Here is a 72,089-nt window from a genome sequence, read left to right as displayed (position 1 = left end):
TTCTGTCTTGGCTTCCCGTGTGGTTCCTCTGAGCAGAACACTGGTACTTCCTCCAAACTTTTGCTTTCTTGATTGAACTCTTTCTCCACCAAACGCTCATCACCACCACATCTACGGCCCTCCAAATGACCAACATGGCTGCTGCCACCCCATCCCCACCAGCACCATTGTCATGGTCCCCATCTCCACCACCACCCCCATCCCCACCGCCAGCACCCCCTTCCCACAGCCTTGCCTTGCCACCACCAGCATAAGCGTCACCCCTCTTCCACCTCCTGTAACTTTCACAGCCAAACAATCATTTAGGTATGATGATTTTACTTGACAAATGAGGAACTGAGGCCCAGAGAGATTAAGTCAGTTGTCAGCAACCAGGGAGAGGCTTAAATGCAGGTCGAGCTCCCAATCCCTTCTTCCTTCTCAGGCACTCTGCAGCCTCAGAAACCACAGGTGACAGAACAAAAGAGGATGGTGGTCAGTGAAGAAAACAGAGGAGGCAAAACTGTGCTGAACAAGAGGGGAGTGGCAGAGGAAGGCGTGGATTCCGACAAGACCCTCAGAGCAGAGCTGAGGTGGGTGGGGAACCAACCACCTGGGGTGGCAGCTCTGACCCAAAGCCAGCCTGGGGTTCAGAGACCAAGTGGCTCTGCTTCTGCAGACCTCAAGGCCAGAGCCCCAGAGGAAAGCTTGCTCATGGCATGAAGGTCAGCGATCCAGAGGACAGAAATCCTACCAGGCTTTCAAAGGAAGGGCCAGTAAGCTCAAAGGGGTGAGGGTCCGAACTGACCATGGGAAGCACCAGCAAAGCCCTCTCTATGCTCTAGCTAGAATGGTTCTCAGCCCTCACCGCACACTGGAAGCATCTGGAAAGTTTTACACTTACTAATCCCCAAGCTCCACACTCAAAACCTCTATTATCTTTTTAATGTTTCCCCAGTTCACCTTCAAGTGCAAGAAGAAGCCATGCATTAAACCAGTATAACACTAGACTCCTGATTTTCTTCCATTTCAGACCCGGAATTCCATCACACTCCAGTGGGACTTAGGTGGGCTCTTGAATTAAGTGACTCTAGGGGCTAGATGGTGATAAAGCAGAAGAGAGAAAAGGATCCTTCCCAGAAAGGAGGGAAAAAAAAAAAAGAGGCTAATTTTAATTTTTTTTAAGATTTTATTTATTTATTTATTTGACAGACAGAGATCACAAGTAGGCAGAGAGGCAGATAGAGAGAGAGGAGGAAGCAGGCTCCCCACTGAGCAGAGAGCCCGATGTGGGGCTCGATCCCAGGACCCTGGGATCATGACCCAAGCCAAAGGCAGAGGCTTTAACCCACTGAGCCACCCAGGCGCCCCAAAAGAGGCTAATTTCAGAGAGAAAACTTCACCTTCTTCTTATCTGGGGTTGAAACAAATAGAGAATCATCTACACATTGAAGCAGTAAGAAAAGGAACATAAGCTGAAGGAGACCCCTGCAGCTAGAGTAAGGCTCTGCCCTTGTCCTCCGCCTCAAGGTGAAGCTGACTTATTTTCTACAATATCCAAAGGCTTAATGGAACACGAGAAATCAACAAAAGCAATCGTTAACATCTAACCAACTCTTATTATATGCCCTGCACTGTGCCAAGTTCTTTACATGTAGTAACTCTTAATTCTCAAGGCAACCCTATGTGGTGGATGTTAACATCTCCCCCATCATACAGATGAAGAAACTGAGGCACAGAGAGGCAGAAGAACTTGCCCAAGTTCACCCAAGTATCAGACTGGGATGGAATCTTCGGAACATGCCTCCACACTCTCAACACCACACTGCACAGCATCTCAATCCCCACGGGCCCTGGGGTAGGTACTATCATCCCCACTTTACAGGTGGGGAGACTGACGTTAAGCAACTTTCTCAAGCTACCATATTCCGCCCCCCCCCCCAGCTCAGCCTGGACTTGGAACTTCTGCAAGTAAAATACACCAGAGCAGCATAGGGATAGTTTGACCCAGAGGCAAAGAGATAGTTCTAAATGCCCACCTCTTCACCAACACCACTCCATCCTTCACACTCAGAAGCTACACACACAGTATCTTTTAAAATAACTGTATTTTTGGGGCGCCTGGGTGGCTCAGTGGGTAAAGCCTTTGCCTTCGGCTCAGGTCATGATCTCAGGGTTCTGGGATCGAGCCCCACATTGGGCTCTCTGCTCAGCGGGGAGCCTGCTTCCTTCTCTCTCTCTGCCTGCCTCTCTGCTTGCTTGTGATCTCTCTCTCTCTGTCAAATAAATAAGTAAAATAAAATAAAAAGCTTAAAAAAATTAAAAAAAAATAAAATAAAATAAAATAACTGTATTTTTAAAAAATCTACCCAAGACCCAAACCAACATTGGCATGTACGCTGTGTCTGAAAATGGCACATAAACAGAAGTAAAGGGTGAATCCAGCCGCGCTCTAGGTTGGGCAAAACATCTCAGATTATTTGTTTCAAACATTTTGCAATTGGCAAGACCCAAACCACATTTTTCCAAGCATTCCCTTCTCCGCCCCAGCCCCACCCCCACTGCCCCGCTTTACATCGTAAGCCCATGTGTATTTCCCCCCAAAATGTAATCCATATGTCTCTGACCCATTTACACTTAACTCATCAAATTGTAGTTTGCTAGGAGTTGTTTGCTGCCCATGAAGCCTTCTGAGACTGTCTGTGAGGCCTTCAAAAGGCTCTTTCAGACTCTTTCTTTAGAAATAGGAAGCTACATTGAGCTAATGGCAAATGGAATTGGAAATGTTGGCAATAGGAGGGAAGACCCTCCGTGACCAGAAAGTTTCTTATTTTCCACTCGGCAGAAGAGCAAGGAGAATCCCCCTGAGGTGGTATGTCAAGGTCCTAGGAACTCATTCTGGTTGGATCGCCAAGGCCAAGGTTGGGTCCTATTTTGTTTTCAGCCACAGTCACAGTCCCTCTGTTGCCATGGCCCCTAGAGTGTCTCTGTAATGTAATGGAGAGCCAGCAGCCCGTCCCTGACCCGGGTCACCAGTGATCCTGATGGTATCAACGACTTTGGTGGAACTAAATCCTGTATACTGGGTTTCTACCTTGGCAGTCAAAGATCTTGCAAGGTCTGTTTTTCTATCTGCCTTAAAAACACACACACACACACACACACATAGACAACAGACTGAACACTTCTCATAATAAACCATTACATCTGATATGGTTTAACTCATCCATGTTTTTTGGCTTTAGCAAAAGGTTCTAGTTTGGGGTTTGTTTTTTTTTTAATTGCTTAAGTTCAGCTCACTTATGTCCTTTGGGAAAACTGATCTATGTAAATGTGATTTAACTAAAGGGGTTTGAGCCACTCACATGTGTTTTACATTTTCTAATCATCCTGAGCTCTGTACATAGTGAGCAGACTGAAAAATGATGGTGGTCTCATTTCAACATCAATTTTTAGCCATTCTATCTCCCAAGAATGCCGAACGATGCCTGGAGAGACTCTCACTTCCTATTTCCAGACAATCAGAAGTTGGTATGTATGAAAACCCTGGACGTATGTAAAGTTGATTGGATGGGCAGAAGACCCATAAGAAGACAGCAATTCTTTAAGACGTCTCCATTCTTAAAATCAGCCAAAACTTTAGCAGAGATTCACTTTAAATGTTCTATTCCCTGATTAAATCCAACAAACGTTTAAGAAATGCCTACTGTATTAGTTTTCTATTGTTGCATAACAAATTACCACAACTTCAGTGGCTTAAAACAACATACATTTACTATCTCATAGTTTCCATGGGTCAGGAGTCTGTACATGGCTCAACTGTGTCTCCACTCAGGCTCTCATAAGGTTGCAATTAAGGTGTCAGCTGGGCTACATTCCCATTCGGAGGCTTGACTGAGGAAAAATCTACTTCCAAGTCCCTTTGACTTGTTGGCAGAATTTACTTCCTTGTGGCTCTATGGCTGAGCTCCCCATATTTTTGATAGCTGTTGGCCATGAACTGCTCTCAACTCCTAGAGGCCACCCTCAGGTCCTTGCCTTGTGGACCCATGTTCTTAAAATGTGGATGCTTGCTTCTCCAAAGCCAGTGGAAGAATCTTTTCCTTTGGGAAGGTCTAGGCTGGTTGAAAGACCTATTCACCGAGTTAAGGCAGGCCCACCAGTATACTCTCTATTAGGGTTAACCCAAAATCGACTGATACGGAAACTTCATTATATCTGCAAAATCCTTTTTCTTAGCCATATAATGTAACCTAATCAGGGGCTTCATATTCATAGGTCCCATTCACATTCAAGGAGGGGGAATTACATAAGGTGTGTATACCCGGGAGGTGGGAAGCTTAGGGGCTTAAGGAATCTTAGAGTTCTGCACATCTGTACAAGAGTATGATGCTACATAAGTTATGAACCCTGCCTTCATGAAACTCAAGACAAGTGCCATGGATATGCAACAAGAAATGAACTACTTCATAGGATGTGTTCTGTAATAGAGGTGTGTTCGGTGTTTAGAAACAGCACAAAAGTGGCCACACAGAACCTGGGATTAGTGAGATAAATAGGCAGCAAGTGTGGGGAAGGGGCAATTAAGTGGGATTGGCTTGAAAGAATATGGTGTGATTAACATTGCCAGAAATCTGATTTTGGTAACAGTTAAGTAAATGTGCTGAGACTTTTTATTTGCTTTATTTTGACTTATCTTCTTGAAACAAAAAGAAAATGAATTGCTTTATTTATTTTCTTAAATATTCTATTTATTTATGTATTTATTTGAGAGAGAGAGAATGAGAGAGTGAGAGAAGCCCAAGCAGGGAAAGGGGTAGAGGGAGAGAGAAGCAGACACCCTGCTGAGCAGAGAACCTGATATGGGGCTAGATCCCAGGACCCTGAGATCATGATCTGGGCCCAAGGCAGACGCTAAACTGACTGAGCCACACAGGCACCCGAAAATGAATTGCTTTAAAGCCTGGCTGATGGACCACATGTATGTGTGTGTGTGTGAGATACACTGCACATGACTCACCTGTTTACAACAACCATGAAAATATCACCAAGGGGGAAAGTGTATCATAAATTAACACTCTAGCTATTATGGACTGAATGTTTGCATACCCTCAAAATTCATATATTGAAACCCTATTCGTCAGCATGACAGTATTTGGAGGGGGGTCTTTGAGAGGTAATTAAGTCACAAGGGTGGAGCCCTCTTGGTGGGATTAGTGCCCTTATGAAAGGAAACGTGAGAGTAATGATCTCTCTGCCATGCAAGGATACAGTAAGAAGACTGCAGTCTGTAAACCAGGAAGAGGGCCCTTGCTAGAACCCAACTGAGCCGCCACTCCAACCTGATTTGCAACCTGCAGACCTGTGAAAAACAAAGGTTTATTGTTTAAGCCACCAGCTCATCTTGTTATGGCAGCCTGCACCCACTAAAGTAGCAGCCCTATAAGAAAATAACTCCTGGGTCTCCTTGGGAATGGATAGACCCTTTACAATCAGAAGCACCCCTTGAATTGGTGTTTCATCCCAGGAAGGTGGGATAAGTCCACCCCTACAAACTTACAAACAGGAAGAGCCAAGGTAATTCCTGCATCCCAGAGCACAAAGAACAGTAACCGAGGCTGGACGCAAAGTCAGGCCAGTGCCAGTGCCTGAGCGGACACGTGCTGACCTGCTCCCCCACGTCCTGGCACTTTCATAACCTGCAACAGGATTCACTTTTGAAGCTGGGAGCCTCTGATTCTTCCACCACAATGTAGAAACACAGGCCAGAAAGGAAATGCCTCTAAAAAACACATGTCTCCATGTCAACCTCAAAATACCCCTTGAGCCACTAGGAAGATGACAATACTGTAAACGAAATGTAACCAGAGTGCAGATGGTTGGGTCCATGGGTTTCATTTCCATTGTCAAGTCCACCCCTGGGGTATTTCCTGGTGACTCAGACCTGCTCAGGTTGGTCTGCCTCTCTGTGGGCCTCTGAGAAGCCCCACGGCAGAGGGAGCACTTGAGATAGAACATGAAGAGGCCTGTGCTCCTGTTCCCATTTGATTTGCTCTTTCATTTACCTGGGATTGTTGGAGGACAAGTTGTCCAGGTATTTGGATAGATGGGTTTTCCAGACAACTGAAAAACTTGCTAGCTACAAGATGTTTGCACTTTATTATTTAAATACTGGAAATTATCCTAAGATATGGGCACATATTAAGAACATGGGCCCTGGGGCCAAGTTGCCTGGGTTTTAATCCCAGCTCCACCACACGCTCACTGTGTGACACTGGGTAAGGGAACTGATTTCTGTGTCTCTGGGGACTGTTCCTACTTCACAAAATAGTGGTGAGGGTTAAATAAGTCAACTAGATAAAACACTCATGTACCTGGCACATAATAATCATCTCAATAAGTATTACTGTTGTTACTATTAAAGCAAATGTAAAATAGAAAAGATAAGGGAGGCTGTTTTTCTCAGGGTCATTTCCATAAACTCCAAACAAAATACTGTGTATATATATATATATACATAGGATATACTCTATATTACTTTACGCCCATCCCACTAAATCTATATAAATACACACATATATACACACACAGATATACATGTATACAATACATATATTATATACACACACATATAAATATATATAAACACACGTGCATATATATAAATACATATAAATACATACATATAAATATACACATATACACATATATACATACATATAAATAGACACGTGCATATGCAAAAATATAAAAACATGCTTCTGTGATCCTCTGAAATATATTAGGAAGATGACATTTACCCCAAATGACCTCAGAAAGTGGTTTTTAATGCCCTGTGTTTGTCTTTTTAAAACATCCTTGCCTTCTATCATTGGTCTCATTGTTGGCCACAGTCATGTCTGGTTAACTGTCTCTGCCTCTGAGGTCTTCTTCTGCACTTCTATAAGGGAAAACAGATTACAAAGCTTGTTATAACTGTGGGTAGAAAAAGAGCACAGAGATCCGAATACCATTGAGCTTGCTTCCTGGATCTTGAACATATTCTAAATCTGTGGTTTTCAGCCACCTTCACAGGTCCCTTCTCTGTGAGCACATCTCAGGGACCCTCATGGTGGAGGAATGGGACTGGCAAGAGGGATGTTTACCCAGTAGGCCTCAAAGTCCTCCACTCCCACTTAAACCAGAGAAGCTCTGATAGAGGTTTTATGTAATGGAGTTCTGCATACAGAACCATTTGAAGAAAAGCTTCCACTGCTAAGTCAATAAATACAGTGACAGCTACTGTTCTTCAGTGATGTTTGCCAGATAGATGACATCTGGACATAAACTCTTTTCTGTATGTTTAAATATCTCAAATATTTAAAAAGAAAAAAAGAGTCACAAGCCAAACCATCACTGGGAATTAAACACAACAAGAGTTCATACTTGATAAATGAGACTAGACATCTACAGAAAGCATTCTCCAATAAGCCATCATACGTATGATTTGTAAAAAAAAAAAAAAAAAATTAATGAGATTAGGCTAACCTCATGTCTCTCTGGAGACCCACCAAGTGAAAAGTAAATAAATGTAGACTGAGTTATAATTTTGAAAAGTCGTAAACTGTTAACGATGGATACATATTGATGGGAGTGAGTTGCGTGGTGGGGAAAAGGAGGATGGTTCACAAGGGTTTGTCAGTGTTTTTCCAGAACTCACCAAGAGAGAGTCAAGTAGCCGATGCCATGTTTCTACCCAGAAAAATCCTTAGAGTGAAGATGGGCACATTTGCGTGGCTTAAATGACCTTTTCACAACATCAAACTCCCTCTTGTTCAAACTCTATCTCTACTAACTGTAGCAGGTAGGACTGTTTTGGCTGTAAACAATGTAAAACACAAAAGAGACTTTTAAAAGTTTAAACAAGATCAAAATATCTCTCTCTCACAGTCTGAAGGTAGTTAGCCCAGGGCGGACACAGCACTCTACAATTTCAGGGATCCAAGCTTCTTCTACATATTGCTCTGCCTTGAGTGGCTTCCATTTTCAAGACTCCTTCTGATCCAAAATGGCTGCTAGAGCTCTAGACACTATGACTGTGTTTCAGACAATGGGAAGGAGGAAGAAGAGGAGAAGGCCTCCAGAAAGGGTATATGAAACTTGAAAAAGTCTTCTGAAAGGCCTTCTGTTTACATCATATTGGTCATAACTTAGTAATATGGCCACACTTAGTTGCACAGAAGGCTGGGAAATGTAGTCTTTATTCCAGACAATTCTGTGCCCAGCCAAATCTGTCATTCCACCACTATGAAAGGAGCGAAAACAGATACTAGATGATAATAAAAGTTTCCACCATGCCAACTCACCTCCTGATTTCTATTCTGACTTCCTAAGCAGACTTAGTCAACAGAAGTAGTGCTATCCCTATTATCCACTCTTCCCCCAATTATATTTTTAAAAATTAATTTTCAAGTCAATGTAATGCTACAAACATTTGCTAAGTACCAATTATGATTCATACAATGGAATACTATTCAGCAATAAAAAGGAACAAATTATTAATATATGGAACAACTTCAATGAATCTCAAAATGATTATGCTGATTGAAAACAGCCAGACCACAAAAGATAAAGTACATGTTACATGATTCCATGTATATAAAATTCTAGAAAATGCAAACTAATCTAGAGTAATGGAAAGCACAAACTTGATTGTCTGGGAACAGTGGGAGGAAGGGAAGAAGAATTATAAAGGAAACATCGGGAGCAATGGACATGTTCATTATCTTGAGTGTGGTGATGGTTTCATAAGTGTATATATATATATACCCAAACTATCAAATGGAAAATTTTAAAAATATGCAGTTGATTCTGTATCACTTACACTTCAATAAATCTATTAGATAATTTTTTAAAAAGAACTTATTACATGTCTGGCACCATGTTAGTCACTGAGGCTACAAAATAAGCTATGAGTTCTGTCACCAAGCAGCTCATAGTCCAGTAAATTGTTCTGGTGAATAAAATAGGTTTACGGGTGTAGATGATTTAGTTCTCAACAAATGGACTAAAGCAAGGCATTCAGTCTCTAACTGAGGACCAGATCCTAGCCCATGGGTCCAGTCAACCCCCAAAACCCAACTTGAAGCCCATTAGTTTTAACCACTTGATATTGAGAAGCCACGTACATGTACATACCATTCTTTAAATCTATTTCTACATATGGCCATGAATACATGTGGGGAATAGCATTAATACTTTAAAAATCCCAGAATTAATTGTATATTCTCCACTTTTCGAAATGAAATTCAAAGGCATGCTCTCTTTACTTTTCACATCTGTGTTGCAGAGCCAAGAAGGATCAGCAAAGACAAGAAGTTGGCACAAGTGAATCTTTAGAAGGAATAGTCTGGCAAGACAGCTGTTTGGTACTGCTATTTCCAATGACCAGGGCTGTTCCTGTTTTGACATCTCTTGGTTATAGTCTTGTAACATGGGTAACATTGCAAAAGTGCAGTATTAAGCCCTGGAAGTGTCAGATGTTGGCTCAAGGGCAAATACTATAGATCAAACTCTTTATTCTATTTTCTCCTCAATTTTGCACCCCGTAGTTCCTAGGGCTTATGAAGGTTTATAGAATATTTCCTTGGAAGTGGAAGCTATTGCTACTACCTTTTTCACTCTGTATTAATACCATAATGATGATTATATGTCATTATACATTTGTTCAAATCTATAGATTACACACTACCAAGAATGAGCTGTAAACTGTAGATCCTGTATGTACGTACAGCAATTATAACAAATGTACCACTCTAACAGTAGATGTTGGTAATGGGGGAACTATGCACATTTTGGGGTGAGGGTACATGCAAAACCTCTGTACCTTCCTGTCATTTTTTTTTGTGAACCTAAAAGTGGTCTAAAAATATAAAGTCCTAATAAAAAAATCAACATGCCAAATAGTAGTCAATCTCATTAGAATTATATTAATTCCAATAAAGAATGAGATATTACTGCTCAACATACTGACTTTTTCTTTACAATAATCAAGGTGTTCCTATACAGTAGATAGGAGTGTATATGGGCATGTTCCTCTGGACAGTAATTTGGCGAGATATATAATGAGCCTTTTGAAAAGTTCCTGACAATTTACACATAAAATATTTCCAAAAGACTATACAGTGAAGTGTTAACTGCTTAAAATAAATCATTAGGGGCATCTGGGTGGCTCAGTCAGTTAAGTGTCTGCCTTCGGCTCAGGTCATGATCCCAGGGTCCTGGGATCAAGCCTCACGTCAGGGTCCCTGCTCTGTGGGGAGCCTGCTCCTCCCTCTGTGTGAGCTCTATCTCTCTCTCTCTCTAATAAATAAATAAAATCTTTAAAAAAAATCATTCATTGCTGAATAGATGGCTTCTTAAGAAGTAACAAGATTAGATCAATTCATAATCCATGCCAAAGAAAGAAAAATATTTCCCATCGCCCACGAAGCCTTTCTCAGTAGAGCTGTGTGGCCTAAACAGCCCTGAGCAGGGAGTGTTGTTCAGAGTTGTATCAAATGCTGCCCACAACCCAAAACACCCCCACCTCTTACCCTTACCCACCACTACCACTCCTGTATCATCAACCCCTTTGATTCAGATGCTGAGGCTGAACTGTCCTCTGGGAAAAGAAAGCAAAAATCCCAATGGCTCACATTGCCCAAAGAGACTTGGAGGACCAGAGGCATCCTGGGATCATGTCCTGAGCCAAAGGCAGAGACTTTAACCCACTGAGCCACCCAGGCACCCTGAAATGTCGATGTGTTTTTAGAGATCCATGATTCAAAGCACTCCTTTCACTTTTATTCAATCTCCTAATAAAAGCAGACTTGCTGTCCTCATTAAGCTCAATTTATTGGCACTTGGAGCATACTGACTTACTAGTCTATGATTGCCCTAATTTCACTATAAGTTCCAAAGCCAAGGAACGCCACTGATGAAAATCATCCCTCCCTAAAACTCCCTTTCTGACTGGGCACCTCTGTGCATTGAAAACACATTCTCAATGTTAACCAGGAGGGATTTTCCTAGTTCTTATCATGTTAATCTTATGGTCTTAACTTTTTTACTGGAAGTCCATTTCTTCCATAATTTCTTTCCTAAAATTCCTTTGAGCCTGGCATGAAGATGCTTCATCAGTGAGAAGGCCCAGCGCAGATGTGGAAGGAAGGAGAGAGAAATCAGTGACAATCTTCAACATTTGTTCTCTAATGACAAGCAGTCTGACCCTCCTGAATAGAACATCTGAGTCAACTACCCACTTCTGAAGCTGATGGGAATCATTCTGCATGAAACAGAAGTCCCTCATTATAATATGGTTTTCATGAGCAGACGTTTCAGGGCAGGGGGAGGTTTGGGACAGGGAGATGTCAAAAATGGCCATGAAAACCTGACATTGTAAAGCCTACACAACACTCATAGCTGCAATCTGGCCTCAGTCCCAATTCCCAGTATGTCTCATCATACTGTGACTCTCCCAAGCACATCTACTTTGGGCTTGCTTTGCCCTTGGACAAGTCACTACTCACCTGAGTCTCATTTCTCATCCATACCAAGTAAAACCTTGACTAGGGGACCTCTACTGTCCATTATAAACATCTATTCTGTTCTGGAATCCAGTCCATGAATTACCTTGATTCTCCCCTAGTGGTCACACTTTGTCTTGATACCTTAATTCTTCATGACATCCCTATCTTAAGACTCTTCAAGGAAGTCTACTCTGATTTTTTTTAAATACCACATCCAAAATGCCAAGAGAGAACCTCTTCAGGAGCATGGTAAGGATGGTCCATGGAGGACAGTTGGTGAGAGCCTACGATCTGCTGAATGGACCTTCTGAACACCATCTACGCAGACTGGCCTGGAGCTGGGAGTCGATTTTGCCCTTCGGGATACATTTGGCAATGTCTGGAGACATTTTTGTCATAACTGGGGGAAGAAAGGGGCTCCCTTTATCCTCTAGTAGGTAGAAGGCAGAGATGCTGCTAAACATCCCACAATGCACAGGACAGCCCCCGACAACCAAGAGTTACCCAGCCCAAAGTGTCGTCGCCCGGAGCTTGAGAACCCCGGTGGGGTCCACAGAATCAGCACCACGAGGCAGCCAGCTCCCCAGAGTCAGCTGTGTGCATTTCTTTCCAGTTCCCTATTCGTAAGTGAACTTGAGCAGCTTGAAATTGGCCATGGGGGGTGTATTTACATCATGGACATTAGCACATGCTACAAAGCAAGGCAATTCTATTTCTTCATTTCGGAGAGCCAGCTGTTAAGCAGCTGCTGACACACCGCTACTCAGAACCGACACCTAATATAACCGATCCCGAACTCAAAGGTGCTTTCAGCAAGAAGGCTGCGTTGTGGCAAAACCAGAGATGACTTTACCTACAGGCAAGAAGTCTGACCTCAGAGCACTGCCATGAGAACAACAAAGAAAGAAGCAGCAGTCTGAGGAACGTGGGGGGCAGGTATCAGGAGCCTCTCCTGTCTTCTTTTGCTTGCTTATTCATACATCTTCTTCCAGAAAGCATTTGAGGGGACAGTTTAGGAAATACACAAGATGCTTGTTTATTAAAATCCTCCCAGGAAGTGCTTGATGGAATAATAATAATCCAAGACATTTAATCTCGAAAACTTGACATACAAAAATAAAGATCAACACAAAACAGCTACAAAGCCTGGGGAGCTAGCAAGTCAGTTTTTCCATACCTGGCCCAGCAAACGGAGGGGTGCACTTCCTGGTGGGTCTTGAAAGTCGGCAAAGCTGGGCTCCACTAGATTCCCCCCCCCAAGAAACTGTGGGGCCAGCACTGCGGTTCTTAAAGGGCTTCGTGCCGATACTGGGTGCCCTAGAGAGACTCAAGCCACATGGAAGGGAAACCCTTTCCAGAATTTGCTCCTTCTTGCTGTCTTGATATTTGCCTCTGGTTGCTATGACAAAATCTGGCGTTGGAATTTTTCTGGGAACAAATAGGAAATAGTTGTGGGAGGAGATTCAAGACGCTACGCACATCTAGGTTTGCTTATAAACATTCATGGTAAAATAAAGCATTGACTCATTGACTTCCCCTCAAAGAAAACCCCCAGATATTTTTTAATCCCCATTCAACATCTCTTTGTTCCAGAGGTGACCACCTAGAAGCTATTTGCTCTAAACAAGGTCACAGATGAACTAACGCGGTAGAGAACTGACCAGGGGAGTTTGGTTGGTCACTCAGTGCCAAGATACCCTCTGCTTTTAGTCTGTTTGATTTCTGGAGCTGAAAGTGCTAACACCACACAGTGGAAATTTCCCATTTGCTAGAGCTGATTATCTTGTCCCGCCTCACTGAAGAGAAAAACAGGGTTGCAGCCATTCAAATTCTGCCCCCAAGTGTCTGGGAGACCTTACGAGAGCCTTTGGGCCTATGGCATGCCTTGGACCCAGATGGGCTGGGTGTCTCTTTGTTTTTGTCTATATTTATCAAAGTCTTCTGTGTCTAAAATTTTGTTTCTGAAGGCGCTTGGGTGGCTCAGTCAATTAAGTATCTGCCTTCGGATCAGGTCATGATCTCGGGGTCCTGGGATTGAGCCCAACATTGGGCTCCTTGCTCAGCGGGGAGCCTGTTTCTCCCTCTCTCTCTGCCTGCTGCTCTGCATACTTGTGCTCTTTCTCTCTCTGTCAAATAAATAAATAAAATATTTTTTTAAATAAAGTAATTGTTTCTGAATCTCCACTTTTGACCTAAGCCCAATTAATCTCTCAGTTCACATCCACCAACTTGTCTTCTGGAGGCAGCCTTATAGGTGAGAAGCAGCAGCTGCCATCCTAGGGAGTGCTTCGAAGAGCGTGTGGAAGCCCACTCTCCCCTCCATGGGCTGGTCAGTGTAACTAGGTGTCCACAGCATGGAGGCTGGTGTCAAACACAACAGGTGTGGGGAGGTGTGCTGAAAAAACAGCCTACTGATCCTTTAAATGGCCAGCAGGCTCCAACTTATCTTTCGCATCACATCCCCGAATGCTCCCCAGTGAACAAACTCCAGTCAGGCTCATATCCCACCATCTCTTGCATCTACCATAGATGCCTCAAATAGTGACTAACATACAGCATTTTTTATCTCTCAGAATTCCTTGAAAAAGAAAATAGATCTGTTTGGAGGAAATATTTAAGTAAGCCAGCTGGGGAGGACAGGCGAGATCTCTAGGATTATTCAGAGAGCAAACAGTGGTCATTGAACTGCTATTCATAAAATAAGTTAGGAAGAAAGAGGCAATAGCTAAGGGTATTTTGGGCCTGTGTGGGAGGGGACTGAGAGTGATAACTCCAAGACTACCTAGTGCTTAGCTCTCCCTAGTACTCAATCTCTCTATAGGCATCACTCATTTAACTCTTACAACAACCCTAAGAAGGAATCAGTAAAATTATTCCCATTTCACAGACGGGGAAACAAAGGCCCAGAGTGGTTCGATAAGTTGCCCAAGGTCACTTGGCTAGTGAACAGTGGAGCTAGAGAGCAGTCTGACGCTAGAATCTGCTTTGAACCACTCTACGCAACTGCCTCAGTGAGTAAGCCTCTGGGCCCAGTTGAGGAAGGACGACAAAGCAGAATGCTACAGGGATTTCATCAAATATAAGAAGGTGCCAGTGTCAGACACACCATTATTTTATGTTATTGCTATGAGAATGGCTATGACATTTATTATTTTATATTATACTATGACACATCATGGTAGTAAGACAGATTCTGGCTCAGAGATACCCAATATTCACTTTTGAAAAAGGTGCATCTCAGATCCAAAGCCGAGTATTGAAGGGGGATTATAAACCTGTTTCCTGGAAAATTTGCAATGAGATATTCTCCATCTCTCCTTGAAGTCTGCAGCGAAGGCTCTGTTTCTCATTAATGCTATTGTGTGTACAGACTCTTGGGGGGAGGTGGTGGCAGGGAAGACTGGTAGTGTGTGTGCACGCACAAGCGTGCACGTGTGCGCCCCGTGCATGCAGGCACCGGTGAACAGATGCAGGGCAAAGACAATTTTAGCAAGTTCAAAATTACCCTACATTTAATGACACAAAGAAAATATAGCTTCATTATTTTCTATAATTGCTCTAATCTTTCTCCTGAGCCCTTCGCTATACTACGCAGGGACAGAAAATTAAACATCATCCAATCCAATAATTTACACAGTCTCCCAGATATTTTCGATTGTGCACTTTTCCTTCCCCCATTTTCTCTTTTCTTTCCACGGTGGCCCCCTAAGGAATGCTTTACTTTACCTGGTGGTAGCATGAAAGGGGAGGGAGATCCTTGACCTCCATGATTCATAGGCACAGGTCCCTGTACCATCCTCTGGGTCCTCCCTAAAGACCTTGATGTTGAAGTCGGTGGCTGGTAGGGTCTGTTCTATGCTCTCTTGGCAGGGCTCTGCTGCCTGAGCTCCACTTAGGTCCTCACAGGTGGCACAGGCCCCCTGAGGTCCAGCTACCTTTTCCATTTGATCTTTATCCTGGGAGTCCCCAGCATGGAAACACCCTGCTAAGTTCATAACTGGGTTTACTCATGGCCCTCACAGTACTCTTGTTCAATGAGTCCTTCTGTCACCACCCACTATGTTGAAGCCCGCATATTAAATAAGCTAGCGCCATCTTGGATCTACTGCTGATTCCCTAAGAGGCACACCTGTTGGCCATTACCTGTGCCCAGGAGATGGTAATCACCTGAAGGGGGAACACAAATGTTAGGTAGACATGCATTTAGTACTGACTGAATTAATAAACAGCTTTATCACCTACTGAACATGTTAGCATGGGCATTCGTCCTAATTCTAGTAAATATTAAGCCATCGATCTTCCCCAAGGGAGAGAAGGGGACACATGCAGCATGGGTATGTGCTGTTCAGGTCAGATATTCCTCTGGCTGACTCCCCCAGAATAACCTGACCCAGTAGGGGGAATCATGGCATATACGTGTGTGTGTGTGTGTGTGTGTGTGTGTGTGTGTGTGTGCTGGGAGTCTGTCCAGAACTTTGGGTTGTCATGGCTAAAGAAGCGATAGGGCTAAAGAGCTGATACTGAAATCTTATCCATGTCCAGAAGTCTGGATGAAGCCACCAAGTGCTCCAGACAGAGCCCCAGGCCATGTGTCTCCCCTTCTGTAGATTAGAGCTGCCAAACGTGGAGAAGCCTGTCCAGGCCAGAGAGCAGCCCTTTCACCTCTTTCTCCACAATCCCGTTCTTCCTCTTCCCAGAACATCTACCATCTGTCACCTCAACTGATGCTCTCCCTCGTTCAATGAGTGGAGTGTTTGAATTTCACATTTTCAAAAAAAAAAAAAAATGTGTGTGAAAATGAGCTCTGAAGAGAGAAGAGGAGGACACAGAGGAGAAGCACGGCTCCCCTCTCCCAGGAAAGACGGTCCCCTGGACCTCACACTTCTGGCTCTCCCCTGGCTCTACCCCTTTCCTGCCTGAGTGGTCCCAAGCCCACTTCTGGAACCTTCCTGAGCAGGTTCTCTCCAGGCCAGCCACATCTCCAGTGAACACACAACTTGATTTACAACTTTTAAATATTTAGATGTGCTGTGTGATCCTTCATTTTTACCTGTGCTGGGCCCCACGAAAGTGAGGGGAGGACGTGGGGAAGAGAGGGATGGGTGACTCTCTATATCAAAAAAGGACCAAAATTGATTCTCTGCTGTGCGGTGCTTAGAAAGCACATAGTACCCATTCAAATATGTGCTGAAAGAGAAAAGAAGGAAGAAGAGAAGGATCCAGCAAGGAGAGGGAAAGGGAAGGGTTTGAGTTAAACCATTCACACTTCAGGAGTTTGTTTTACAGAGTCAGAAAGACCAGAAATCAAAGCCCGTCTCTACCATCCCACTTGTGTGTCCTTGGGTAGTAGGCTATTCGACATCTCCAAATCTCATTTCCTCATCTAGAAAATGGGGAAACCATGCCTATGAAAAAGAGAAAACAGATAAATATGAACCACTTACATTATTCTCATCGTCATCAATTTTTATTATATACTCCATCTCCTTAATTCTATTTAGCTTATAAGTCATATTCTGAGCACCAATTTCTTTCGAACAATCTCAGGAAGGCTACTGTTACTGAGGTGCACAACACTGAGGGAAGCTGTTTCATGATCCCCACATCAGCCCCACTAGCAGCCTCAAATGCTCCCCAACCACCATGGCAGACACGCTGGTGACCCGTCCATATCTCCCAGCACAGACCCTTTCAACACTCACCAGCTTGACTTCCAATTACCAGCACCAGCACTTCTTTGCAAAACGGCATCCCCAGTCCTCCAGGGCCCACATTGCCACTTGAATGGCAGGACAGAAGTACCAGAGAATTAATGTCCAAGAAGCAGATTTCAACCAATGTCAGATGGGAGTGAGTATCAATACCCCAGCTCTCTCACTCTTACAGGAAGGTAACTCCAGGGTGCATAATCGATACTGAATCCCAGTAGGTAGGATCACATTATAGATGCCCTCAGTGGTGACTTGCTGGATAAGGAATCGTTTGGTTACTACACAAATATACATAAGCCTGGTCATCCCAGTTTCTATAGTGACTGTTCCTTCTAACTGGTCGGTGCTCATGTCTTAGTCCTTGTTAAACATTTTTAAAACCACCTCTTCACATTTAATCAATAAGTTGCTCCCACAAGTGCTTCTTGAGAAATATCAATATTTAAAACTAGACCTAGCAGCATTTCACCTGATAAACTAATAAATACATATTGTTTCCCCCTTCCTACAACACAGCATTTAAATTCAATAGTTGAGTGGAAGAGAACAGATGATAAAAGATTATTCAATGCTTCTACCCACAACCAAAAGCCAGCAAACAGCACTGGTTTTATTTTTTTTTTTTTAAATGTTCCCACACGTTTAAATGAGGACCATGACCCCACATAGTCTATCAAGTAGGGCATCTGCTGTTATGCACTTGTGTACTTAGCAATGACCTCAGGGCTTGACTAAATATGCTGTCTTGGCGTTTTTATTTATTATCTCCTAATCCCTTGGATGGTGACACATTCTGAGATTCTATCAAATATAGTAAGATCCCAATATGAATGTAATATAACAAAAAAGATAACCTAGATCTGGAGTGGGCAAATGCCAACCCAAACAGTGGCTAAACAAGGCAGCTGTTTGTAATTAGGTTCAATTAACACATTTTAAACATGGCAGTGCTTGGGAACCTCTTTGAAGTGTATTGCTGGTGAAGGTTTTTCTTGTAAAGGGTTTCCGAGCAGGAACCAGTCAAAGCTCACAGCTAAACAACTCAACTTCCCATTTTGACTTCAGTCCCTTACAGAGTTCACAGTTTTAGAGTTCATTTTCCCCAGTTATGTGTAGAAATATTTCAAACATGTACTGAAATGTCTGGAAAGGCATCTTTCCTGAAAAGAACATTTTAAAGCCAGGAAGAGAGAGGAAAGCAAGGGCAGAGCTCCTCTGTTCCCAGTTGCATTCTGTCGAACTGCCAATCTCTACTAGAAACATAAATTGCAAAACATTTATTTATGTAGTAAACGCATAAGAGCATTGTCTACCCTGAAATAGAAGCTCACGAGGGCAAGAACTTTGTCTCATTCATTGCCATATCCCTAGCATCTAGACTGATGCACAGCAGGGCTACAGTAGATATTAGTTGAATGAAGGCAGGGGTGGATGTTTACTGAGTGAATAAACAAATGTATGAATGAAATAATAAAGTGAGTTATTTATATACATATGTTTGGAAAACACAAGCGAAAGTCCCTAACTCACATGTGTGTGACACAAAGTCACCACACATACACTGGGAAAGGGAGAGAATTGTCTTAATTCTCCTAATTATTTTGCTAGTACTGCCTATTTGGGGATAATTTGGGACATAAATCTCAGCTTCACAGGGTACCTGGTGGGCTCAGTCAGTAGAGCTTACAATGCTTGATCTCGGGGGTGTGAGTTCAAGCCCCACATTGGATGTAGAGATTACTTTATTTTTTTTTTTTTTTTTTTTTTTTTTAAAGATTTTTTTTATTTGTCAGAGAGAGAGAGAGAGTACACACAAGCAGGCAGAGAGGCAGGCAGAGAGAGAGGAGGAAGCAGGCTCCACGCTGAGCAAGGAGCCCGATGCGGGACTTGATCCCAGGACCCCAGGATCTTGACCTGAGCCGAAGGCAGTGGCTTAACCAACTGAGCCACCCAGGCGTTCCCGGATGTAGAGATTACTTTAAAATAAAATATATTTTTTAAAAAAATCTCAGTTTCATTTTCCACATCTGACATAAAGCTGAGGAACCATGACTGGCTTATTTATTAAGTAAGCACTTAATACGTACTTGAGGACTAGTGAGTGAAAAAGCTAAATGGTGCTTGGTTCTGGGGTCTCTGACCAGAAGAGACATGACATCTAAGTGCCTCACTCCTTGTGTATTTCCTGAGTCTTGTTCACTGACCTTCCTGCATGACCTTATTGCAGACAGAGGGCCCAGCCACACAAGAAAGCTTTGGAAGAAGAGGCAGGGAGACATCCTCCCTCCCTCCAGTTCTGTCTCTGAGACGGACGAGTCTGTGGCTTTGTTCCAGGTGAGGCCAACAAGAGCCGGTGGGAGGTCTGCTTAGGAGGACGGGTTCTACAGCTGGGCTGCCCACAAAAAATGCAGATTCCTGGCTCTCAGCCCCCATGGCGCTGACTCATGGTGGATCTGGAATTTCACCCAGGGATCTGCATCGTAACTTCCTCTCTGGGAATGCTGACATAGATAAGCTGTTAGGAAAACGGGTTAGAAGAAAAGCATTCTGGAAGAAGAAAAGTTCCATCCCGAGTGCCTCCAGGAAATAACTCCATGTCCAGCTGGTGGATGCCATCCTGGGGCATCGCTTCAGGGACATTCTCAAACATTCTCTATAAAGACCACCACTTACTTTAATGTAAAAGAGAAAGGCATAACACATATTCTTTCTTTCCTTGCTGTTGTGATGGATCTCACACACATACACACATACACATTTCATCAACCGTAGAGTTTTAGCTCCTGAAAAGACTGAAAACTCCTAAAGAAAGAGCCCTTGCGCACAGTTTGAGAAACCATTCACTTCTTCTCAGACCCATTTTTCCCTTCAAGGAAATTGAGAGGTTTGCTATCACAGAAACAAACCAAAATAATAACAACAATAACTAGAAAATAATAGTTGGGAATATCCATGCGAAAGAAGAGCAAGGAGGAGGAACACAGGTGCTGGGCTCTAGATGCAGAAGAGATCGGGAAACTGCCCACACAACAATCTCTCAGGACAGAAGGGAAGGCTGGACCAGAGCTGGACTTCAGTCAAGTCCTGGAATGACAAGTTCCTGCAGCCTGATAATTTAGAGACTTACAACGTATCTGTCCACACAACAACAAATTTCAGAGTCAGTGGTGTACTCCTTGAAGACAGCTTAGAAACCTGGGAAATTCGAGACAAATGGCCTGTTAGCGTAAAGGAGCTCAATGGTTTAAACCCTCCATTTATCATGCCTGCATGAAAGGCTTCCTCTGTAAACAGAAGAGCGAGACCACACTGCCTTGTAGTAAGATATGCTCGGCTTGTTTAAAAGGGGGCATTATTTTCCACTGGGCATGTGGTTTCTCCATGATTTCACACACACACTGTGCACAGAGCAGGAAAATTTTTTGACAGGCTCTTGGGCTTAGCCTTTTTGTACTACCTTGGGAAGCTGAACCACACACTAGGTGGTATGTGTCTACAGTATCAACGGGTCAGACCTCCATCTCTCACTGGCCAGCAATATCTCTCCCCTTCCCACTGCCTTCCCACCCTGCAACCAACTGTCTTGCTGGATAGACAAAGGTACTTAAGTTTTGTTTACTTGATACTAAATATAGTTTTAAAAAATTAAGTGGTAATTGTATTAAGCATGTATTGTGTTATGATGATTACATAACATGAGATCCAAATCATTTCTGTTGACTACCAACCATGAGGCTCATGGCAAAGACCTTGTGCCTATATGATGAATACAGGTGACTTCTCATAAATGTCAGGATGGAAGAGAAGATACCACATTCCATGCAGGCTAGTTTATGCTGTGGCAGCAAACACTACCCAAATCTCAAAGGCCAACAAAAGGCATCTTTCTCATTTCAGCACATCTTGATCTGTGTAACCAGGCACGTTGGAGAGGAGAAGAGAGCACTGTCTCAGAGCAGCAATTATGCACTGGGTCTGGAGGTGACACATGTCACCTCCATACGTATCTTCTTACCCAGAACTAATCATGGGGGCCCAACCACCAGTCACCCAACGACAAGGGGGCCAAGAAGTAAAATCCTCCCCTGTGCCTGGAAGTCAAAGAATCAGAAAGATCTGGAGAATAGCACTAGTGACCACCAAGAGAGGAGGAAGGGAGAAAAATCCAGCATCTGAGTGCTACTGGGGATGACATGCTGAAAAAATCTCACCTTCTGTCGCTGACAGTACCCTCATCTCGACTCAGCAACACCTCCCACTGCCTATAAAATCCTGCAAGTTTTATAATTAAAAAAAACAAAGATTTGTTTAATCCCAATTTTTTTTATGTTTTCATTTGCCATGCATGAAATAGGCATTCTCATAAATGACTTTTATGAACAAAGTTAATCAGGTCTTTCTGGAACATTACTGGTTATGTGTAGAAGAAACATTTAAAAATGTCATTACCTTTCACTCTATAATTCTACGTAGAAATGAATCCTTAGGAAATAAGCAGAAATGCAGATAAAGATTTATGTAAAAGGATATTTTCTTAATAGCCTTATTATTAGTGTTCCAAACTGGAAGGAGCAGAAACATCCAATGGTCAAGGGGCACCTGGATGGCTTAGTCAATTGAGCGTCAACTTGATTTCCACTCCAGACATGGTCTCAGGGTCTTGAAATCAAGCCCCCTATAGGGCTCTCTGCTCAGCAGGGAGTCTGTTTGAGATTCCTCTCTTCCGTACCCACCTACCCAACGCTTCCCACCCCCACTCACACAGCTGCAGGTGCTCTCTCTCTCTAAAATAAATAAATTTTATTACTTTTTAAAGAGAGTATTAGTCAAATAAATTCTGCTGCATCCATAAGCTAGAAGAATGGATAGCTATTAGAAGAAATGGCTCAGCTGGCTGGTGTCCACACAATGGACATTCTGACATTCAGAGTCACAGTTATGAGCGTGATCTAGAAATATGAAATACCTACATGAGGTAATGATAACAGGACAACACAGAACTTGATAATACACACATTAAAATTATATATGAAATAAATAAGGCCTATCTTAAATTCAGAAGGGACGGGGGAATATACATGATACTTCAAGAGTTTGAGCTTTACAGATCTGTGCCCTAATGTTTTGTTCAATGTTTGTTTATTTGATGAAGGAGAAAAACAAGCAGAGCAAGGAGAAAAGTTAGAGTGAGGGGGGGAAAGAAGGAGAGAAAGAGGGAAGAAAGGGAGAAAGAGGAAACAGAAAGTTGAAGTAGAAGGAGCACAGAGGGAGAGGAGGATGGACGAGGCTCGCTGCAGTCAACATCCTGGGCTCCATCCCTGGCAAAGTCCTGAGGTCATTCCTTTGTGAGCTACACAAAAACAGTGTGGTTTTAGTCCCCCTGAAGGATGTTTGCTGTTCATTAAATACACGGAACGTGTAGAGGAGACCTTCGGTACCTCCACCTCACACTCACAGACATTTCCCACACAGGAGAAGTAGCTTTGGCATCTAAGCAGTGTGGCCACCTAGAAGGTTCTCCAACTACCCCATTGGCTGGGTGTTCCTGGAGTACATGGTCCTTGGTTTGGCCAGTTCCCAGTTGGTAGCATTGATGAGCAAGGCTGAGTGGCAAGTCTGGGTCTGGGCTTCATCTAATTTCTTGTGCTCTATCCTTGAGGACAAAACAGAGGACCTAGAAATTAGTATTAGAAGTTCTCAAACAAGCACAAAACTTTTTTGCAACTCAGTAGGCTACCAACAACCACACACCAGCAAAATGGATTTGATCTAAGACTGACAGTATCAAGTGTTAGTGAGGACGTAGATGAATGGGAACCCTTGATCACTGCTGGTATAAAATGTTATAGCCACTCTGGAAAATGGTTTGGCTGTTTTTAATTAATTACACTCCTAGGTTAAATGCATGTATGCATTAAAACAAATACATGCATATACCCACAGAAAGACCTACACAAGAATGTTCATGGTGACCTTCATCATAATATTTCACATTTGTTCCATCCATCTCCTTTCTGTGGGATGATGGACTTCCCAAGATATGGTTTTCTCATGGTCAACCTGGGGCACAAGAAAGCAGAGGACACTTGCCGTGTTTCTTGAAGTTCTACCTAGAACTGACACATGGCACCTCTGTCCTCCTTCTGTTGGCCAAAGCAAGACATATGGCAAAGCATTTACTGCAGGTCTGACTCTTGTAGAGCATTTGCACCTTTTCAACAATGCAGTGAGGTGGGCACAAGTAGTAACCCCTCTTATAGATGAAGAAATGGATACCTTGGGAAGTGAAACAAGTTTCCAAGGTTACAAGGCCAGCAAATAGCAAGGAGTTGAGTGCACAGTCAGGCTCCAAAGCCCCTCACCCTGAGCCAAGTTAGGAGACCTAGATATGGGTTGTTCTCAACTTGCACAGCCATCACTAAAGCCTGTGGGGTGAGTTGGAGCATAAATTTTTAAGTGGCTTGGAAAAAAAAAATCACTTAACCTATCTGGTTTTCAATTTCTTCTCCCATAAAATGAAAATTATATTGGATCTCTAAGCTCATTCCAGGTATAAATTTAACACCAAGATTCTGTGAACCCAATGGAACATTTACAACAGCTGTAAATGGCTAATTTGCTAATCATTAAAAGTGAGCCCGCAAACTACCGGATTGCGGTATGAGCAACTGTATTCTGGAGGGTCGCAGTGAAATGATGAAATCTCTTTATGTAGAACAATACCAATGTAATTCTCATTTTTTTAAAATATTGAATTTTGGGTTGTGCTCAATTCTAAAAGCACTAGGAAAAAAAAAAAAAGATTAAATTCCTCTGTTAATGCAGGATTTACTTTAGTTTCCGTGGAAGTGTAGCTGGGCTGCTGGCAGTGGGTCTTGTCCTCTACACCTTCTCCATGGGCAAAAAAAGCCAGAATGGGGTTGATACCCAGGAGGGCTGTGTCTGGGTGTTCACTCAGGCAAATTCCATCCCAGTAAGAGCAATAGTAAGCATTAAAATTACCTCACATCTATGATTTCTTAAAATAACCAAACATTTTTTGAGGATTTTTTTTAAACATGCTTCTCTTGTCTCCCTAAATGGACTTACAGACTCAGAAAACAGAGAGCTTCTTCTGGATTGCACCTCCATGATTGCTTAGTATGGTCCTGTCATCATCAAACCGGATGGATGGATGGATGGATGGATGGACGGACAGACAGGTGAACACGTACTGTACCTCTGTTAAAAATGCTCTTTCCATCCCACTCTACCTCCTTTCTCCTGAATCCTAATCACACGCTGGTTCTCAGATCAAGCATTGCTTCCTCAAAGAAGGCTTCCCTGAGCCCCAGTCAAGGGTGGCAGCTTCCTGCATGGTCCTTTCACAGAGCCATGTTCCTTTCTTCAGAGCACAAATCTGGATGTATTTATACATTCATCCATATAAGCAGATGTTTAATGTTGATCTCCTCATCAAGGTTGTAAGTTCCATGAGAGCAGGAACTAAGAGAGATAGGAGCTAAGAGAGATAGATTATAGATAGACAAATGATAGATAGATGACATATAGAGAGAGATGATAGATAGATGCATGATAGACAGACACACATATATGAACAAAGAGATGAATGGAGAGGTGAATGTGTGGATAATGGGCTATGAGCTTGGAACTTGATTATAAAGACATTTCTATGGTAACCACAGAATCGCAGTATTTAAGCAAAGCAGAAACCTTCAAAGTTAAATGGTACTCACACAATGAAGGAATCTTAGAGCTCTGAGGGACCTTTGGTAAAGCCTTCCAGATAATGTGGGAATCTGCACAGTAATGAGATTTGACCTCTGAACAGAGTGTATATTTTCAGTGAGGCTTTCTTTTTGGAGTAGATATTTTTAATTCCTTGGAAAACATCATTTGCTTGGTACCCTGAAACCCTGAGATGCTTAATTTAGCTCACATTAGTGTACATTTCATTCTAAAGGATTATTTTACTCATGCTTTTTCAATTAATCAATGTCTAGATCTGCCTAGGTGAATGTAATGCAATAGATATATACGTGTGTCTGTGTGAATACACACAAATTATGTGTGAAATCCATCAGTGAAATCATTTGAAGGACACCAAAGTATTTTCTTCTATACAATGAAGAATATTTTAAACTTGAAAATTTCTAACCCCCAATTGTTGTTTTGTGAGTCCAGATTTTTAATCTAAGCTTCCTGAAAACAAGACACACCTACAAAGATACCTCCAGTACCAGATTTTACCAAGAAATGATTCCTCAGAAAAATGACTGTGGAGCATTTTCTCATAAAATAGAATAATATATGGGCATTAAGCTGGTTCCCTCTAGTATGTTCCAGGAGCCACATGGAGATGACCACCAGGTTCCTCCCTTCTTCCACTTCCTTCTCAGGTTGGTACAAGTCATGTTGAGATTCTGCCTTCATGCCATCTCAACTCACAGCTGAACCCCGCCCACTAACTACTACGGTCTTGTCCACGCCTGTGCAGACAGCTTGCCTGGCTTCTGGAAGATTCATCCCTACCCTATGTCCTTAGGGTATTAGCTCATCAGCTGTTCCCCAACCTGATGCCAGCCAGTCACGGGTAAGAGGAAAGGAAAATCACGTGGCAGACCCCAGCAGTTGCTCTCACTCATCTTTGCTAGCAGAATCCTCACTGTTAGGCAGCATTATATCCAGTTGCAAAGGCTGACTCATGGTTGGTTTACTCGCCAGGCATAGCCTTCTTCCACTTTGCCAATGATGTGACGAGGATAGTCATGTGAACCAGTTCAACTCAATGAGATGTGAAGAGAAGCCTGCTAGGGGTGTGCTAGGAGAGACTTTCCTCCCTGATAAAATGATTGAGGGCTCCAAGAGGAGCCCTTTTCTCTCCATTTCCCCCATCCCTTTCTTCTCATCTGGGACACTGCCATGTGAGGACATGACTTTTGGAATTGTGACATCCATCTTGCACTGTGAAAGGAGGTATCGCCAATACATGGATAAGAGCAGAATGCAGAGAGCAAACATTAGGTCTTGAATGACATCATGGAGCCACTGCAGAAATCTTGGGACCTTGTACATAAGGTAAGTGAACAATAAATTTCTTTATAGTTTAAGCCATTGTTACTTCAGTTCTCAGCTACTTGTAACTGATGTAATGTAAAATGCATTCCTTTTTTAAAGATTTTATTCATTTATTTGAGAGAGACAGACAGACAGAGACAGAGAGAGAGCACAAGCTGGGGGGAAGGAGCAGTGGGAGAAGGAGAAGCAGTCTCCCCGCTGAGCAGGGAGCCTGACTTGGGACTTGATCCCAGGACCCTGGAATTATGACCTGAGCTGAAGGCAGATGCTTAACTGGCTGAGCCACCCAGGAACCCCGGCAAATGCGTTCCTGACACAAATCATAATGTAGTCAATATCTTGTATCAGCTTGGCACTTCCCATTCTTCAAAATACTTTCACATCCATTACCTCTTTAATCCTGCCAACATTCCTGAGATTGAGTGCAGAGAGTCAGAGTCCAAAGTCCCTCAAACTGAATGGGGAGTTAGAAGATCCTAGATCCTTATTCTTGATTTGCACAGCCATCACAAAAACCTGTGGAGTGAGTTGATGAAGAGTTAGTAGAGCTACTATTATCCCTCATTTTACAAATTTATAGAAATGAAGATTTAAAAAGAATTAGTCCCATGGAAGGAAGGAAGGAAGCAAGGAAGGAAGGAAGTGAGTGAGGGAGGAAGAAAGAACAGGACTAAAACTGATTTGAGACACTTTGCTTTAGTCTAAGTGATAGCAAACTATGGTCCACGAGCCAAATAAATAGTGGGCAAACAAAGAGTATTTTTTGCATTTTTAAGTGGCTAGGGAAAAAACTGCAAAAACAATAATGTTTCCTGACATGGGAAAAATTTGTGAAATTCGAATTTCAATATCCCCAGAAAACTTTTATTGAAACACAGCCATGCTCATCATATACTATCTATGATTGTTTCAATGCTTAATGTTTAATGCAGAACTGCATCATTGTGATGGGCTATATGGCTCCCAAAGCCTAAAATATTTACTACCTGGCCCTTAACAGAAAAAGTCTGCTGACCCCTGTGCTAGCTCTATCAAGCCCACTCCAGAAAACTCAGGTCCCAATAAAAACCACATAGAGTAGTCAGGACACCATATTTTACACACTCGCACTGGAACTGAGGTTTTGTTTGCTGTTTGTCATTTTTTTCATCATCTGAGTGTAACCTACTGACAGCTTCATAATCCCCAGACTACCCAGATAGGTGCAGGGAAATGTCTTGCCTAACTGCTAATTAATCAGTCTGGTTTAAATTCTCCCTTCAGTAAACACCAGAACACATCTGTTTAAAACGATGTTTTGATGAAACAGCCCGTCCATCATAAAGCAAAAACTAACATCCTAGCCATGCCACATTGCAATAGCTTCTCTACTCTGAGAGTGGCCATCGCATGAATACAAATGAATCATGCTAAATATGGTGTAAAACATACAAAAGCCTTCCTCTGCAGAGAGATTACGGGCAACCATATTATGCAAACCAAGATTATCCAAACCACAAAAAGCGGATCTAAAATGAATACATCATTTTACTTAATTTTTTTGTTTTGATCATGGTGACATAATATTTAATGAATAATTCATTCTACCGGGTGAGAAAATACACATACAAACACAGAATTAGGGTACCTAGGATATATTTTGTACTTGTTAAAATTAGTTGAACCTGAAATTCCATGAATCTTGGAGAAGAATTTTTTTTTTAAGATTTTATTTATTTATTTGACAGAGAGAGAGATCACAAGTAGGCAGAGAGGCAGGCAGAGAGAGGGGAAGCAGGCTCCCCGCTGAGCGGAGAGCCCTATATGGGGCCTGATCCCAGGACCCTGGGATCATGACCCGAGCCGAAGGCAGAGGCTTTAACCCACTGAGCCACCCAGGCACCCCGAGAAGAATATTTTTAAACCACTTAATTGTCAAGATATTTTTTTTTCAAGATTGTTTTTTAAGTTTGCATCTTTAGCACATAAATGCTAGGAATTGGCAGTCTACTAAAATTCATCTGAAAATAAATTTTTTCTCATTTTTGTGGTTTTGGTTTAAACCACTTCATAGAACCCCCCAAACATGCCTCAAAAGATACAATGCCAGGTTTATTCCAGACAATGTGATTATGCCAACATGGTTTTGCCAGAGTTTACAAATCTTTGCATTGTTCTAAAGCAGAACCAATATACTGGTTTGTAAAGATTCCTTTAAGAGTTTTTATTAAAATTGTACCCACTCACTATTAAAAGTTTTTTTGTTTTGTTTTTATTTTTGTTTTTTAGGGCTTCAGAGCTCCTGGCTCTCTGTCACCTAGGGAACTCAATGTTTTGAGTTTATCTGCTCCCCCTGCTGCCTGGTTCTGAAGTAATTACCAGGTTCTTGGAGCTAGGCTGACATCTCATGTGATAGAAAAAGTCTACAAGCTAAGAAGTAAACATAAACAGCTATGTTAATTCCAGCAGTGTTCAAACCTTAAGGCCGAAGGAAAATTGCTGAATCAAAAAGGAACATACTCCAGGGGAGAGGTTCTCCCAGCATTGGAGCAAAGAGCCAAAGGGCTACATCCAGTAGGCCCAAACAACCAAAAGAAAGGAGACCGTAAAATGCGCAGACTTTTAAAGATACAATGGTTGAAAAAAATCCTCTTTCTTTCCTAGACAAAAGCTTTATTTTAATAACTGCACATTCTCTGGAAGAATTAATTAATAAGAATCCAGTAATTGCGTTACCAGGGGAGTGGGGGGCTTGAAGACGGCATGTGAGAAAGAATCGCTTATCACCGAAGTTACCTTTGTACCTTTTGAAAGACAGAACATGTGCATGTATCATTTCATCAAGTTACTGCATTAATTAATTTTTAAGATTCCATATTATGCACCAAACACATGTGAATAGACCCAAGTTACTAAAAGCATGCAATGCAAGTTATGACTTCTAATGGAATTCTTCCTATTTTCCCAGCACTTAAACCATTTATGTGTTAGGTTCTAGGGATGCAAAAATGAAAGATGTGATTCCTGCCCTTGCAGAACATTTAATCTAATGAAGCAGGAATTGCATACAAGCATTTGTGTGTGGTACAAGGTGCAGTAGGAATAGAGGAAGGATACCCAATAAACACAGGAATGGTTACCCCCACATGGATGTTACCACAGCCTAGCAGTTTCCTGGAGACACCATGCACTTGTTCCAGGAATTCTACTGTTGTTCAGCATTAAGAGTTCCTCTTTCGGAACCAGTTTTCAAGCAGTATTAGTTCTCTATCACCATAACAATGCTGTGTAACAACCACAAAATCCCAGGAGCATAAAATAAGAAGTATTTATTGCTCATCTGTCTGGAGTGGTCAGTGAGGCAGCTCTGCTGATCTTTACTAAGCTCATTTACACGTCTAGGGGTGGAGGTGTGAGCTAACTCTCAACAGATCGGTTGATCAAAAAAATCAGGTTCTTGGAGTGAGAAATCGGTTACACTTTTTTTCTTAAGTGACCACGTGGGACCACCAACAAAGAGAAGGTAACAGCTGCCTGAAGCAAAGGAAGAAGGCTTTTCTCATTCCATTCACTGGGAGGGAAGGGATGGAGTATTCAATGCTTATCACTGACGCACTCTTAGCAGTCAGTGTGCAACAGCAAACACGAGGGAAAAGCCAGCATACAGTACCAGTGCTGTTAAATATACATTGCACCATAATTACAAGACCAGTGCTCTAACCCCTGAGCTATGGAGCCTACATTGCACCATAATTAAAACTACGCACACATTCTTGGTACATGCTGGTATATAGGATCTCATACACACGTTAGCTACTATGCCCTCACACAAGTAGTGGCGCACACTGTCTCTCACACACAGATACATTTATCACCAACAGTCATACGTTGCATACTCAGTTTCTGAAGGCTCTATAGAAGGTAGATTGCTATATCATCAGAGCTACCACTTTTTATAAAAGCACATGCTAAAAGATCACGTCCACTGTAATCTTGCAGCAAAACTCGGAAGGATCACACATTCACTGGCGTGGCTGTGATGAATGGAGCCGCCTTACTCTGTTCCACGAGTCTCTCATCCTTCATCAGGCGAGCCCCAGCGTGTTTGCCCGATAACGGCACAATCTGAAAGAGTAAGTGAGAATATGTCAGCCTCTGGGGTGCCAATCAGAAGGGGGGAGATGTTCACTGTCATCGCATTCTGCTGGCCAGAACAAGTCACTGTGTCAGTTCAGATTCAAGGGATGCGGAGATGGTGCTACCTGGTTAGTAAAAGCATTTGCAAAGTCACACAGCAAAGAACATGAACCCAGAGAACCAAGAGGAAGAATGGAGGCCCTCGTTGCAAGGTACCCCAAGCCATACAAAATTTCAGTCTCCAAATTACCCTTTCTCAGTTTTAACCCATCTCTTTCACCAGAATTTATTTCACATGGCTTGGCCTTTGCCCAGAATTAAACCCATCCTCAAAATCCAGATAACTGCCACTACTGAATATAGGGGCATTAGCTCATGCCTTTTTATGTCCCTTGACAACTGCCCACACAAGTCCTTATGAAGCAAACTGCCTGCACAGCTCTTTGTTAAATGAATGAAGAAACACATTCACATAGCATAAAAGTGTTTTTAAGCAATAGCTATGTCTTAGAATACGCAGATAATCTCCTCAGGGGAACATTTAAGACACATGCCACATTCTGATAAACTAGTGTTCTTGTGTTTGCATAAAACATTAATCCACTACATTTAGGTCATATTCCTACCATTCAACATTGTAAAGCAGATATTTTATTACATTTACCTTACTTTTACCTTTTGTTTTTACTCATGTTTCTAAAATGCACTATCCCAATCTTTCACCCATTATTTTTCAAGTAATGAAGTCACTCTACAAATATGCTATTTCCTAACCTCATGACGGGTATATTATAGGCTGATCTTTCATTGGATAGAGGATGACTGGCTAGGATTACCACGACCTACCCTACAGGATTGTTCTGGGAAGCTGTATGATGGATTCCTTGAAGAGTGGTCTGCAAATGCGCTTTTGTAATATTAATTCTTTACATTTCTAGAGCTGACTTTCTCTCAAGGAACTCCAAGCGCCTCTCATATGGCAGGCCAGATCCTCTTGGAGTGTAAATTACGCCCCAGGAGTAAGTGAATTACTTGGAGGGAGGCATTAACTCTTTCAGGTCACCAGGGTTCCACTTAGAGCACAGCGGGAGGGCAGTAATTCATCAAGTAGTATCCCGGCGGCCAGAAAGTATCCATGCAATATAAATCATTCCCAGGGAGTAATTTGTGAACTCAGAAATTCTAGCTTATTATCTCATCTATTCACACAGTGTCCAGTGAGGGAGAGAAAGAGTAAGAAGAGAAAAACAGGCAGGGCTACGGATGCTAGAAGTTTCCCACAGCTCATCCAGGGCAGAGGTCCAATTTGAATTGCCTGATCATTGACATAATTTCCTCCTAATTAGTGGCTTCAGGATTTGGGGCTCTCACCTTGACATTTCTGCTAATCGGGGGTGGGTACACGGGGGAGGCAAGTGTGCTGCTCACCACACAGATTGAGAAGCCCCAGTTGCCTCCCCCTGGTCTCAGCCCTGCTACTGACCCATGAGGGATATGTGGATAGTTGCTTGAAACATCTAAAGACCAGAATTCACACTTGCATTTACTACTTGCTTCTCATAAACCCATAAACACTGATGAGTATTCATTAGTTAATTACTTCATTTTCCCACACTGAGAAAATGTGAAGTCAATAATGGTAGGGAAGAGAAGCTGTCCATATGGCTTTGTTGCCAGAGTTGGAAATGGCCAAAGAGCTCATCTATTTTCAGTAGGAAAAGATTGAATTCAATCTGGATTGAAGTCTGTATGATGTAATTAATACATGGCAAAGAGGTCCCTTGGAATATTTCGGCTTGAAGGTCCAAATATGGAGTTTTTGCCCCAGAGTCAACTCTTTTATGGCAGTATCTTTAACCATCACCCATGTTTTCTACTCTTTAGAAGACTCTGGAAGTTCTGCTGCAGGCACTAGATGGCCCTACAAAAGAATTAGGATGAGAGTATCTTGATTCTCCTCTCAAAGCTTTCTCTCACACTCACACACACACACACAACATATCTCTGTGCCTTTGTGATGAGATCCTGGGTAGCTGCTGTCTGAAAGCCAATCACAGGAATAAAATGGCTTTTTAAGGAGGAAAAAAAAAATCTATTTAGTGTTCCACTTTGCCTGGGAAATCTGCTATGCTCTAAAAGGCAGCAATCGACCTCTTTTCAAAATTCTGTCCCCATTCAGGCTGACATCAACTTCCACCGTCAATAAAGATTTCAACTGATTTCTCCATATTTTGACTCATTTCTTGCCTCAGTGAAATATACTAAATCATAATTTGAAAGAAAGGTGATACAACATACCTCCATGACCACCCCCCACTGTTGCCATGCACACCTAAGAACACGCACACACACACACACACACGAAATAATTTGATCCCACATTTTCTCAGAGGGTAGGGTCATGTCACTCACTCCAAGAGTGGTCTTGGCTAAGTCACTTACTCACTCCCTGCCTCAGTTTTATGGTCAAATGAGGAGATTGGGCTAGAAGCCTCAAGGCCCTTTCAGCTTTGGTGTTTCATAACTCTAGAGCTAGCTGATCCATGTTCAAGTTACAACTTTAGACAAAGCTGGAGTCAGCCAACTACAGCCTTTAGGTAAAATCCTGCCTATTACCTGCTTTTGGATGATCTATGAGCTAAGAATGACTTATATTCTTAAACGGTTGGGGGGAATAAATCAAAAGAATAGTATTTCATGACAGGTGAAAATCACACAAAAATTCAAATTTCAGTGTCTATAAAATGTTTATGGACACACACAACTCTGCACATGCATTTACATATTATCAGCATCTGCTTTTGTCATATAAGGGTAGAGTTGAGTGATGGAAACAGAAACTGTACTGGGGACTACAAAGCCAAAAATATTTACTGTCTTTACTGAAAATGCTTGCTCTTTACAAAAAAAGTTTGCCAATCCCAGATCTAAGCCATTAGACCATCTGATTAGTAACAAAGTCTGTCATAACCCTCTTGCCTGATTCAAGTTTTAGTTCTGGAAAACAGGAGTGTCAGAAAGTAATCTCAAGAACCAAGAATTAAATTAATGGATAATTAGTCAACTAGATCCTTATCAAAGACACTGCCAGAAATCATCGATAAACCTACCATGTCAACGTCAGAGTTGATTTCTTATGAGAAACACTTTACTCCAAAGAATTGTCTCTTACTACTACTTGGCAAAGAGGCCATTACTGTCCATTTTTCCCCTTTTCTTTTCTTCTTTTCTCTTCTTAGAAGTAGTCTGAAGTATAGCAAATTTATCTTTCCTTTATGAGGAATAGTATCATTGGTGAAAATGACTGCAAAAGGGCAATCTCGCATGAAACAAATCCCTCCCCAATAAAGTGGTGATTTTGAAAAGGAAATTGCCTTGCTCAAGTGATGGATTCTGTTTCAGCCGTCATGACCCATGTTACGAGGAGTCCTGGGACCCAGTGCCTGGCCCTTATAGGCAAAGCAAAGCGGCTGCACAGCCTCACTGGGAGCTCCCTCAGGATGTTCTGTGAATGGCCAAAGGCTGACCAGCTGCTCCACTGCCCCCTAAGGGCTACAGGGCTGAGCACAGTGGCTTGGAGAGCCCTTCCACCTAGCCTGGAATGCCCTCTTGCCACCCCCCACACACTTCCTTTCCCCAAGAAAGGTCTAGTTTGCGGTCCAAATATGGTAATATTTCAACTGATTTCTCCATTTCTCCATTGTGGCCCACAGCCTCATGATACCCTGTATTACTTTTTATCATTTGGTTTGTGTTTTCTCTTCCCTGGGACTGTAAGATCCCACAGTACAGAGAGCATCCATCATTGAAAATCTTTCAGTTAGAGCTCTACGCCAGATTCCAATGAAGATGATGACAGTGCAATGGGAAATTAGGAGGGTTTTGAACCTTTCTTCTCAAAGAGGAGATGAGATGCTTGAACAATATTTGCTTCTCACTTTCTGATCCTCAGGCAGGTTTTTCTGGATGAAAGGCTGAGATCTAGGGCCAGTGTAAGGATTCTTAGCAGTGTGTTGTTGTAACTTTACCAGGGGACAATCAACCTACTCAGAGCAAAAGTGGGGCTGCAGACTGTTGTCTTCTGGGCTTTGCTGAGGAACAGCTTCATAACAAACTTAGCTTTGTTTCTTAGAAAAAAGGAGAAGATGGGGGGAGGGGTGACACCTGAGTGGATCAGTGTGTTAAGCATCCAACTCTTGATTTTGGCTCTGGTTGTGATCTCAGGTTCCTGGGATTGAGCCCCATATGAGGCTCCCTGCTCAGTAGGGAGTCGGCTTGTCTCCCTTTCCCTCTGCACCTCCCCCTGCTCATGGTCTCTCTCTCAAATAAATAATTTTTTTTTTTTTTTTAAGAAAGAAAAGGGAGAAGATGGAGCCATGGAGAGGTCCCTACTTTCAGCAGCTGCGGGCTTTGAGATTGTGACATCCGGTCATCCTCCTGTCCCTAAGACATCAAATGCCTTCTTCATGGCAGTCACTTTAGAAGAAATTTTGTTTTTTATTGTCTGTCAAGCCCTGAGTCTGAAGAGATTTAGTCAATACTAATTATAGTACATTTAAATGCTGGTCTTTGTACTAGGAGAGTCTAACAGCATTGGACCTTTTCCCCTTTTCTGCAGCCATCTGAATGTCGTAATCATGCAAATAAATATTCTTCCCAAACTAGAAGTATTTGCTTTAACTCTAAATTCAATTTTACATTTTCCTTTATACCACAATTTCAAGATAATCAGTAGTATTCCAAAAGAAATTTAGTACTTTGGAAGCATCATAGTCCTAGGAAGGTCTAGGACTCTCAAAATAGATAAATCTCTTAGTTTTGCTCTCAGAAAGAATCATAAAATGATTATAATCATGGGAAAAAATAAAGTTAATTGATACCTCAACCCCAGGTGTACTTAGAACAACTTAGGAAACATTAAAAAAAAAAAAAAAAAAAAAAAAACGACTTCTGGGCTCTACTGCCCAAGAGAGTCTCAATGAATTGCCCAAGAATAGGTCCAACACATGAGTATGTTTTCATAATTGTCCCAGGGTTTGACTGGCCATGGGAAGATCGGACATGAGCACCTCCTACACACCCCTATGATACAAGAGCATTTGTCACTGTACTGTGACGACTTATATGCATGTCTCCTCCTCTTATAGCTGGTAAGTGCATGGAGACCAGGAGTTGAATCTTTTTCATCTTTGAGTCTTACAGTAGACAGAGCTTTGTTAATTTCCAAGAGGCTACCATTAATACAGTTCCTTCTGTTGGCACAAATCCTGTGGAAAGAAAGCAAGTACGAACCCCGGGGAAGTTTCTTAAGCAAAGGTCACCAGGCTTGGTACCATGTGACCCCAACAGCATGGCCATAGGTGACTAGCCCAGAAGTACCTGACCAAGATCTGCTGATCTACAGGGTGTCCAGCAACCAAATGGAGGCCTGGTACAAACGCTGAGTTCAACCCTAGCATCTGGTTAGTGCCCAGTGTGGCCAATTAGATTCTTTCACTAAAGGAGTTAAAATGTGAGATCAACAGAGAGCTGAGCAGTTGATAGCAGGATCAAAGAAGCCAAGAGACAATCAAAGAAAAGCAGAGAGAGAGAGAGAGAGAGAGAGAGAGAGAGAGGAGCTGAATCACCTTGGCGGCTAAGCCTGCTAGTAGGGATCGCAGATGGCTGCTGCTCAGGGGGCAACAAGATAACCCAGCCACAGAGCTGTATCCTGAATGACCTTCCAGTTCCTGAACTTCAATCCAGTTTTCGTGAGGCCTGGCTGGGTGGCCTTTCCGGAAGGCTTTTCGGAGACACGTGGCTGAGTGGTGGAGATTCCGGTCAGCTTTCCTTCCACAGTGAACTCCCATTACTAGGGGTAAACTCAGAGGTAACTGTTCTTTGCAACCCCTAAAAGCCCAGTCAGCGTAATTCCAGGGTCTAGCACCTAACAAGTGCTAAATCATTGCAGGTGTTTGGACAGCATGACCATCCTAAGTGAAAAACCTTCTGAAAATGAAGAAATCATTCATGGGAGGGACACTGACTAGGGTTGCCTTTGAATTCCCAAAACAATGCTAAACTATGAATATAAGCCTAAATATGTTAAGCTTCTTCTGCCCTCCCTTGTCTAAATCCATCTACACGTCTACCATAAATCCAGCAAAGAAGGAAATGACATGTTCTGCAGAACTACAGTGATCATCTTAACTTCAGCTAAGGTGTGTTTGGATGACTTGATTTTCATTCTGCTTCATCTTAAATCACAGTAACATTACTAAGAACAATTTTCTTCCCACACTAGCTTTACTGACAAACCTCCAAAGGTAGCTGATCTTTGACTTTCAAAAAGTTTAATAATACATGATCTTCTCCCCACATTGCCACACACATTTCCCCTGTCTATTGTCTGTATCAGCTACTTGAAGAACACACTCTCCCCAACAACCAGATGACTCATACAATTAGAGGTACATGGACGTAAACTGAGCCTGTTTATGCTTTCCCTGGCCCCAGCTCATAAAATAAAAGAGGTCTCCCTGAATTCAGGTCCCAATGGCTTCCGAAAAGCAGGCTTCAGCTGAGCGAAAACATACCTTATTTAGTACATTGTTTTAAAGGCAGAGTTAATTTCATGTGCTGTGTGAATGAGATGTATTTACGGGAAGAGTCAGGCACAGGGGGTGTGTAAGGACTTGCCCTCCCCGTGTCCTCTACAAAAGAAGGCTCTGGCTGCTTCTGGTGGTAAGCTAACCAACAAAAGGAATGCTTCAAAGCTCTCACAGAGATCAGGAACCCTGCTCCCTGGAAACTCAGCACCCAATGGAGTGCTTGCTTAAGTTTCCCATCCACATTTTGCAAAATCAGGATAAAAGAAGGTTTAGCCCAACCTCCTTTGACCTGTTCCTGATAAAATGATCTTACCCCTCTGGAATTGGGATTTTGAATGTATGTGCCTACCCCACGTCTGATATTATATTACAACAGCATGAAAATGGAGCCTAGGACTGAGGAGCCGGCCAGCCTCAGAAGCCTTCTTCATTGCCTGCCATGTAATACATGATATGCAAAGCCTCTGACTTCAGCCAGCAGGTATTTGGAGACCGTGTTGGCCCTAGCATGGGGACTAAACTAATGTGTGTTTAGGTCAGAAAGCGAATCAGAAAAGCCACTGGAGGGCACGTCACAGAGTGAGAGTCCTATAAATTCATCCCCACTCTCAGCGTCCCCTGGCAAACACTCTGCCTCCTTGGCTGGGCCGCTGCACATCTCTCCTTCGTAGTGTGAGGAGGACTCCGGCAAGCCACTCCTCTCCCCCCACCCCCCCACTGCCTTCTGCCCTGCAGAAACGCGAGAGGGCTAGACACCCGGGAGGGAAGGAAAGCCTTCGACAGGCGCGAGGAAAGCCCAGTGTAACCCTCCACCCGACGGAGCGCCCTCCCTCACAGCGCGCGGCGCTGGGGCAAAGCCTGGCGCCGGCACCGCGGTCAAGTTGCGATTGCCCCCTTCGGTTGGTCTGCGCGGAGCTCCACACATTCCTTCGGATCTACCCGGCGAGGAGGAGACGCCAACCCGGCAGCGTCTCCACGCGCTGAGCGCTCTCCCTGCACCCCGGGGAGGAGCGCCTCGCGTCACCCACTCGCACCCCGAGCCCCCTCCTCGGGAGCGCGGGCGCCTCCTCACTGCTCTCCTTTCCCTCCTTCACAACCGCTTCCCGACCCCTCCCCTCTTGGGGCCCCGCGCTTCCCCTCCCCCACCCCGGCCCCCCGGCCCGGGCTCTCAAGGACCAGCCTGCGCTCCTGGCGCCCTCATGTCTTCACGGGACTCCCCGCGCCGGTTGACGTGCTGTCTCGATCGGATTTCCAGGCCAGACCTCAGCTCCGGCGGCAGCATCAGCCCGGCCCATCTCGTGCTTCCAGGCGCTGCGCCCCGAGAAGGCGCAGAGCGCGGCAGCCGCAGCTGAGCCGCCCGCCGCGCCCCGGGCCCGCGCAGCCCCGGCCAAGAGCGCGGCGCGCGCAGCCGTGTCACAACCCCCCCCCCCCCCACGCAAGGCAGCGGCGGCTGCTCGGACCTCGGTTTCTGGGGGTGCAGGGCATCGGCGGGGGAGCTGTCGGCATCCCTCGCTCTTCTCGAGGCGGCGGCGGAAGTCTTGGCCACCGCCTCCTGCGCACCCTCGTTGCCCCAGGATTGCGAATTCGTGCCCCCTAACCAGTTGGGCGGGGCTTTGCGCTCCTGCCCTCGGCGCGGATGGGGCTCCTGGCTGGGACTCGGGGTTCCTGGAATTAATGTCCAACTGGGGGTCTGCGGAGACCGGATCCGAGGTAAGTGGGAGAGCGGGCCGGGGTGGAACAGGGGGATGGCGCCTGAGTCGCCGGCGGCCGCGGCGGCCTGCAGGGCGCGGGAGACAGAGGGGGTGCGGCTGGACCCCAGAGCAGGCGGTGAGATCGGAAAGAGAAAAGACTAGATCGAACCGAGGCACCGGGAGGGTAGAGGAGAAAGAGAAGTTGGACGCGAGAGGGGCTGGCCTTGCAGAGACGCCGGTTGCCTTCCCCACGTGGACAAAGATATCTGGTGCCCCGATCCCTGTGGACCCCAGAATGTGCGAGAGGTTCAGTTTCCCCTCCCTGGCTCCTCGGGGCGCTCTTCTGTCAAGTCCTGGGACGGGCAGGTTTGGGGTCATCTTTGAACCCACCGCGACCAGAAAGTGCCTTCTCTGGACGCGCAACTGCAGGGATCTCATTGCGGGCACGTAACTACTGTTGAGCTTGTTGGGGTATGTTCCGAGGAAAGGCGCACACCCTGGGAGGGACTTCTGAAAGGTGCTGAGAGCCTAAAAACTGTGGGCTCACGTCCTCCGAGCGCCGTCTTGCAAAGCTACGTTCCTCGCCCTTTTCGGAACCCGGTCGCTTGCACTTTCCTAATGCCCGAAACCTCAGAAAACCATGCCCGTCGAGGTTAAGAGAGGGACTGCCTGGACAGTCCAGGACTTGGGTCTCCGCCTCGAGCAGGTTATTAAAACTTCTCAAAAGTCTCCGCTAGGCCATCGAAGTGATCACTTTAATGACCTCTTTTGTCCTGTAACTCTGTGCCACCTCCCCGTTAACACTCTCCGCAACTACCTTGCACCACCTCTGGGCTGACTGCGCCGTGGTTTGGTTTACCAGCCCCACCCAGTGAAAACGAACCCTCACCGGGGAGGGGAATGGACTTTCACCGGAACCCCCAGCCTCCTGGCACCTCCCTAGTTTTGGCTGTAGCAAACCCGCCCCGCAGAGCCGACGTGCGCGCCCCGGGGAGGAGGGTGGGCTGCCCAACCCCTTGCTCCCAACATTTTTGCTCATTGGCGGGGACAAACACAACTCTTCCGGCCTCTGATGCCGGTGTGCTAGAGCGTGCTCGACTCTTGCACAGTATTTTGAAAATACGCTTAAGTATTCCGAGTAAGAAATGCAGCTTCCAACTCCACGCACGCGCCTCTTCCTGCAAAGCCCTCGAAGTGGGAGCTGCTGGGCTTCTGCCCTGCCGGGACCAACTGTCAACCTCACTGTTCAGCCACACATTCGCTTTGGGGGGGGGGGGTAGGGGGACAGTATCGCCTTTTCAATAAGTGTCAGGTGTTCAGGGGGCCCGCAGCGTTCCCAGCCCAATCTCGCAAGGGGTTCGGGTGCCCCCGGACCTAGAACCTTGTCTTTGGAACCTTACCAGAGAGACCTCTCCCCAGAGCTGCATGCAGAAAATGTCCACTTTTTATTTACCCTGTTCTTGGGCCCAGCAGTTACGGGGAAATAAGTCCTCCGTCAGGCTAGGACACGAGGCACACTGAAGAAAAGCAATACATCCTTCAGTAACTTCTGTCCCTATCCCAAAAGAAAACCCCCGAGTTACAGAACGCCCCCCACCACCCCGCCTCCCCTTTCTCTCCCTGAGACCTGGATCTTGAAGGCGAAGCCCAAACAAACCTCCCATCCTGCCAGACAGAGGAAGGTGCGGGGGCACTGGCGGCGGGGGCGCTCACCCCAGGGGAAGCTGTCATGGTGACGCGGGAATTGGGGGAGGGGGAAAGTCTAAAAGCAGGTTACCGAGAAACCAGATCAGGTGAGGTGGGAAGGGGAAAACGGGAGAGAGGATGGAAGGTAGGAACCTGAAAAGCAGGCAAGCTGGTGAGCACATCCGGAAGTTCTGGGGGGTAATTTGGATTTGGGGAGGATTGTTGGGGGACCGGGGGTGCTTGTTCACGGATTTCATACTTAAAATGACGCAGCCTCTCGTTCGCGTGGGCGCCACGGGACTCGGACGGTTTCTGGTGCCCCCTGGTGCTGGGAACCCAGAAGCGCCCCACCGTGAGCGGTGGCTTCTGCCGGTACTGGGGCCCTCTGGGGCGCCCTTTCCCCCCCCGCGGGCCTGGGGACCGCCGGGTGCGGGCGCCCGCTAAGCGCCCCTTTTGCCCTGCGGGGCGCACTGGTCCCGGGCGCCGTGGGGGAAGTAGGCTGTGGGGTACAAGAATGGATGCGGGGGCACCTGGCGGAGCCGACTTCGGGAGGAGAGCGTGGTTACCGCACGTGGCAGCGCGTTAAGCAATTCGCGCGCGTAGCAAAGGCGGCCGGTTGCGGCAAAAACGCGTCCTGCAGCTGTGCTTTGAGAGAGCGATAAAAAGACAAACCGGGAAGTGGTGGGGGGTTGGAGGGGGGCGCCCAGATGGGCCCTGGGAAAAGCTTCCCAGTAGACAGACCACTGTATGTGCTCAGCTCCCAAACCCCCTCCTTCCTCCGCCCAGCAAATACCGGGAACTGAAGAGCCGCTCCGAGTGGGGCCGGGCCGGCGGTGCTCGCAGGGAGGAATGAGCCCTCCCTGCCGCGGGGGAGGTGGGGGAGCGCTTTCCGGGCCTGCGCTGCACCCGGCCGCGGGCGGGAACGGGAGCCGGGAGCCGGGAGCCTCCTCTGGCGAAGCGGAGACTTTTCCACGGTTTCCTCTTTTGCCAGCTTCTCCACACTTCTAATTGAGGATCCCCACGTCCAATTTAAAAAGCTCTCCGTCGGCCAAGCGGGGAAAAAAAGGGGAAAACCCTCTTAATGCGGAAGGGAAATCTGGTGCCTCGGTTGCTTCCTGCTGGCGGGCACCGTGATTTGGAATGGCGCATTAACCCCGGGGCTCCCTGCCTCTCGGGGCCGCCAGCCATTTCGCACGCACCCTGGAGCTGGCACCGGGGCGAGGGGGCGTCCCCTCCAGTTCTCTCCTGTGCGCTCCTTTTGCACGGCCTCGGTGCAGTGTTCCCTGGGCCCAGGCGCCAGAATCTAGAGCCTCTGCTTTTTCCCGGGTTTGTAAACCTGCCCTCGCGGCAAGAGGGGCCGGGAGCTAGCTGCAGGTTGCCTGAGTTCCCAGTTCCTGCAAACACCCCGAGGCCCACAGCTGCGTAGCTAACAGACGCCCGAGGGATGGAAAATGCATTCGTCTCCGCAGCGGTGGGAGGTGGCGGCCGAATTAAACTCTTCCCCGGGTGGCCTGCGAGGGAATCTAGGCGGGAGTTCTGGGTGGAGATGGGGGTAGGGCTGGGGGCGGGAGGCGGTGAGCCTGGGAGCTCCCCGAAAGATGCCGAGGCCGAGTTTTTGCGTTTACCTGCACACTGTCGTACTCCTCCCATGGAGAAAGTTCAAGGAGATTTTCCTTAGAATCGTATATGAAGGAGGCATAATTTAACTACTTGAATCCCGTAGGTTCCACTTAATTTCCTTGAAAACTGGAACACGGGCATTGGGAAGACACGAGGTAACACCACACCCCAAAGTGCCTGGGTCTCCTCCACCCGCTGATTGGGTGGGGTTTGGCCCTGAGTTGACAGTGCCTTTTTCGCCCCCGCCCGCGGCTGCGCTGGTGTAGGCCGACTCTCTGGGGGTTTTGAGGGCTGAGGAGCTAAACGGAACCCCCTCGCTGAGAGAACTGAGCCCCAACTCCGCATCCTTTGGTGGTCTAGGCCTTCCCCTGCCCGCGCTGCAGGGTACCATTCTCCTGGATACCCGGCGTGGGGAGCTCGAGACTCCTCTGAGCCGGGAGAAGGGACTGGGGATCAGAATCTCGCAAAACTACAAAAGTGAAATAGAGGGTGTTCCGGTATAGAAGCAAGCATTAAAATTGTCAAGGCAAATGCAAACCCTACCTAACAGCAATGCTAAAGCAGTTATTGGGCGCTTATTGTATGCTCCCCTAGATCTTTCATACGTTAATGTTCCTAACCTTAAGAGGTGGAAGTAGTATTTTAAACCTAGCTGATGCTTTGGGAAGTAACGTTAACGCAGGTGTTCCCACACAGGCCAGAAGTCCCCAAGTCCCTACTACTCCTTCAGCGACAGAATACTTCTATAAATAAGTGGGAGGAATGAAGCGCGCGGGTAGGGTGAGGGGTGCCACAAAGCCTGCCCCAGCCAGCTGACCGCAGCATCTGGACCCCGGATAAAGGGTCCTTGATTTTATTCGTAAAATGAAACGCTGACCGCTTGCTTGGCTCTGAAGGTTGGTTCCCGGGACCTCTGGGAGCTATGGGAAGGTGGGAGGGCCCCGAACCGGGCGGAGGACGCAGGGTGACAGCTGTCCCCTCGTCCCCTGGGGTAATGGGGCAGTGGGGACACCAGTACGGGTTTCGTCGTGTTGGCCAGGTATCGTGGTGCCGTCGTGTTGGTACCTGACGGGGCACGGGCCCGGCAGGAAACTGACCCCTGGGATCCGCTGGCTGGAGTGAAGGGCGGTAGTAGGTTGGAGGCGGAGACCTAGCCGCGCCTGGGACGCCCCCGTGACCGGGGAGTGAGCTGGGGACTTGGAAGGAGGGCGCGGGATGCCCAGGGAAGCGCTGGGCTGCAGCCGTCCCGGAGGAGGGCGGTGACGAGTTTGGAGCAGGGCCCTGGGACCCGCGGGGATGCCGCGCCCTGGGCTCCCCGGCCTAACGCGCCTCCGCCGGTCCTCTCCCCTGCCCGTGCAGGTGCCGCTGCCGGACGGGACTCTAAGATGAAGTTATGGGATGTCGTGGCTGTCTGCCTGGTGCTGCTCCACACCGCGTCCGCCTTCCCGTTGCCCGCCGGTAAGAGGCCTCCCGAGGCGCCCGCTGAAGACCGCTCCCTCGGCCGCCGCCGCGCGCCCTTCGCGCTGAGCCGTGACTGTAAGAACCGTTCCCTCCCCGCGTGGGGGGGCCGCCGGCGGACCCCCACGCACCCCCACCCGCCGCCCGCACACACCCCAAGACAGCTGGGACGGCGGGACGGCCTCCCACGCCCGCGCGGTAGCCCCCCTCCCAGGGTGTGCCTGTCGCCTGCTGCCCAAAAGCCCTGATGCCCCGTCCGTATGGGACACGTGCTGGTTTGCTTAGCCCAGAGGGTATCACATTTTTTTTGCTGCCCGTTTAGCATTCGGATGAACATTTCCCCCCAGTCACTACCAGCACCGCAGGAAAAGACACAGTTGTCCCCTTTTCTCCGCTTCCCTAACATACACACGCACTCCTGTTTTGTTTTGTTTTTTTCCTTTCTTATCCGTTTGGGTGTGCCTGGCTGTGCTGAATTCTGGAAACAGTTGTATTTCCATCCTGAACTGTCCTTGCAAGGGAAGAGGCTGAGATTTTCCAAAACCAAGCCCGAGTCAGAGAAAACACAGAAGGGCCTCGATTTCCAGAACAAGCATCTGGGCAGTGTCAAATCTGTTCAGAAAAGTTCCGGTTCTAGAAAGGTTTAAGTGTAAATAGTGCTAGCTAGGACTAGGGGGAAAGCTGTAGTTGGCTCCACACATGACAATACTAAGTTTTAAGAAAAGAACATACAAATAAATAAATAAAAATCTGTGATTTACCTCTCAAAAATGTTTTAGATAGACCTCTATTAGGGCATGTCAACTATGATTTGATATAATTTGCCCTAGGCTCTTCAGTTTATTTGTTGCATTAAGCAGGGTATGTGCATACATTATAAGTTAAAGGTTATTGGGGAACTATGTAGAAAATTTGACACAACCCCCCAAAAAGCAATAGTGAGCTGTAGCCCAGATGTCACCCTAGCCACTGTGGCCTTCCATTATCCCACTAGCTGTTTTCCACTTAAAACAAACTGAAGTCATATACACAGGAGAAGCAACCCTGAAAGTCAGCTGTGAGTCCCCCAAACCTAGTGGCCTTGAGCTGAAAATGCAGTGCAGGAAATGTGATGTTTATTTTATGCTTAATTACAACAATAAAAGTCTCTTCTTCCAGAAGTCCCAAGAAAGAGGAAATAGTGCCTTTTCTAAACCAAATTAAGACTTCAGGAGTGACTTAAGGTTAGCAAAAGAACATGGTTGATGTCTTGAAATTAAAGTAACTGTTTTAAGAGTTTCTGTCAATTAGTTATATAAATTTATTTTTAAAGGTTTTGGTTTCAGCCATGAATATCCACCTTAGTGTACGTAAAAGTTTCTCTAATAGAAACCTAAATTTAAAATGCCCCTTAGTATCACTCTCTTCAGAATAGTACCCATGAGAGCTGAGTAAGTGGCTTTTCATTCACTCTAACAGCCTAGGCCAGAGGAACAGGAACACAATGTTAGACAATACTTCTCTAATCAGAAAGCTCAGGAGAAATATGACTGTGCCTGATTATGAAGCTGATTAATTCATGGAAGTCTAACTAGCATAGTAGTATCCTGTCTACCTAGGCTTATTTAATACTGGCTCTTGATTCTGGCTCTACTTTCTCTCTCTCTCTTTTTTTTAAAGATTTTATTTATGAAAGAGAATGAGCGGGGGAGGAGCAGAGGGAGAGGGAGAGGGAGAAGCAGACTCCCCACTCAGCGAGGAGCCGGACCTGGGGCTCAATCCCAGGATCATGACCTGAGCCTGAGGCAGATGATTAACCCGCTGAACTACCCAGGTGCCCCTGGTTCTGGCTCTACATTTTTTTTAAAGATTTTATTTATTTATTTGACAGAGAGAGAGATCACAAGTAGGCAGAGAGGCAGGCAGAGAGAGGGGGAAGCAGGCTCCCTGCTGAGCAGAGAGCCTGATGTGGGGCTCGATCCCAGGACTCTGGGATCATGACCCAAGCTGAAGGCAGAGGCTTTAACCCACTGAGCCACCCAGGTGCCCCATCTGGCTCTATTTTTAACTAATTCTGACTTTGGCCAACTTACATACGTACTTTACAACTCCGTGAACAGTTTACAACCTTGCAGTAAGGGGAGGCCTTTCTACTCCAAAACACCAGTGGCTATAAGACTTGGTCCCCTGGCCTTCATGGTCCTGCCCTCACTGTCCTCTGGGAAAAGACTCAGAAGGAGAGAGCTCATGCTCTTTGAAATCACCCAGGGATCCTTAATGGAACACTGATGCTGGGCCTCACCCTGAGAGCTTCAGATTTAATTGGTTTCCAGTGTGGCTTGGGCTTTGGGAGATTTAGATGTTCCCAGGTAACTCTAATGTGTAGTCAGGATTGAAACATTTCGTTTGATAATACCCTAAGAAAATCTGTGCCCCATGTAAGATACAACCAGTGACAAAGCAAGCAGGGTAGCATTAATCCTACTGATGAGGGCAGGGTGGTGGTGTGCAAAGGACTGGTGGGAGAAGGGAGATTACTTCCCTTTTCCACAACTGATGTTAAGTCATCAATGGCCAAGATTCCTACTACTCTATTTACATTTGAACTAGCAGAACACACCCAATTCCATTTTATCTGCTAGAAGACCCAATAGATCCTAGAGGACACTTGAAACAGAAATGTTCCCAAAGAGAAACTGAGCTGTGTTCTAAGCCAAGTTGATTTCTTTCCAGGTATGTTCAGTTCGGTAGCAAGCTGTTAGTGCAGGGAAGGCAGAGGAATGACAGCGTGCAGACTTCGAACGCTCAACCAGTGTCAGCAGGCTCCCGTCATGGTGCTGACATTTATATCTTGCACACCGTACACCGTGCGACTGGTTAATGCTTATGGACAAAAACATTAAGTCATGAGTTGCGTTGGGAAAATAGTCCCTCCACTGTTCAAATGCCTGTGACTTAGTGATTGAGCAAAGGTGCTTTTGTGCCACCTTTAGCACTCTGTGCTGTTTGAAGGGGGCTAGCCTTCACACCCTCACCCCTGAGGTTGCAGGTGTCCTGCTGCTTCTAGTGTAAATGAAACAGCCAGAATTCTGTTCCTAGCATTTTCACAGGGTGAACTACCCACATAGAATGCGTAACTGGCTTGCTTGCTTGCCTACAGGTTCAATATAAAGTAAATGTGGCTGCTTCCTGTGGCAACTGTGAACTTGTCTAAACTCAAGGACTTGTGGTATTCCCTTTGGGGCATCCAAGGACATCTTTTTCCCTTTAGTGATCTTTTTTCTTGTATTTTGCTTTTTGCCAACATCTTCTCCAAAGGATAATTAGAGCAGGCTGGGAGGAATCTAGAAGGTGAAATTTGCAGATCTCATAGCATTGTAGAGCTGACACAGTTAACCCCTTCCCTTCCTCATGGTAAAGCAGCTTGCCCAGAGTGCAAGAGCTCCACAATGGTGGAAGGCAGTTCGGCTAAACCGGGACCAGAGTTTCCCCCAATCACGGAGACATAGAGTAGAGCATTCGGTTTTGCTGCTTAGGGGAAAACACTTTAGGTGGGAGGAAGGTCTTCAACTAGCGACTAAAACCCTGTTGCACAAGGTTGTCTGAAGTTTTTAAAGGTTAGTTCATCTTAGTTGTATGTCAGATCTTGGCCGTGGATAACAGCTCTAAATGTGTTTCACAAGCAAAAGCATAAAGTGCATGTGGTTTTAAAATTTGCTATCTGAAATCATGTATTCATTCGACAAATAGTTCATGTGTGCCTGTGTGGGCCCGGCACTGTCCTAAGTGCTGGGAAGTACTTGGTACACATAATAGACAAAAGTCTCTGCCTGCACGGAGCATACTATCTAGTGGAAGTATGTCCAGCAGTGGTACAATCCAGTAGCACTGTGAACCAGAACTAAACGCGAACAGCCTTGGACCAGGAGGGCAGACTTCTTATGTGACCAGAGGCCAAGTAGAAGAAAGATTGGGCATTGTTAAATTATAATTACAGGTAATACACAACTTATTGTAATACAATGAGACTATATTCCCCCAGTTGGGTAGCACATCTTGAAATTTCCTATGGAAACAATTTTATAAAGCAAGATATCCAGTTCCCAGGCCAGCCCACACAAATCTAGGTGTAAACCATAATATAACTGAAATACAGGTCACAGTATTCTTAGGCTAGAGCCTCTTCCCGGGGTGCCAGTTCCCATAAGTTGCAGAAAGAGGGCACAGAGCAAGAAATCAGGGAGTCCCAACAAGCAAGATTTCCAGTTCCCACCGTTGGATTAGACTAGGTTTGGGTCCCAGCCTTGCCACACAACCAGCTCTTACTTAATCTCTCAAACCTCAGTTTCCTCACCTGGAAAATAGGGATGCTATTACAGCTTTCTCCTGGGGTTGCTTTGAGGGTTAAATGAGGAAATGCTTTGTAAAGCCCGTGCCTGATAAGTAAGCACTGCTGTTATTAGGGGCCATCTTCCTTCTTCCAACAGCCCGATGAAAGCCTTTTTCCCACCTTTTCCTTCAGCCTCTGCCAAGACGTTGCTCTAAATGGTGGGATTTCAAGCAGCACAACATAGTATGGACAGTGAAAGAAATGCAAGCCTTACAAGGAGGCAAATTGGGGCCCCAAAGTCTGTCATTTGGTAAACACTTGGTCAGGCCAACCTTGCCTGGGATTCTGCTCCCCGGCTCAGGCCCCCTGGCTCTTCCCAGGCTTCACAGCTCCTTCCCTTGCCCATTTTCTTGAGCCCATGGAGTTCCTATGGAATTTTCCTCACCAGCTTCCCATGGGCATGTTAGGGAGACCCTCTTCCCCCACTGGGGAGAAGGGAGCCAAGACAGGCAGACCCATATGTGTAAGTGATAGGGGAATGTGGGTGATAGGCCACCTGTATTGAGTATTTCTGCTTTAAGTGATCCCTGCTGGATATTTAATTTAAGATGCTTAATTTAAGATGTTTCGGAAACACAGCAAAACCCTTCTGGTGAACTTTACTAAATGTTCAGCCTATTGTTATCCAGCAAAGGAAACTTCTAGAAGCTAGTTCAATGTTAAGCTTTCCAATCTAATGTTATGTTATGAGATATAGAACTTGGAATGAAGAAGCACCATTTACCTATTGCTTCTTCTTTATTATGTGATGAGCAGTGCTATGATAAAGTAAATCTAAGCTGGAAGGGGACACAGCCCTTTGGGATGAGGCTTTTGAAATCAAGAAATTTCATGTCCGACCCTTTCAGGAGGAATGGATTCCTCACTTGAGATCTGAGACCAGCATCTCACTCTGGCCCCAGTCTGGAGACCGATATTACACTGTTGCTGTTTAGAGAAATCTATTTCAGGCTTAATTTGGATTGGCCGGTCTTAGGACCTTCGGCTGATCTGACAGCCTAAGAATTATGCTGAAAAGACTCTACTTTTTGTGATATAAAAATAAAGGCAGTCCGCCCCCCCAACGTCCCTTTCATCTTTGTTCGTTTAGCACTTAATGGTCCATTGCACCTTCATTCAATTAAAACACTTATTCTTTAATTAATCACTTGAGTTCAATCAAGAAGCAAGTATTAAGTATCTTTCATGTGCTAGGTGCTGTGTGGCATCAAAAAGACAAAATGGTGAACTTAAACAGCTTATGGTCTGGTTGTAAACTATGGAGAAGCAGATGGGTGGGTGGGCGGATTGTCAGACAGATAGATATGTCTACCAAGGGGCTTATATTAGCTGAGGTCATGGTAAGAATTCTTAGCAATGAGGTCACTGGGATTTGGAGATCACAGCAGGAAAGGATTCAGGGAAGAGGGAGGATTTGAGCTGGTACTTGAAAGATGGGTATTAGGAAGGGAAGGGAAAAGGGAAAAGACACATTCCAGACTAGGGAGAAGCATGGGCAAATTTATGACCATGATATGGGGAAAGGCAGGTGGTAACTCCAGACCTCCTGTCCAGAGCTGAGGACAGGTGGCGGGAAGTGGTATGAAATTTAGGGGATCTCCGCAGGTGATCCCCAGATGATGAGATGCTATAAATCTGGGACAAGGAGGGATTTGCTGTGTTTGATGGCAGTGGAGGGCTACAGGAGTATCTTGAGCCGGCAGGTGGCTGTGGGTGTGGGCTCTCGCTGCAAAGCCGTCTCACTGTAAAAGCTACTCAGGCACACGAGCTGCTTGGGAGTGGAGTCTGTAGCATTAGGCATATTTTTCATTTTGAGGTATTGTGTTCTCATTTTTTAAAAGGGCACAATAAAGGGCATGTTCTAGGCACAGACACCATTGAATCAACGTTTTAATCCTCAAAGAAGTCAATAACTACAAATAAAAACTGAATATTAAAATTATTGTCATAACACCTTTTGGCTATCCAGATGGCTGACTCTGGTTTGTTTTTTTTTTTTAAAGATTTTATTTATTTATTTGACAGACAGAGATCACAAGTAACCAGAGAGGCAGGCAGAGAGAGAGGAGGAAGCAGGCTCCCCTGCTGAGCAGAGAGCCCGATGTAGGGCTCGATCCCAGGACTCTGGGATCATGACCTGAGCTGAAGGCAGAGGCTTTAACCCACTGAGCCACCCAGACGCCCCAGTTGACTCTGTTTTAAACGAATAAGTTTTGTAGCTTGTCCAAAAATTGAGTACGTTGAGCTCTACGGGACTGGAGGAGATACTTGTATCCCATTTTACAGATGAAGAAATGGGACCTCAAGCATTGCTCAAGGTCACGAATCTAGTAGGTGGTGAAGCCAGAGTTCAGACTTCTGGTATCAAAGCCAGTATTTCTTGGCTTTACACAGACTGTGCTCCCATATTAGTAGCTTAAGAAAACACAAACATTGGCTTGTTAAAAATACATTCACTAACCCTGAAACACAGATTTTTTAAGAAAGTCCAAAGAGTCAGCTAATAGAAGTAGAGAATATTAAATTTTTTAAGCCCTTAAAAATTATTTATTTTTTATTTGACAGAGAGAGAGAGAGAGAGAGAGAGCACAAGCAGGATGAGCGGCAGGCAGAGGGAAAAGCAGACTCCCCGTTGAGCAAGAAGTCCCAAGAGGGACTCGATCCCGGGACCCTGGGATCATGGCCTGAGCTGGTCATGCACTGACCTGGCTGACGCTTAACCCACTGAGGAACTCAGACACCCCTAAGGCCTTTTTTCATTTCCATTTGGGTGGCAGTGGGCCTAGGCTCCTATTATTAGTGGCTACTTTGAAGTCCAGATCAGCAGCTTTTAAGGAGGAAACACGTGAATTTCTGTACATATGCCAATACCACCAATGCCTGTTGCTGTGAGAGGAGGCTTCCTAACATGTGGGGACAAGTGAGTTCTGCTCATATGTTTTGTAGGCTGACAGAATTTGGGAGGCCTTCCGGGAGGTACTTTTTCTTAGAGCAGTCCTGTTCAGCCCTGGGGAAGGGGACACTCACATGGGAAATCGAGGGCCACTGCATAAGGGCCAGAGTGACCCCCATGGTGGGAGCAGGAGTGAGTTTGCACAGGGAGAGCTGGGGTCACTATTGGGAATCTATCAGTTAGCTCAGGAGAGGCAAACCCACTTTTTGCATGACTTTAATAAGGTCATGGAGGTGGAAAGGCACGGTTTTAAAAGTCTTCAATCTTTTTTGTCTGTAAATCTGCAGAAAGAATGTTGAAAAACTATTGCATACTTCTAAGAGGTTACCTAAAATTTTTGAATCACAAGTTTAATAGTCGTACCAGATGTAATTTCCAGCCCATTAGGGTGGTGGGCTTCACATATATGTGAAGTGAAATATGTGTAGTGAAATCTTCGAGCTGCAAATTTAGTTTCTTTAATTCATGGGAAACTAGCAATCAAATTAACCCAGATAAATGGACTTTTTGGTCAGAAAAGATACGAATTCATTTCCAGTTCAAAGACACATGTTAATATACATCCATGACAACCATCCTAATTCTGGATCCTAATTACACGACGAAGATATGGTTGGGTAGACAGGCAGATGGGGGAAGCCCAGAGCCTTGCCGTGAGTGTCTGGCTAGAATGAAATATGGAACCACCCACTTCAGCATATCTTGGTTTATTCATATGGGACTTCATAGTATATGGTTCATAGTACAATAAACACCACGTGTGCTTCACCAAGACTGACCTCTTGTTAGCATTTTGCTTCATTTTTGTCCCCTGAACCACTTGAGAATTAGTTGCAAACATAACATCAAATACTTCTATACTGTCTAAGAACAAGGATATTACCTTACATTACAACAGTTCAATGATCAGTCTCAGGAAGTTTAACAATACTGTTATCCAATACACAATCCATATTCGTATTTCCCCAGCTGTGACAATAATATCCTATGTGGTTTTTTCCCCTTAATCAAGAATTGCAAATTGCATTTGATGATTATGTTTCTTTTTGGGGGGAAGATTTTATTTATTTATTTGAGAGAGAGAGAGACAGAGATAACAACAGAGATAGTGAGAGAGAACACAAGCAAGGAGGAGAGGGAGAAGCAGGCTCCCCAATGAGCAGGGAGCCCGATCTGGGACTCAATCCCAGGACCCCAGGTTCAGGACCTGAGCCAAAGGCAGACCCCTAACCGACTGAGGCACCCAGGTGCCCCATTGATCACCTTTCTTTATTTTCCTTGAGAATAGCTCCAAGCCTTTTCTTCCCATGACACTGAAGGTTCTGCAGAGTTCACGCTGTCTTCCTGCTCTTTTGTAGACTTGCCCTTCAGTTGGGATTTGTGTGACTTTGTCTATGTTACGAGATTCAGGTAAAAATCCTCAGAATACTGAGTTCCTGATGATGTGTCCTACGTCAGGAGCCACCGATACCGGTTTTTCCCCTGGAGCCACACATGCCTGCATGGTCCCAGCATGGCCTCACAGTAAAATGAGTGAGATGGGCAAGAAGCACCCCTCTCTCACTGAGGTGGAAGGCTGATTTTGTAAATGCAATCATTTTTGAATGATCTGTATAGCTGATTCCATGAAGAGTCTTGAGATGCCAGTAAATTCTTTCACCTGGGTTGGGGGTGGGGGTTGCATAGCAAGTCCCTCCTCACATTTGACCGTAGGAATCTGGTTCAAATGACAGGGAACACTTTTCTTTTACCCCCTGTATTTTCCTCTTCTTTTGCCGGTCCTCTGCTTGCCCAAGTCCCTCAGACCGTCAGCGTTCCTCTTAGCCACCGCTCAGTGGGCCCCTGGGAGGGTCTGAGGGAATGAGAACACAGAGCCCCGGAGCATTGTGGGGCCCCTGGCCTCATGCAGGGCTTTGTGGGAGGGGAGAAGCAAAGGTTCCTTTGCTCCCAGGGTCCTTTTGGAGTTTCCCCTCAAAACCCACCTGCCTCAACACCGCAAGGGATTCTTTTCCCAAGTGGCTATTTGAGTGCTTAATTTTACTGGGTAACTTTCTCACCTTCCCGTAAGGTTTTCATAAATGCAATCTCAGAGCTCATGGGGTGTGCTCGTTAGCATGGGGGTGTTTACTGCTGACCGTGAAGTGCTTTTAGCTCACGCCAGGTGTTCACGGATTAGTTAACAAATGGACACCCTGTGGGGTGTGTTTGTGACTTTAAAGCAAGAGGATGGACATTTTCCTTCCAGGGAAGCCGTGCTGATTTACTGTAAAATTATTAACATAACTATAATGAAAGCGTGGACCACATAGGTGGAAATCAGAGCCGGGCAATCAGAATCTGATCGCAAAATGAATACACTATCTGTCTCTTCCTCGGTGAGGTTTCGGGGCTATTTGTCTTCCTGGAATAATTTTCATTACCCTCATGGCAGGTTTTCTTAGTTAAGTTGTGGGATAAAAGTTCAAGATTGTATATCTAATACTCGTGTGAGATGTTGGTCAAAGTAGGTGGAGATGGTAAATAAAATGGCATTTTGATGAGCAAAGTGGCTTTTAAGAGTATACTCAAGGCTCCTTTTTCTATATTCTGAAATGGTTTGCATACTAGTTGGGTCTTTTTCTTCTGCCTTGAGAGGATCCAGAAGTACTTTTTTTAAACAACAAAACACTGGTGTTTTTACAAAGTGAATACTTTTCAAATAAACCTATGTCATGCCTTCCTGTCAACAAACCAAGGGTCATGCGGAAAATGCACTATAGCTCTGGCAATGGTCACAGTGACTTAGTAAACCACCTCAACTGGTGAGTTACTCTTAGGGAACTAGATGCCATAGACCCCTCTTGAAGTTAACCCAGGAGTACCCGAGGACTAGGCCGGTCTATCTAATCTGGGAGAGTACTCTGTCTAAAATTGGAAAACGATGATGATCGTTACATAATGTGACACGTATCTGCATTCTGGTGCTTAGTGACCCATAGGCTTTTTATTTTTAATTAATTCAAATAAGTGGCAAAATTAACACATAAGTAGGAGCAGATGACAAAACTCTGTAGAATTTTTCGGAGAACTAGAACATGGTTGTAGAATAACACCACACATTTCAGAGGTCGCTGAAGGTCAAATAGAACAAGAGTCAACAGCTTGCAAGGTGGGCTGGACCCGTGATCCATTTGGTAGCAGTCACAGTGGGGGATTCGAGCCTTGGAATCATAAGCTGGGTATGACCCAAACATGCTTGAAGCGGTGAAAACAGAAATGGATAAAATAGAGATTTTTAAGAGAATGGCAAGTTTAGCATTCAACTTCCCGTCTATGGAGACGGAAGGCTGACAGCGTGTTGGTGGAGTATGTCCTCTCCGAGGCCATCAGCTCCATCCCTTCCTTTACAGATGGAGACTCAGGTGTAAGGATGCCTCCCCCTAGAAACCCCTAGAACTCCCTAGAACCTAGGGTATCTTGAGACTCCTTCTACACTTCTTTTCACCTCTCCTGCATGGGGCAGAGGAAGATGTTGAGTTGAGAGACATGCCGTGGTGATTATTTCAGATGTAACCAATGCACTGAGCCAAGAGGTAAACTGAAAAGGTCAAGAACTGCGAGACCTTAAAATACCTCCCGTATGCTTTCGGGGGCCCTGGGCAGAATGCCACTGGGGTGACAGCCAGAGGGGGCCTCTCCCTGACAGAGGTCACCCAAAATGAATGTTTTCAGCAACCCCCACCCCCGCCGCCCCCAGGACAGAGGCCATCTGCATCTCAGGCCGTTAGCACTGGGGAGGGCCCTAGAGAAGGTCCGGTGGGGCTCAGGAGGACTCAGTGACTGGCCCAAGGTCCTCAGACGGTCAGGAACTGACCCCAGACTGGAATTCGAGGCCGTGTTCTCTCTAGCTCTGCCCCGAGAGCCTCGTAGTTTGGTGCCAGAGTGAGTTTGAGGAGCTTCCGGAGATGGGGCCTCTCTGTCGGAATCCGCCGCCGCCCTTGGCTGCTGGTTTTCCGGTTTTAAGTGGGAAATTGCCAGCTCTGCCTTAGAGTGATATGCAAGAGCCAGGGCATGGGAGGTGGCCCTGAACAGAATGGCTGTTCCCTTCCCGGAGACGACTTACTGTATTTCGTGGCCCGCAGGAGCCCGAGTTTAGCATCTACTTCACGTAACTCAGTTTGTGCTGAATTTTCCAACAGAATGTCTGTTTCTCACTGGATTTGGTGAATGTGTACAGGTGAAATCAGCGTATCTTCAACTTGTTCTGGAGTAAATTACCACATGCCCTGAGACTTAAAAAGCTGCATAGTAGTAAGTTTTTTTTGTTTGTTTTGTTTTGTTTTGTTTTTGTACTTAGAAACAGGTATAGCATGGAGCCTTAGATTGACTTTGAACTTTAAACCAAGAGACCACATTTATGAATCACGTGGCCTTTCTTTTCATCTTCTCTGAGCCTCAGTTTCCCGATCTGCGAAGTGAAAATAATACCCAGTCCCTAGTTAGCCTTGCAGGGATGTTGTGGGGCTTAAAGTTGATGTTGTAGGAAAAGAGGCATCCGTCCCTCCTTTATATCGGTAATATTTTATGTGCATCAAGGAAGCTGTTATTTTAAAACATAGAATGATGAAATTTTGTAATGTGAGGAATTTTCAAGTTTTTTAATACTTACAATATTTCAGTATTTAAGTATTAGTGAAGAAAAATCATGTTTATACTTTATTGAAAAGTAAAAATAATGTATTCCAAAGAATGACATGGCCTGGGAATTTTCTGGAGAAGCTCTATCAGTCAGGTTGATTCTTTTCATATAAACACGCATGTGTGCACATGTATGCGCACATGTATGTACGTATACATGTGTGTCGATAGAACTTGTGTTCTGCATGGGGGTACTCTACAGAGCAGTCAGGACTATATCTGGGGTACAGGCAGGTAAAGATATCCGATTAAATACTCCCACCCCCAGGTTTTCCCCTCGCCTCATGTCTGTGAACAGCCTTTTCGGGGAGGCTCTCCCTGTGAGGACAGGCTGCGCAGCACCTCAGCAGCCCTGACATAGCCTTCCGTGACCTTACCTCCCCCAGCCACCTCCCCCAGCGTGTACCCACTGGAACGGGGCACTACCTGGAGTAAGACCTGTGTGGCCTTGGCTTACGCAGTAGCTCACCCGTGGGCCTCAGTGTGTTAACCCTTGCCCTTCTGGTACATAGCAGCTGGCTACCTTACAGTGGAGTACAGATGCTAGTCTTCCCCCAGAGCAAGAGATAGTCGGGACTTTTCTCTGGGACCCCTGCATCCTTGAGGCTGACTCTGGCCTGGAAGACTGTTCCTCTAAGAGAGGCTTCTGTGGGTACCAGGATCTAGCCCTACCCCTCCTCCCTTTTATTTTCTGGAACTCTCAGAGCCTCAGGGACCTTTCCTCTGTCCCCAGAGCCCACTTGCACTCTGGGGGAGGAGTCTTCTCCTTGTGCTGCCTCCCTTTGGGGCCCATGGGTTGCAGACAAGCTGAAGGCTGGCTTAGACACCCCCCCTCCCACACGCTCAACAGCCTGGCTGGGGCAGAGAGGTGGATAACCTGATATGAATATAAAAGGACCCCTTTGATTTAACTGTACTGTTCTTAAGAGAAATCTAATATTTAGGAGACTGTTTTGTCCATGGGATGCCTGCTTAACTAAGATAATGTTTTGAATTATGTACTTTTTACTTAGGCTATTACAAGAAGTACTCTGCGTCCTTACATTGCTCCTATAAAAACTCAATTACCTTTACAAAATGGTCAATATCCCAGTCCTTTGTTCCTGAGGTGACTTTACTGTCTTTCCCCATAATCAAGGGAGGCAAGGTCTCTGCTGTGAACGGTTTGTTCCCAGAAATATTCCCCCAGTACAAGGTTTCATTTGTTTAAATAGCACTGTTTATACAAAGGACACATCAAAGTTAAAATATTTTAAAGAGAATAATGCCAAAATATCTGGTTGCATACTGAAGGGTCACTTTAAATGCATTTGAGTATTTTGATTTTTTTCAAAAACTTTAGCTTTTAGACATGATTTTCCAGGACATATCCTCCAAGCAGGTCTGGGAAATGAGCAAGTGTTTGACCTATTTTTTAAAAATGATGCTCCTTTTTTGTGGTTTGCAAGTATTTTACTATCAAAGTTACTACCCACGAGGGCTGTTTGTATAGCTGACATTTTGCCAAGCCCTTTATAGGATGCAGAAGAAAGTGATATGCCATTAAGTTTTAATTTAGGGAACTAATCCAAACCCTAATCCCCTACATTCCCCTCAGTTCCATGAATTCTTGGAAAATAGAGGCAGCTTTGGGTTGGCCAGAGCCCGGGGTTCGAGGCCTCTACAGAATTTCTAAGAATAGGCACAGTGAAGCCAAGAGCTCCTCGTGCCCCCGAAGTGCCTCGTGTTGATAAATTAAGGCGCCTCTCCATAAGGGAACTCAGTCAGCATCAAGAGGCCTGGAATGAGGAATCTAGTTGGAAGAGACAGGCCTATTTGCTCTGTGGTTTGGAAAATCTAATGTGGGTCAGCGGCGATGTCGGCCACCCACCCGACCCTTCTTGGAAAATAGAATGTTACCCTTTTCAGGTTTCCAAAATTCATACCCATGTAAAACTTGTAAACTAAATATTTATTTATTTATTTATGCTTTATTTTTTAAGGAGAAGAAAGGAAAAAGGGAAGGAAAAAAAAAAAAACCTCTGAGCTCAATGAGAATCATTTGGAGCCTGAAACTGGGGTTTTGATAAATATTACCACATTATCCAGCAGGCATGAGGGAGATTTTTCCCACCAGAAGGAAAAGTTCGTACCAGCTATATCCTTCGGTTTTACATCAAGCATTTATTGACTGCTTCCCAGGTTCCTGGAAGTCTTTTGATTCAGGATTAATAATCCATTTACCCCCTCATCCTAAAGCATAAGCGGCTGGTGCATTCTCTCTGCTATACTCTTCACCTTGAAAAGCCAACTGGAATTTTAAATAAAGGAACTAAACGTTCTCATAACAAAGTATAAGTAAGTTGCAAACATCATTTAGGGCTGCTTATACAAAAAATGTATTTGCAATTTATGTGAATTCAAATTTAGCAGGGTGCTCTGTATTTTACCTGCAAGCAAAACCAATGGACAGAGCCATGTAGTCAAAATGTCATAAAAAAAGGTGGGAAAATGATTTTGGGGGCACTTTGAAAGGATCAGGCAATAAATAAGAACAAATACTGATTCAAATTGTTATTATAACTCCAGTAATATAAAAGTATGTAATTTATCATTGCATAAATTAATGAGTCCCTAAACCAATATAAGTTGAACTTTTATAACTCGAATGTTTTCCTATGTGTTTATGTTAAGAGTTTAGTAATGTTTCATCCTGATTTCTGATTAATCTTCAGTTCTTAATCGATTTTGACTTTCTATGTCCCCAGGTTCTTAAGTTACTGATCTATTCAAGAATTCTTGAATAGAGTTAGGGGGGATCCCTTCGTGTGAGTCCTTTGTCACACAAAGGGTCTTTTGGGGAAACATGAAGACTTTTGCGGAACTTTGATTAATCACCTCTAAAATACCAATTTTAGAAGTTCAGATTTCTATACAAGTACGGTTTTTTGAAACTGAGCACATCTAATTTCCTCTTCAGAGCTTATTATTGGAAAAAATCACAAATAGCATAAGGAGCTCATTCTTCAAGCCATTCATTTCTTTATACAGAGTGATTTAAAGGTTTTTGTATTTTAAGCAGAAAACTTCTTAAAGAAGTTCAGTTAGAAAGTGGTTCCAAGGAAATGATTAATCAGAGCTCCTCCCACACCAATCCTCCCAGAGAGAGCCCCTTACAAGCCCTATGGGGAGTCAGACCTTGAGAGACTTGCCTGCTGCAGGAAGCAGGCCAGGTAGATATTTCACTCTCGGGTGGAAAATGACGGTGTCACTCAGGGCATGACTGCTTCCCATGTGACGTCATGGGCTGTTTACCTGGGAGCTGTTTATTTCATGATGGTGTGGTTCTTAACCGAAGTCTAAGCGTCCCCTTGAAAAATTAAGGACTCCTTCTTCTCCCCTTATGAAGTGCCCTATTTCATTCAAAATTTATGGTGGGCTTCCAGGGACAAGATCCTATTTTAAGTGCTTGGGATCCATGGGGAACAAGCCAAGCAAAGGTCTCTCCCTCCTGGAGTTGACTTTCTATCAGAGAAGACAGACAACAAATAAAAAACTTAAGAAATCAGTTCTATAATGCACTGAAAGATAGTATTATGGTAGAGGGTGGGGAAGCAAGGCAGGGGGTCTGGATTCGGGCTTGGGGACACATTGTATTTTAAACATGGGGGTCAGGGCTGGACTTGGTGGTGGTGACATTTGAGCAAAGACCTGAAGGGTTGTGGGAGTGAGCCACTGGGTGCTGTGCAGGAACAGTGTTACATGCAGAGAAGGAACAGACAGCACAATGGCCCCGAGCTCCTGCTTGTGTCTGATCTGTGATACTCAACCCAGGGTGCTTTTGCCCCCAGGGACATTTGGCAATGTCTAGGAAAGGTGGGGGGATATCACTGGCATCCCCTGGCTAGAGGCCGGGAATGACGCTCACCAACCTGCAATGTGGGGAACAGCCTCCTACGGCAAAGAAAGATCCTGCCCAAAATGTCAGTGGGGCTAATGTTGAGAAACCCTATGTGTGAGAGAAGTGGTGAGGAGGCCTGGAAAACTGAAGGAGAGGCAGTAAGGGAAGAGAAGTAGAAGAGATCAGAGGTGACAAAGGCTGGAGGAGAAGGAATGGCTAGGCCAGCGAGGGCCTTAGGCCAGTGTGGACTTTGACTCTTACTCCAAGAGAAATGGGGAGCCATTGGAGGGTCTGGAGCAGAGTGGACATGACCCACATTAACAGCTCTGGCTGCTGAGTGGAAAATAGGTTGAAGGAGGGTAAGGCTGGAAAGAGGGAGCTGAAGGCGGCTACGGTAATCCCAACAGAGACAATGGGCCCAGACCAGGGTGGGAGCAGCTTCGTGACTTCCAGCCAGCAGGACTTTCCAAAGCCAAATCCCAGATATCAGACAATGAGGCATTCTGGGGGTTCCACACAATCTATACTCTTTTGATTACTATGTATCCTAGATTATATGTTCTACATAATCTAGATAGATCAGTGTTCATCAGTAGACTTATCAATTGATCCATCAAGCAATTGGTATAGTTAAATTGCCTTAGCTGGATTTTGTTTTACACACAGGATTCCTAATATGTGTTTTAACAATCAGTCCATGACAGGGACCCCTGGGTGGCTCATTCCGTTGAGTGTCTGCCTTTGGCTCAGGTTGTGATCCCAAGGTCCTGGGATCAAGCCCCGCATCGGGCTCGTTACTTAGTAGGGAGCCTGCTTCTCCCTCTCCCTCTGTCTGCTGCGCCCCCCCACTTGTGCTCTCTCTTTCTCTGCCAAGTAAATAAATAAATAAACCTTTAAAAAAAATCCATGACAAAATAATTCGGCAGGAGTCAGGCACAAAGTAATCCTTCTCTGCTTTACCGTGGTCTCAGCAAAATACGTTCACTCTTGCCAATGACTACTTCGAGGTGTCTTTTTCTGAGCCACAGATAACCCTAAACATGCTAAGTTACCTGAAATGGGGATGAGGGGAACATAAGAGTTCTAGGCCCTAATAATGAGAGGGTTTAAACGGCTTTCTTCTTTTAGAAATGCATTAAATTGTTCAAATAGTTCCTCACCTCTTACTTGATCAGCCAAAGCAGATGCTGCAACAGAGCAGAAAACTCCAAGAGACTGGGAATCCTTGCTCTAACCCCAAGTTCTCAAACTTCTGAGAAGAGCTGCCTCCTCATTCCATCTGAGCGCCCCTACTCCAGCTCCGATTCTTAGCCAAGAAAAATGGCCTTCAAGGAGCCACCTGCTCACAGCAACTGCAACACAGACTGGTTAAAAATGGCAGATGTTGGGGAGCCTGGGTGGCTGAGTCATTAAGCGTCTGCCTTGGGCTCGGGTCACGATCCCAGCATATTGGGATCGAGCCCCGCATCGAGCTCCTTGCTCCACAGGGCGCCTGCTTCCCCCTCTCCCTCTGTCTCCAGCTCAGCCTATTTGTGTTCTATCTATCAAATGGATAAATAACAATCTTTAAAAAAAAATAGAAAATTAAAAAAAAAAAAACAGATGTTATTCAAACGGAAGATGCGCTTCTGAGGACTTGTTTTCTGCAAGGAAGTGTATCTGCCCCCGCATGCTAGTCTCCTCATTCATCCAGTCATCCCTTCATTTATTTTAGTCTCCTCTTTTAACTGGATACTTTCCCTTCTGAGGGTACATTTTCACCTCTGCTCCTGGTAGGGGTCGGTGGGGAAGGTTTCACTGGTCACTTAGTCTGACCAGCTGCTGGTTCCACTGGGGGTCCCTGCTAGGCTAACTTTGGAGGCACTTTCCCGGAGAAGCCCACTTGAAACGAGCTTTCTCGTCTCCTTGTCGTCTCACGTGACCTTTTCTGTTTTCTCGCTGCACAGCAAACATGCCAGAGGATTATTCTGATCAGTTTGACGACGTCATGGATTTTATTCAGGCCACCATCCGAAGGCTGAAGAGGTCGCCCGAGAAGCAAATGGCCGTGCCACCCCGGAGAGAGCGGAATCGCCAGGCGGCGGCCGGCAGCCTGGAAGGTTCCAGGGGGAAAGGGCGGCGAGGCCAGCGGGGCAGAAACCGGGGCTGTGTCTTGACTGCGATACATTTAAACGTCACTGACCTGGGTTTGGGCTACGAAACCAAGGAGGAACTGATTTTTCGGTACTGCAGCGGTTCCTGCGATGCGGCCGAGACAATGTACGACAAAATATTAAAGAACTTATCCAAAAATAGGAGGCTGGTGAGTGACAAAGTCGGACAGGCTTGCTGCAGACCCATCGCCTACGATGATGACCTGTCGTTTCTAGATGACAACCTGGTTTACCATATTCTAAGAAAGCATTCCGCTAAAAGGTGTGGGTGTGTCTGACTCCGGCTCCAGAGACTGCTGTGTATTGCATTCCTGCTACAGTGCAAAGAAAGGGACCAAGGTTCCCAGGAAATGTTAGCCCCGAATGGAAGATGAGGACCAAGGAGGCGGAGGACGGAGGAGGAGGAGAAGGAGGAGGAAGAGGAAGGCAGCCATTGGGGGAGCCTGGTAGAGGGAGATTCAGCTACAGAGAACTGGACGGGAGAGGAAACAGCCATCTGGACTCTCCCTGCTGGCAGCCGATGTCGCCGGGAGCCGATGTCACCAGCAGTTCAGGGCAGGGGTCCCTGGTTGGGTGTTTCCCATCATCGGACACAGCCTGCCACGGCCGGCCCCGGGAGCAGTTGCGGATGCACTTGAAACCAGACCAGTGTATCTCCTGTGGTTTATTTTCACACATCTGGAGACACCTGGGAAACGGTCATCCTGATGTCGTTCCTTGTCATGATGTTTTACTGCTGAAAGCAAGAAAGGCTTATTTTTCTGTCACTCAGCGGAAACATACCCCGGAGAGGAGGAAGTAAAAACAAAACAACCCAACACAACACAACACCAAAAGCAAAGACACAAGAGATAGTTACCTTTGAATTTGAAAGTCGAAGCCTGAGGTTTCCTAAAGCCAGCATGGTTTGCCAACGGTCGGTCGGTGGTGGATTTGGAACCTGGTGTGCGGGGCTGGAAGCAGTTGGCTAGGAACCAAAAAGGCTGTCCTCATGACTAAAAACAAACCCAAAGGTATTTCCTTGATGACCTTGGAAACAGGAAACCAGTTGTGGTTTTGGGCAGCATTCTTGCAGGAGAGCAAGTGGGGAAGGCCCCCAGCCGCCCCGGGGCCGGGGGACCCGCTGGGCCTGCCGGTTTACAAAGAGACAGAGGTTACATACCCCCCCCAGCTCCGTTTAAGCATGGTCACCAGTGACCAGAGAAGCTACTCGATGCAATGCATCTGTTTCAGATACAGAAATATAGAGAAGATATTTATTGAGATTTAAGTTATTGTTATTTATTACCGTTCACTAATGAGTTGCTCTTTTCTCTCCTTATTTATTAAAGTTTCTTTTCAAGGTGCCAAAGTATATGTGGTCGCAAAATGCAAAGAAAAGTGACAAAGGAAATTTTGATTGGGAACAAGGGTCCATGCTTTTGAAAGTATTAAAAAGTTTCTCAGTAGGCAAAAATCACTTACTTTACCTTTTTTAGAAAAGCCCTCCCTCATCTCCCCCCCCCCCATTTCAGCCTCTTCCCTATTTTTATTTTTGAGAAAAGGAATGCGTCAGATGGAGCGCTTCTGACAGGTCCCCTCTCGGGAGCCGTGTGCAAAGACCCGTGGGCTCTGGTTTTACGTCCTCACTGTTCTATCGCTGAGCAGGTCTGCCACACGCTCCCCTTTCTGTTGTATGTAAGCCCTTACTCCCTTCCACGTGTATCTATCTATGACATGCATAACCATGTATATGAAAGATTAAATCCCTTTTAGTAAGTAGTCCTGGAGTCAGTGTTGACCTAAAAGTAAGATACAAATCCTGTCAGCTGGCCATGGTCTGTCCCGACTCTTCCTCTGTCCTTCCATCCACCACTGTCTTCTAGAGAAACGTGCTCACGCCCAGCGCAGCCAGGGAGCATGTGGCCCACCTTCCAGAAACGGGATCTATCCAGGTGCCATAAAGCCCCTTGGCTGTCCCCTGGGGGCAACAGTCGCTGTCCCTGTCAGAAGGAGGTGGCCCAGAAGGGAGGATATCTGGCCCAGCCACATACACACACCGAGTCTCATGCCCACAGAATGTCCTACCTGCACAATGAAAGCCTTCAGAGGGGCAGGGGCATAAGGTGGGAAAAACCAGCTCCCCACACAAGTCCCGGATATGGGATTGTCTGGCAGCTGACGAGACACGAGGAACTGGGCCCTATATTAAGAGTTTGTTGCATGTTTTATAAAAGGGATTTTTATCAAGGAAATCATCTGTCACTATCCGAGTGGCTAATAGCCTGAAAGTATGACAGATTTAGCAATTAAGTGACCTACCCGCCTCCCTCAAACAATCGTGAATTTCGCAAAGTAACCAAGAGGCACCATTCAGCAGACATCCCTTCCCCCAAGCCCCAAAAGACCCAAGTTCACCATCATTCTGTCCCTGTCTTTTCTGCTCCCCTTGCACAACTTGGGAGATAAAGTAAAAGGAACCCCCTGCCCCTTGGGCCAGAGTGGGGACCTCTTTGAAGAGCAGCCTGCTCCAAACAGTGACAGACCCAGCCTTCTGGTCATTCGTGAAGCACAGTGTGACGTAGCCCCAGGCCCGTCTGTCTGGTTCAGACAATCCTGGCAGACTTGGTGGCTGGCGTCCCCAGGGGTCAGCCTCAGTTCCCCCTCCCACCCCGATTCCCATGAAAAGTCCTTGTTCACAGGGGCTCTAGGACACAGTGGATGTGGACAGCTCGTTCCCAGCATCACCACAAGCAAGTTTTAACTGAAGCTAATCACTCTACCAAATCCACAAAAAGGGTAAAGTTTGTGATTTTTCTGTATCATTGCGATTACCATCTGATCTGGTAGGGAGTGCACTTCTTTGGAAGTTCTGACTTCTCTGATCTGTCTCAGTCGTTTGTGTTATACAACCAAAGTTCTCTACAGACTTTATTTTTGTACAATATCATTTTGTAACTTTTTACAAATAAAAACTCGTTTCTATTGCTCCCTGTCCTTCTGTCCTTCCTCCCGTGCCCGGGGACCACAGCTAGCCCAGGGGGCCATCCCAAGCATTTAGGATCAGTCGGGCCCGGACCCGAAGCCCGCCCCCCGCCTTCACCACCACACAGCCCACAGTTCCGTCAATGGCCTTGCCCGTCCACTGTCCACAACCGATCCCCACCCAAGGGAGAACAAACTTGAAACAATGTTCCTCACTTTTTCCACCCATACTTCCGGTGTGCCGACCACTCGTCATCCCAAAGTGTCCAAAACCAAAAAGCTTTGCCCTCGTGTAGTTGATATTTTATTTTAGCGGAGACAGACAGTATTCAAAAAAGTAAAAATATGTAGTGATCCAGGCAATAATAAATGCTATGAAAAATACAAAGAGGCTATTATAATAGGGGGGAAAATAGGGCCTGCTTTAATGAGAGGTGACACTGAGGCAGGATTGAAGAAACAGAGAGCGCCAAAAAATGAGCGTCTTGGCTTCTGCCCTGAACCAGGCAAACACTTGGATGGCGCCACCGCTCTGCACAACTTTGGGGGACACCATATTTTTCTGTATGACAGTCCTTGGAGTCGGCGCAAATGGTGGCCTTGAGCCGAGTGTATTCTGGTAGCAAGAAGAACACACCAGAGAGAGGAAATGCCAGTGCCCTGGGTTGGGAAGGAGAACATGCTTCCTCCTCGGATGACACACTCCCTGTGTTATGTCACAGGCAGCCTTGTGACTATGAAAAGGTAGCCCTGTGTGGTGTTTTAAACCCAAAACAAAACTCGGACACTCTGAAAACTCATTCCAAGTGTCTGCCAGCTGAGGTTTTCCAACAGATAGCCTTCAAAGCAGTGCCAGGCTTTGCCCAAAATTCCCTTTCCTTCCTGACACTCCTGGCCCCCTGCACTGAGAGTCCATGGCATCTGGGGGGACCCTCTGTGGGGCCTGCGATCGGAGTCCTTCTGCCAGGGCTGTGCTGGGGCCAGCCATGCTTTCTGTCGGCCAGATTCTGATACAAAGTTAGTGACTTGCAGAGGGAATGCAAAGATTGTAAACTCTTGGCTGCCTTCTGTTCCCTTTTTAGAGCCATTTCCCCAAAGTAGGCTCCCGGGGTTGCTAATGGGATGATATGCTCCTCAAAAACAAATGGAGAATGGGGTGGTTCTCTGATCAAATAAGTTTGGAAAACATTGAGTTAAATAACATCAAACAGCATTTTCAGGTTAAAAAAGAGAAGTGCAGAACTTATTAGAACCTTGATTAGACCAACAGGCATTGTGACAGTCTATTTTTTTTTTTTTTAAGATTTTATTTATTTGACAGACAGAGACCACAAGGAGGCAGAGAGGCAGGGAGAGAGAGAGGAGGAAGCAGGCTCCTTGCCGAGCAGAGAGCCCTATGCGGGGCTCGATCCCAGGACATGGGATCATGACCTGAGCCGAAGGCAGTGGCTTAACCCACTAAGCCATCCAGGTGCCCCACATTGTGACAGTCTAGGAGTGTTGTGTTGTGGTGTGCAGTGCTCCCCAGGTGGGTGGGGCCAAGGAACTGCCTGCTGCCTTGTTTTCTTGGCACGACACCTATGCACCATCCCTTGGAACTACTGCCTGATCCTATAAGCATCAGGGTGAGCAGAGAGGGGGTTAGAGATCGGTAGAGCCACAGAAACTGCTGGGCAGCTCCCACGGGAAGGACACCCCACCGCATACACACCCCTATACACACACACACATGCACACATGGGTACTGTGGTTTTCTGCTCAGCATGATTAACCAGCGGTCAGCTTTGGAAATTTCCTTTCTAAAGGGAGAATGTGAAAATGAATTTCTCCCACGTAAGGGAGAATGTGTTGAAAGCTGGGAAATTCCTAGCAATAAAAAAGAGAACTTTCACCATGCTTACTGAAAATCCTCACCAGGCTCGAATTATTCTGAATCACGAGTGTGGTCTTGGGCTGATTCTCCCGTGCAGTGCTCCTCCAAGGGAAAGCTGCTTCTGTGGAGCTTCAGGCTCCTAATTCTTGGTGCCGAGAACTCTGGGAGAACTGGATAAGGAGTCCCCCCACCACGATCTGGTGGTTCCCAGGGGCTTGTGCCCATGAGTTCGGCCCAGGCCAGTTTTCTCCTCTGTGGCCAGTGCTGAGCAAGGCAAAGGTTTACAAGAACGTTTTAAAGAATCAATCTGCTCTTAGGGTAAAGGCACAAAATCAGAATTTCATGAACCTAAGTCTTAAAAACCAAAAGCACCACCGCGTTCACATGCAGAGTCCTGCTTGGGTCATGACTGGTTTGCGATCTGACCCCAGAACTGCGGGGGAGGAGGGAACCCAAAACCTCACACCGTCCACCTCAGAGCACAGTGGCAGGGAGGGGACGAAGGTGTCAGCCACAGGCTCTGGGGCTTTTTTCCATCAGGTTATGAAAGGTCTGAATCTGGAGTGTCTTCTTGGGAAGACACCTGGGTAACAAAACTGTTGCTGTGACCCCACGCAATAGTTAACTTCGGTCTCATCATGTCCCTGAATGAAATCAAAACCAAATATTGCCAAGTCATCCCTGAAAATAAATAAAAGGAAATAAAGGGAAAGCACCCATTTGCTCAAGGGTGACAACGAAAGCACTGCCACATCCTGGCCCCCTGACTGGTGAGGGGAGCAGGGAGGAGAATGCAGACCCGGGCAGGTGCGCAGAGAGCGCAGGAACGCCCCAGCGGCAGCAGGTGAGAGGAAAATGAGCCAGGGACAGTCGCAGAGCTGGATCGCTAGACCATTTGAATTTCAGATAGACATACCACATCTTCTCAGTATCATTGTGTCTTGTGTAAGATTTGGGACATGCGATATTTGGGACAAACCTACATTAAAATGGTTACTTGTTGTTTATCCGAAACGCAGCTGGGCACCCTGTATTTTAATTTGCTAATGCTGGCAAGAAATAGTGACATTTGAGCTGAGCCTTGAGGGTGAGCAGGAATCTGTCAGGTGGATGAGGGCAAAGGGTGGGGGTGGGCTGAGGGACAGACGGTCCAGGCTGAAGGAACAGTGCGGCCCAGAAGGACGGAAGGGCCCTGTGCGTTCCAGAAGCAGTGAGCACAGCAATGGGCTCAGGCTGACCTAGCCATGAGGCACAGCAGACACCTTGGCTAGGAGCCACAGGATTTTTAGAGGTCCTTTCTTTCTTTCTTCCTTTCTTCCTTTCTTTCTTTCTTTCTTTCTTTCTTTCTTTCTTTCTTTCTTTCTTTCTTTCTTTCTTTTTTTAAAGATTTTATTTATTTGTTTGACAGACAGAGATCACAAGTAGGCAGAAAGGCAGGCAGAGAGAGGGGGAAGCAGGCTCCCTGCTGAACAGAGAGCCTGATGCGGGGCTCGATCCCAGGACCCTGAGATCATGACCTGAGCCAAAGGCAGAGGCTTTAACCCACTGAGCCATCCAAGCACCCCTAGAGGTCCTTTCAATTAAATATCAATTTTAATACTTTTTTAAATAGGAAGAAAAATTGAACAATATTGACCATGTCATAAGAAATCCAGTCTGGATTCTATTCCTCTTTATAAAGCCATGTGGTCATATAATTTTTAATATTTCCCATAGAGAGGGGGCCCACAAAGGCAAAAGTAAGGCAGCCCTGGTTGGGGGCAAGTAACAGCCTCACCGCGCTCTCTACCTTCAGTTTCCTTCCGAGCTTCCCTCTCTCACCTGTCATGGAAGCCAACCTCATCATGAACATCATGGCCAACACTTGGTAAGAACTTGTTACACATATTGTCTCATTAAATCTTCACATCAACAACACCACCACAAACCCTCTTCCCACGCTTCAAGTTCAGGCATCTTCTCAAGATATTTGCACTTGCACCCCACTTAGGGAGACAAACCTAAGGGCAGGCCATCCACATTCCAAGATTCATTTACCTCCTTTGAGAAAACACATGAGGCAGGTGGCCCAGAGCACCCTGGCAACTGGGGGACAGCGACAGAGGGAAGAAGTGGTCAGACAGAAGGCAAGAAAGGTAGAGAGAAGAGTTAAGGCTCTGAGAAATCAGAGAGCCATGACAAACAAGGAGGAGGTTTTCAAACACACGGAGTAGATTATTTTAACTAGAGAAATTCTTTAAAGTGGTGTATGTAAGGAATTTAAACCCACTTCCGGCTCTGTGTCTGGGTTTCATTCATTCAATTAATTATTTAGCATCTACCTCCTACCAGGGAAGAGTATAAAGATAAAAGCACATAAAGATAAAGCCCTCAAGGGGCCCCCAGATCTGAGGGACAGAAACAGTATAAAATACATGATGAAGACAGTGAGAAAGACAACACAGCATTCTGGGAGAGTCGAGGATGAACCATAAATCCAGCTGAGGCTGGGGGTGGGGAAAGGTATCAGGGACAGCTTCCTGGAGGTGGCCGCTTGCATATATTTTATAAGGTAAGTAGGAATTTTCCAGACTGAAGCTGGGGGAAGAGAAGGCATTCCACACAGAAGGGACTTGAGAGCTCAGCCAACAGAAGTAGAAATACCCTGGTGTACTTTTGGCTTGGAGGGTGGAGATGGGTCAAGGCCAGAGCTTTGGAAAGCAAGACTAATGAGCTTTATTGGGCAGGAGAGGGAAGGAAACAGTGAGCCTGAGGGTGGCGAGTGGTGGGGGAACAGGGAGCTCTTCCTCTGCTGGGCTCCAGCTCCACATCCACCCTTAGGAAAGGATCACTTCTGACCTCCATGCCTGACCTCACCCTTTCAGATCCTTTGCTGCATCACAATTGCTGGGCTGGAAGATACTCCAAGGGGCTCTTTTTTTAAAGACTTATTTATTTATTTATTAAAGAGTGAGAGTTGAGAGAGCAAGAGCAGGGTGAGAGGCAGAAGGAGAGGGAGAGCAGACTCCCAACTGAGCAGGGATCCTGATGTGGGGCTTGATCCCAGGACCCTGAGATCATGACCTGAGCCAAAGGCAGATGTTTAACCAACTGAGCCACCCAGGTGCCCCCACTCCAAGAGGTTCTGATACATGCTACACACACAAAAAATCAGCCATCGTGGTCTTCATTAGTGCTGTTCACCAAATAATCACATACCGTTCCACTCCTGGCTATACGGTAGGATCGCACATTTGGGTTCTTTTGTGATTGACTGAAACCAGTGATGGACCAAAGAGCATGAGCAGAAGTGGTTGTGTTTCTTCTGAGCCTGATATTTAATTGCTGTTATGTGACCCTCAAGAGTCTCTTTTCCTATAGGACGGAAACCAGAAACATTCAAGATGGTGGCTGTACTGTCAACCTGGATTGACTCTGATGAATGGAGCCACTCTGCCAATCCATGACAGACATGTGGGTGAAAGAGAAAGGACCCGTTGTAATCTGAGCCACTGAGATGTAGAGGTTGTTCGTTACTGCAGCATATCTTAGTCTATCCTGACAGAGGCCAGTTTTTATTATGATGAGCCATATTGTGGTACATGAAGACAAAGAGAGCGGTCAGCAGATGGGGGAGAGTGATGAGTGTAAAGGCTCAAAGAGATGGGGGAGTAGTAGGGAATTAAGTGGACGAGGTAACCAATGGCTCAATCATGTGGAGTCTTTGGAGCATTGTAGGGATTTAGGATTTTATTCTGAATCAGGCAGGAAGCCATGACGGGGGTTTTAGAAGACAGGTGACAGACGGGATCTGGTTTGTGATGTTAAAGGACTCCTCTATCTGCTTTGTTGAGTACAGACTGTTGAAGGGCAAAGGCAGGTACAGGGATACCAGAGAGGTCACTGCACTAATGCACGTGGGTGAGGGTGCAGACTTGGACCAGCATCAGCAATGGTGGGGCCCACAGGACTCGCTCAAGGTCTGGGAGTGAGGGGCTAGGAGAGCAGGTGTGAAGGTGTGATCAGAATGGTATCGAGTCTGAAACCAAAGATGTGGCATCTCTAGAAGGCCAAGCTACAAAGGTCTCATGCAAGAGACCTCATTCTGGTCTCACTGTGGAGCCTTTCTTCTGGGAAGGCCACCAGGTGAGAAGTCAGATGCTCCCTCCTGACATCTAACTCTGGGTAAAACAGGAGCCAGTGCAGGGGCCGGGCTCTGAGGGAGTCTGCCAGGCCCTGAGGTCTGGAACGCCATTAAAAGTGTGCATGCCAGGCCAGTTGGCTCACGGTCAGGATGAATCTGCCACTGCTCCCTCTGACAATGTTTAGCATGAAATAAAAAGTATGGCTTTCAAATGACACCGCAAGGATGATTCTTGAGCAAATATGGCCAAGGCTGCTCTGCAGAATGTTCTCAGAGGCTGGGATTCCATTCGCCTCCAGGCCTCTTTTTTCCATCTGGTCCTTCCCAGCCCTGCACTGAGGTCTAGCCGGACAACTGCATTGGCCTCCTCACAGGTCTCGGCGCCTTCCAACCCTTCCCCTCCAACTCCACTCATGGCTGCCAAATTAATCTTCCACATCTTGCTCTCCTACTCAAGTTTTCTCTACCTTCCTCCTGCCCAACAAATCCCTCAGACTGCCAATCAGAGCCTCCACAATTTGTTTCAAACAAATCTTTTCTCTAGTTGTCATGTTTATGTTCCCCAAATCTTCCTGTTTAACCTAACCTCTACCCTTCAGTCGCTATGGATGACCTACAGAACCTCAAAATACACACTGAGCTTTCTACACTTTCCACAGCTGGACCCTGCCCAAGTCTTTCCCTCTGCTGGGAATAAGATCCTTCTCTTCAGTGCTCCAGATTCTCCCCAGCTGGTGTCCATCACCCACTTCATTGTGGTGCTGCGGCTAAGCTTCTTACATGTGGCTCAAGCTGATGGCATGGGCCTCCTTTCTCATGGATATGAGTGCACTGGTCTCACATTCTCTGCTAGGTTGAAGGTTCCTTGAATGGAGGGGCCACATCTGGCTCATCTTTGAATCCTGAAAAGCCCTGAGCACATGCTATCACATGTAGCAGAAAATCAACTCAAGCTGCCTTAAGCAATGAAAGGGAATTGATTAGCTCATGCACCTGGAAAGTTCTGAGGTGGATCTGGTTCAGAACAAGCCAGAACCAGGTGTTCAATTAATATCATGAGGGAGAGCCCCTGGTCAACAATTTTGCGATTTTCCATTAGGTTGGCCTCATTCTTAGACTGTCCTTCCCCCACGTGGCAAAGATGTTCAGTGGAAGTTACAGGCTTAGGTCCCACTCTCTTAATTCCATCAAGGACCTTGGAGAAGATTCTGAATGACCACCTAGAGCCAGATGTCAGTGTCTCAACCAATAGCTATGGCCAGAGGGGTAGATAATTCTGTCCCGGCCTAGGGCATGTATTCATGTTGGGTGTCAGCTGGTAGGCCAACCTGACTAAACTGCATGAGCTAAGAACATGCGAGGTCAAACACTGTGAAGGAGATATGGGTGCTGTGACCTAAAGAAGGAATGAGGGATGCTGAGAAGCCAAAAACAACAGATGTCCACGACAGTCATTTTCTGTGATAGTGCATTCCAGCAAACAATTTGGCACCTCTTTTCTCAGATTGATTTTGACAACCATCTGCTCAAAGAAATTAAGGTTTCCATCTTGGCTTATTTGTTTGGCCATAACAGCAAGTTCGTATAACAATTCAAACAGAACAACAGGGAGTAGGGGG

The 72,089-nt window shown here is 45.6% G+C and overlaps 1 protein-coding gene across 2 annotated transcripts; it reads left to right on the top strand.

The window, feature by feature from the left end:
* The first annotated feature begins 38,498 nt into the window (after positions 1 to 38,498).
* On the top strand, positions 38,499 to 62,005 carry GDNF (glial cell derived neurotrophic factor). Of its 2 annotated transcripts, none has more exons than XM_032851996.1 (3): positions 38,499 to 38,733; positions 43,380 to 43,478; positions 61,304 to 62,005. In XM_032851996.1, exons 2-3 carry the CDS (start codon positions 43,406 to 43,408, stop codon positions 61,786 to 61,788), a joined length of 558 nt encoding a protein of 185 aa, XP_032707887.1. In that variant the 5' UTR covers positions 38,499 to 38,733; positions 43,380 to 43,405; the 3' UTR covers positions 61,789 to 62,005. The 2 variants fall into 2 exon arrangements, with proteins under 2 accessions (XP_032707887.1, XP_032707886.1); XM_032851995.1 differs by having other exon boundaries at positions 43,380 to 43,556.
* Positions 62,006 to 72,089: the final 10,084 nt, after the last annotated feature.

This window comes from Lontra canadensis, unplaced genomic scaffold (assembly GCF_010015895.1).
Source record: "Lontra canadensis isolate GAN:19392208 unplaced genomic scaffold, GSC_riverotter_1.0 scaffold5, whole genome shotgun sequence".
NCBI classification, from domain to species: domain Eukaryota; kingdom Metazoa; phylum Chordata; class Mammalia; order Carnivora; family Mustelidae; genus Lontra; species Lontra canadensis.
This window is presented reverse-complemented; position numbering and strand designations above follow the sequence as displayed.

Bases quoted from the DNA above. Each gene is read 5' to 3' on its own strand.
- GDNF (XM_032851995.1), top strand. From the start codon at position 43,406: ATGAAGTTATGGGATGTCGTGGCTGTCTGCCTGGTGCTGCTCCACACC. The intron at 43,557-61,303 runs GTAAGAACCGTT...CTCGCTGCACAG, and splicing joins CTTCGCGCTGAGCCGTGACT to CAAACATGCCAGAGGATTAT.